This window comes from Passer domesticus, chromosome 1 (genome assembly GCF_036417665.1).
Source record: "Passer domesticus isolate bPasDom1 chromosome 1, bPasDom1.hap1, whole genome shotgun sequence".
In the NCBI taxonomy this organism is placed as follows: Eukaryota; Metazoa; Chordata; class Aves; order Passeriformes; family Passeridae; genus Passer; species Passer domesticus.
In genome coordinates, this window is record NC_087474.1 from 98,645,527 (window position 1) to 98,717,615 (window position 72,089).

The 72,089-nt window shown below is 35.7% G+C and overlaps 1 long non-coding RNA gene across 1 annotated transcript; it reads right to left on the reverse strand.

The window, feature by feature from the left end:
- Positions 1 to 26,564: 26,564 nt before the first annotated feature.
- On the reverse strand, positions 26,565 to 50,644 carry LOC135289013 (uncharacterized). The gene is made up of 5 exons (XR_010351806.1): positions 50,548 to 50,644; positions 40,205 to 40,237; positions 36,028 to 36,096; positions 28,405 to 28,458; positions 26,565 to 26,847 (listed from the first exon to the last, which is right to left on the reverse strand). It is a non-coding gene; the product is annotated as an uncharacterized LOC135289013 (long non-coding RNA).
- Positions 50,645 to 72,089: the final 21,445 nt, after the last annotated feature.

The window sequence follows — 72,089 nt, forward strand, 5'->3', positions numbered from 1 at the left end:
CTTATGTTTGACCATGTAGACACTGTTTCCCTAATTTGCTCTGAATGCTTCATTGTGAATGACAGAGGTATGCTCATTATAGTGGCAGTAACTTAAGAGAGGAAACACTGCAGCAAGGAGCCCTTTCTGCAGAATTAATAAAGAAGATAAAACAAGAATTCATAGTATTGTTAGCTTCCTTGCTCTACTGAGGGATATAAGATGATAGCTCAAAGTAGTGGCCCTTTCTTGGCTTAGAGTATTTCAAAATTTATCTGAGAGGAAATCTATGGGGGATCATTAAGAGAGGTGAGCAAAACTAGGAGAAACATTAAGGCACTTTAAAGCTTCTATGGGAATTTTTACTTGGTGAAATTACTTACATACATCTACCTGGAAATTCCTTTGGGAATTTTATCAACTTTTTTCCTCTTTTTCCCTTCAACTGAAATCAAGATCAATTCACAAAGCCTTCTAGTACTTGACACAACAAACAAATGTGTTGACATGTTTAGCAGTGTTTAGAACACCAGTTCTCAGAAGTAAGAGAGACTACAGGCTGTAGCATTAGTCTGTCGAGCCATCAAGTCAGAGTCTTTTTCTTACCTTTCTGAGACAGAGAGACTCTTAAATTGAATAATTGTCATTTTCCAGCTTTCAGTGAGGCCAGAAATCACTAAAGGTCTCATTTAAACTTTCTGTTCTAGTTCTCAAGCAAATTTACGATAGAGGTCAGTCCTTTAGCAAGATTTCTTGAGGGAATTCTTCATCAAAACAGATGGGGGTTTTTTTGCCATTGTAGTTTAAACTATCTTCCATCAATTTTTCTTCTCATTTCACTCATCTTATTATGACCTTCATAGGATAAAAGAACAGTACAACCAAGCCTTTTCTCTGAGTATTGTGCTCCTCAGTATATTATGTAGTTAATATTGATTATAAATCACAGTGAACTCAATGAATGCCTTCCTACTCCTGTGCCGCTCCATGATGGGCAGTCTTGTGCTTTTATCCGTGCTTGGAAATGCTGCTATTTTTATATTTCTTCTACAGAAAGACTGTAAGTTCATTGTATTTTTACAGATAGAACAAATTCAGAAATAGCCTAGACAATCTATCAAAACAAAAGATTATGAAAAGTTATTTTCTTCTAACTAAAATGAGATCGATAAATGCACATTAACTTAATTATCTTAACGATTGAGTTTAGCAAGTTAATAGGATCTGACATCTGTAATGAAAAACAAAGATAGTGATACACGAGGGAGAGCAAAAGAGTATCTTGGAAGAAGCTTATGTATTTTAAATAACTTTCCTGTATAAGTATAGAGCTTAGTGACCAGAACATCTGGAGCGTCTGGAGGTTGACAGTTTGAGAGAAGCATGGCTGTGGCAAAGGCAAGCATATTATCAGCCCTTCTCTCTTGCCAAGCACTTGAAAAAAAGCATCTCTCAGCATGAAAGAATGAAGGATATTTGACATATGCTAGTTGGGTTTTTTGAATGTTGTCCGAAACTACCAAATAAGGTGTGCAGTTCCACCCAGAACCAAGCAGTGATTAAGGAGCACTAACCACTACTTAAATGAAAATCTAAATTCTCCCTCATTTGTCTTAGCTGGGCTCAGACAAGGCTGAATTACAGTTTCTGAACATAAAGGTTTGATTTAATAAGATCATTTTCTGGTACTATACCTGTTCTAGTTTTGATTAATTTTCTGCACTGAAATGAGATCCAGCTTCCTCTCCCACCATTTTTTTGTCTTTCCTGGGACTATGTGCAGCACAAAGTTTTCCCATTCCCATTCCATATTTTAACTTGAGAAAACACTGTGCAGATGCATATAAAGACAAAAATATATATGTGACACAATCACAGTACTGTGTTCTTGTTTTTTAAGTAAAAATAATTCCAAATGTGTTCTTGAGTGTCAACAGTTGATATTTTCTTAAGACAAAAAGGAAAAGAAGAAAGGTGCAAAAGTGGTTCGGCTCAGGCTTCTGCAGTGCAAGAAGACTTGAATAGCACAGTAAGCTGTTAAAACTTTCCCTCCATCACTTCTTCTGCCTGGTAGGAGACAGTGTTTCTTCTAACAGCACCATAAGCTGTTTCTATCACCCAAGCCCAACTTCCCCCTCACTCAGACGTGGTACTGGATGGAATAGTTACATGAGACTGATGTTTCATTATGAGACACAGAGAAAACATGGGTAGGGGTCATACAAGGTGTGTGTGACAATCAAAGAAGAACACAGCCACAAAACAAGAATAATTAGCAGCAGCATTAGGAATGATGCTGCACATAGTTTTCATCTGAAGAGCTCAAAGAACTTTGCCAAGACTAATTAATGTAACAGCAGCCATGAGAGTTTATAAGTTATTACAAAAAATTTTACAGAGGAAGACCTGAGCTGGCTGTTGGTGGGTGCTCTTAGGGCACCACAGGCAGTAGCAAGTTTATATCAGCTCAGAACTGAAAGACTCCATTGAACAAGAATGTGCACTGACACCACCAGCTCAGGACAGATCCAGCAAAACCACAGAGAAGAGTGATGCAGATAGTGAGTTGAGGTTGGGAGGGAAGATACTGTCAGAGAGGACTTCAGAGCTATATACCTTGCACAGCTGAAAAAAGGATCAGAAGGCTTTTGCAAGGTAATGTGACTGTTGTCAGTAGCTGTGTTGAGAAAAGAGAGTGAGAAGAGCAAGGGGCCCAGGTTGACTGTGCGAAAGAGGAGAAAAGAGATGCTTCTTCTGTTTAGATTCTACATCACACAGCACTATTTTTTACCATTTAAAGCAACATTTATTTCTTTTTGCGCTTTCCCTTAACTTGCCTCATTGTATCAGCATGCCCAGAACACCCTAACAGGATATACCTTCTGTTTGTCTCTCTCTAAAAGGTCGTGAAATCAAAACCAACCAAAAATATCAGTTAAAGGCAAAAAGATGGCACACCATCCTGAGGAGTGCCTACGTCTTCTCTATTTGCCATATTCATGTAATGGAAACATAAATATAAAAATGAATGTGCTGTATTTGTTTGCATCTCATGCGAGCCACACGAGCACAGTAAATGCAACAATATAAGGAAACCGAGTAAAGTAATCTACTTCAATTGGAACAGTGTAGTGTTTTTAATGTAATTTGGATTTTGCTATTGTTTCATTTACTATGTATGTGTAGGTTATCTGAAAATAATCACACTATTGATTTTCAAAGTATTAAATACTACCTGAAAGAAAAAAAAATCCTAATAATAACAAAGATCTTTTTTCTGCTTTCTTTATTCTTACTAGAATAAATTACATTCTTTAATTCTACTGTATTCCAAGCCCTTCATATAATGTATTACTTTCTGCCTCATTGAAAAATATGTTCTTGTAAAGAATACTTTGTGAAATTATTAGGTTTCAATCTTAAATTTATATGAGAAAAAATTTAAGAACAATTCTCAAAACTGACTAGCTTAGTTATATCACATTAGTGCACATTACATGGCAATAAAGTGGAACTGAATATTATAACAGCCTCAGTTTTTTTCTAATGACTACTACTGTGGATTCAACTTCATATAATATATTTTAGATAAAGTAACAGACAAAATAAATGAAAAATTATAGACTGAGAGTTTATGTTTTTTCTCCCTTTCATTATCATTTATCAGTAATTTTGGATATAAGGAAGAATTGCATGCCAGTTTTGTTTGCAATCTATGTAATTTGTTGTGAAAATATATATGGTCTTAACATCTCATATACATATTTAACATTCAGCAATTATTCTGGAAGTTTGATAAAATATGTACTCATTGACTTGACCCAAACTGACTTCTCTGTTTATTCATTTTTCAGCTGTGGTAGGTGAAGGAATATTTACTTTCTTTACAAGGAACAAGGAGAATTTTTCCTTTAGTAACAAGCAGGAGGTAAAGACAAAGTTCATATTATTTGTCTTCTGCAATCGTTGCATTTTTCAAATTAATTTGTATGTAGTGCCACAGAATGTGTTCTTCTTTTTTTCCTAATTAAAACACAGCAAGTTAGGACTACGTCTACCAAATTTAGATGTTGACAATGTGTCAGTTTGTAAATAAACATTCTCAGGAGCAAGGGCGGTGAAGGATTCAATTAGTGGACTGGCTCCTCAGCTGTTACAAGGAAGAATAAATTTTTATTACTTCATATTCTCTCAAAGTCTGGAACAGCCATCTGAGTAGAAAAGGAGGAATACTTAAAATTCATTTTGGTGTTCATGATAAATTCAATCTTGAAAGGTTAGATCTTCATCATTTATGATGATTCAGTGAGTCAGCAATATTGTGCACAAAGAATGGTTTGGCAGGACTGATGGTATCAGAGTGGAGCCAGAAGTGGAGAATTGCCTCCAGAAAAAATTTGCAGGTGAAACACTGGACTCAGTCATTCTGGTGAGTAAAAAGCAGATCTCTGTATTGGACATGACTGGCAAGGTTTGGGCATGTAACAGGGGCAGTTTTGGGGCCAGTCACAGATGACTGCAGGGGGCTCAGTGGTGGATGGAAGCATCCTGTCAGATCCCAAAACTTTAACCTGTGTGAGGATGAAGAGGCACCTCTGCTTAGACATATTTGGGTGAAAGTAGTGGCTGTTGCACACAGGAGACCCAGGAAGAGATGTATGAGGAAACACAAAAGATAAAATGTGATGAGGCAGGAGATAATGTTTCCACCTCCTTTTCTGTGTGAGGACACAGAAAAGGAGGTGGAAACATGAGAGGATGTGCAACAAGGACTGGTTTGAAGAGAAATGTGAAGAGATGCACATAGACAAACAAAATGGAAGAGTCATTGCAGGGAACAATCCTCGAGATGCACTCTAAGGATGCACTCTTAGGAGCTCCATGACAGAGCAGGGCCCTCTAAGGGGATATGGAGGACCCATGCTGGGTCAGGAACTGTAGGGGACTGTAGCCTGTGGAGGAGAGCCCAAGATAAGACGTCCTTGCCTGCAGTAATCTCCAGGCAGATGAAAGACTGTAATGGAAATATGAACATTTTCTCTCCATAGTAAAATATGAACTGCCTAATTTATCTAGAACTATAATGATTTGAGAGTATATTAAATGGTCTTTAAATATCTGCTTTTGTGAAGGATGAGCTTAAGGTGTGTTGTGTGCTATGTTCCAGTCTTCCAAGATTAGAAATAAGTAATAATATGAAATAATTCTCGTGAGATTAGAAATAAGCAGTCTTCATTGTAGCAACATAAAGTATCTCTTTTCCTTCTGTGTGGAAATGCCTAATAGTGACAGTAAATATTTATTGTTCTGTGGTAAAGTATATTCTCTGAGTGGAAAACTCCCGTGTTCTGGGTTTTTTAAAAGGAAAAAAAAAAACAACTTTATTTGGCTGATGGACTGTTTTTAGACTATTGAGTGGTTGACACCATTGAAATAAATCCCTGAGAATATACTTCAGGTAAAGATTTTGGTTTTGGCAAAGTTTTTCTGATTGCTGAGATTTTTTTCCCCTTTGTTTTGAAATAGTGAATGCTTCATTGCTCTTCAGCGTGCGAATATAATATTGTGCCAATAATAAAAAGTAAGACCTTTGGGGTTGGAAATATTTTCAAATATACAATAACATATCTGTGTTTTCTAAAAAGAAGGAGTTGAAAAAAGATTGAAAAAAAGTTGAAAATTGTTAAAGTGGAAGAACTTAGGAATTATTTGACAAATCAAATTTTCAGTTCACAAATATGCTTTCTCATGATATTAATTTTGTAATTTTTTTTTCTAGCCTGAGCAAAACAAGGAAAAATCTCTTTTTTTTTATAATGATCATGTTTTTGATAGCTGAATCAAGATGTAGAATTGCATTTACTATAGACACACTCTGTTGTTTTTTCTTTCTTAAGAAACTTGATTATCTAGTGTTTCTATCTCAAAATTGAACCAAAGGGAAATGACAGCTATGGAAATGACAGCTATGGAACAGTTGTTCTACTGTTATACAGATGCTATGATTAAGAATAATTTCTAGATGCTCATTTTCTGAAGGGCTACTGCACATTTTGAGCATTATAGAGATCTAATCTCAATCTCTGCCAATGTTCACATCCTAGGAACCAATCCTTTGAATGAAATTTATGTTTAACTTCTTTCCTAGGCAGATACTGGTAGGATCTCTTACCAGATTTTTGTCGATGTAATGTGTGTAGAACTGATCTGAAATTTATAAATTAATCATAACCATATCTAAAAAATGCACATATATTTATACATATTTTTTATATATATATATACAATATATATATGTGTGTATATATATATATGTATATATATATAGAAAGAAAAAATATATGCGATATATATAGCTGAACAGAGTTGACTGTAAGTTTTGTATGATGTAAAGAAGGGTACAGAACATCTGTCTCTTATGAAGAAGTGTTCAATTTGGACCCTTCACTACTGGAAGGACATTGACGTGCTGGACTATGCTCAAAGAAAGACAAAGAAGCTGGTAGCTGGCTGAGTACAGTGTTAAGCCTGGAGTAAAGAACGCTGAGGGTGACCTTATCACTCTCTGCAACTACCTGAAGGGAGACTGTAGTGAGGTGAAGATCAGTCTCTTATCCCAGGTAACAAGCATTAGGACAAGGGAAAACAGCCTCACTTTGCCTCAAAAAGGTTTAGGATAGCTATTAGGAAAGACTTCTTCACCAAAAGGGTGCCAACCACTGGAAGAGGCTGCCCAGGGAAGTGGCTGTCACCATCCCTGGAGGTATTTAGAAGATGTATGGATAGGGCAGTGAGGGACATGAGCTGGTCTTGAGCTTGGCATTGCTGGGTTAATGGCTGGACTCAGCTTAATGGTCATTTCAGCTTATATGATTCTATGTGTGAGTGTAAATCTATTTGTGTGTTGTATAACACAAAAAAAGAGAAACAATAAATAAGAATGAAGGACATATTTTCTAATTAAAATTTCTTATGTTTGATACCAAAGAAATAAAATACTGTAAAATAAAGATTTAAGTAACATTTTTTTCTGAAGAGACAAGGATACTTATTAATCTATTAATTCCATTGGTAAACATTAAAATTTCAGGTTTTGTCATGCTCTAAGTTTCTATTATTTTCTGACTTGCTTTTGTTTGATTTGTTTTCCTCCCATAATAATGTGACAGATTTGTGACATCAAACACAAGGCACCTTTAATACTACAATACATAGTTTTCTAAGTTTGCTGGAGAGTTAGTGCTGGACAAAACACAGACTTTATTCCTAAGGTTGGTGAAAGAATCTGGGAAAATAAGAGTTTTACTGTAAAACTTCATAGGAACAGATTGATGACAAGCCCTTACTCCTTTTAACTTCTCTCATGACTAATTAAAAACTGCTAGAATTCAATCTTCAGAAGTACCAAATATGTGCGGCTTCATTAGTCTTTCAGTAATAAGGAAATATTGTGCAAAACAACTTTAAAAATAAATAGATCTGGTGTGTCTTTGGACTTTCTTCAGGAAACTGCTGATTAATTATGATACAGATTATTTATTAATTTTGCTTCTTTAGAGGAGTCAGATCTTTGGAAATGTAATTGTGGTGCATAGAACATTGAAAGTTTTAATCTTTCTCTCACAGATCCCCTCAGACAAAATGGTTCCTATTTACAGCTCCCATTTATACACAGGATTTGCAAACAAAGTCAAAACAAAGCACTGCATGGTTTCAACCTACTGTACTACAAGGCTGGCAGCAACCACATACATAATAAAACTCTTCAGAATACTTATTAAGTTTTTCTGAAAATATTATTAGAGGGATTTGGTACTAAAAAAATTCTGTAGACCTCCTTGAAGCATGTAGTTTACAAGGGCAATGGAATTCTGTCCATAATCTGTGGGCTGTAGACAGTGGCATTAAAACACTGCTTACTTCTCTCAAAGGGACAGTGTGAAAGTAGAATCACTGTATAATATTTTCAAAACACTTTGAGAAACACACATAAAAAGAACATAGCTGTTCACAGTATTTTTTTTTCCAGAAGGGAATGTTTGTGATTTTGGCTTTAGTGTCCGCATCTATTACGATCTTGTATGTTTCTAGAACTCAATTAGATCCTAGTATGCATTTCCTGAGAAAATCTTTTAAATAAGTAGGAAAAATAAAAAAACCCCAACTTTGTTACCTATATGTAAAACAGGCCTTTCTATCCTTGGTGATTATATTGTACTGTAGCTTAGTGTCATAGTAACAAATGAAGGAAAAAACACGGAGTACAAGCTGTCAAGAAATCTTTAGAAACCGATTAAGTGAAGTTTGTCAAACTAAAGAGGCCCTATCCTACAGGGAGAGCTAATAGCTTTATTTCAAAGACAAAGTTACAGCTCAGTATAGGGCCTCTGCAGACCATCTAGTTCTTGTTGAAATAACCTACTTATAAAATGCCAAGATTTGTTTTGTTTCTCTTTTTAGTTTTGTTTCACTAATATTTTATTCTAGTCAAAATTTTGCTTGGCTAACATGACAATGTGTATATGTGTGTGTGTGTTTAATTTCTCCAGCACTGTAGATATAAACTTTCTCCTAGCTAATATCACAAAATGTAACAAGGAGTTAAGTTGGAGTCGCAAAGTCTGCAGTTCGTAACTTGACATCCTGTCTTTGCAGAGTCCACTCTGCAGCTGACACAAAGCTCTATTTAATGTGCTGCCAATCACTTCTAGTCAAGTACAGTACCGTAAATCCTCGAGTACTCTTTCAAAATGATTTTGTTTATATCTTTTTCCATTTAATCTGTTTTTCTCTCGCCATACAGTGACGTGTAAATCCAAGCAGAATTGCCAGTATTGGCTCCAGGAGGAAAAGTTATCTTTTAAATTGCTTTCATGTTCTTTGATAGACTTTTAGGAAGCAACCAGCTTGCTAAGGTATGAGAGAGAGGCTATGAAGTCTCTATGTAAGCTTCAAATAATCAGAGATGTACTGTTAAAGATATATTACTAGTGCAGATTTGAAGGACAGAAGTTCACAGGTAGTTATAGAAGAGTTTAGCTATGGCTAATAACATCAGTAATTCAATTGTACTTGATTAGTCATGACATCTTAGATGAACATTTTCTTAGGCCTCCTCAGTTGTCCTTGGCCAGCTTTGGACCCTTATGTTTCTGCTCACTTGATTCACTCTTGGTGCATACCAGCTTTCCTTGTTTTTCTTCTACCATTTTGTGACCCACTCATACCATCTTTGATATTATCCTTTTCTCAGCCTCTCCTGGTTAACTCTTCTGTGCCTTCTCTGCTTTCTCTTTCTTTTTCTATTTTTTTCCAGTGATATCAAGAAGACTTTTCTGCACTTCATAATTTTTCTGCTTTCTGCAGGTCTGTCCCATCATCACCAGCTGCAGTGGCTACATGTGAGGATCCTGTTCTCAGCAAGAAGCAAATGTCTGCACTTATCACAATTATGCTGACTTCCTTCACTTTGTAATTGACCCCCTGCTCCTCAGATCTGTTCATCATGGCTGAACAAATCTTATCCAGGTTAACACAGACAAACTGAGCTGCCATGATGCCATTCTTCAAACACTTTTATTCTTTCTGCTTCTCTTTTTTTCTCACAGTATCCTGTCTTATCTCCTTTCACTCTCCCACTGGTTCCAATACATCCACTCTAATCTCCTCCCTCTTTCCTGATGGCCTTTTACAGTACAGAACCACACAGAGAATTACTGTTCTGTAAAACCAGTACTATTCAGCAAAATGTTTGTTTTCCCTGTCATAGGAAAAAGTCTGCTTGACTGTGCTTTCTTTTACAAAATTTAACCTTCTTTTTGTCAGTGTGGTCACTGAGATTAATGTTTTCAATTGCTGTTCAGTACTAATTTCTAATCATATTCTACGCTTTTTCAAACCCACTTTGTATGTTCAATGCAACTGAAATTACTGTCATCTAATTCCCTAAATACCTTCTGAACCCAAAATTCTGCTAAGTATGTATTCAGTGATCTGTTGTCTTGACAAAGTTAGTTATTTTCTTCTTTCAAGCAGGAATTCTCTTGATTTCATATTTATTTTGGTTTTCATATTTCCTTTTTTTACTGGTCTTCCACTGAATAGTCTCTATCTCCTACTACAGATTTCTGAGGGTGCTGCAAAAGTCAGTTTCTGTTTCCTTTTTCCATAGCATTAATGGTAGCTGGGGCATGGACTGTCCCCTCTCTGTGACAGGGATTCACTTAGTGTCTCTTCAACCCAGAAGTCTGACTTTCTGTGATTTGCAGCCCAATGAGGAAGGAGAATGATGAAGAAGCATCAGACATGGGAGATAATCTGAATGCCAGCCTGAATTCCTATACCACTGTTTTTACTTGCAGACTCTTAATCAAGAGCAACCATGCAACATGTTTGGAAAGCAGAACGTGACTTTTTTCATTTTGACCAAAGAAAATACTGGGCTATCTGTCAGGAATCCTCATCTATTATTATCTGCCAGCTCTAGGTCAACCTTCTTGGGGTTATAATGATAAAATTTTGCTTCCTTCTAGAATTATCCTCAAAGTTTTTAACCAAAATTTTTCTTCCTCTGCACTGGGCTAGAGCTGCACCTACACTGTGTACTTATGTCATCTGAGATGCACACTGCAGTCAATGCTGGATTGCATAGGGACAAAATCCTGAGAAAATTTCTGGTAACCCTCACAAACACTGAGAAGGCCTGTTCCCAATATATGCTCCCTCTCCACGTACATATCCAAGAATTCTCAAAAATATTTTAGTTAGAAACTGTGGAAAAAAGAGTCAAGACTCACAAAGGTTCATGTGTAGGACCAGGAGTATGAAGCTTAAGGTGGAGTTTCTCCATCCTTTATAATGGACACAGGCAATGTCACCTCGACAGCCACCATTTCCATCTCTTTTATTATCTTCAATTTGTTCATGTCTCTAGATAGATATTGTTGTGAAAAATATATATCTATGTTTGGCTGACTCTCTGTGATACACTGTTTCCTAAGCATCCATAATTCTCCAGTCCTTTTTGTAGGCTGAATATTGCACACACTTACTGCTGCAGTAGCCTTTTTAATGGTTCTCAGAAATGTCAACAGCTGATTTCCATCCAGACTGCACCTGTAAAAATTTCTACTATTTCCATCATACAACAAATGTTAATTTGGTAAATATGTTCAACATTGGAAATTATTTTCATTTTCAAACTATAGACTATCACTATTGCTTCTATAATTTCCTGTGAATTTACAGGCATTTAACAATTGTCTTAAACTGGAAAAGTCTTCACCAGACACTTTTAAAATTTAAAAATAATAATGTTTATGCTCTTTACTATGCTAGTCTTCATAATACTCTTCAAGCAATTCAACATTCCTACAGTCTCAACAGAAATCAGAATATTTAGATCTCTCATAAAACTATATTTAGCACAATGCCTATGGAGGACAGCAATGTTGTCTCATTATTTTCTTATGAAATGTCATCTGTGTGGTTCTACACATTCTCTGATATTGTAATGGGTCCATAAATTCCCTGGGACATGACCTGTCTTCTTGGTTTGTTTTTTCAAATGTCTGAATGTAGGAATGTGGATAGCACACAGGTACAGTAATAATGATGCCAACAGCAAAAGCACTAATAAAGTAACCTCTGGACTGGTGGTTTTGGAATTGCTTCTAGATCATGCAACTAATTTTGCTGCTGAAACATGAGAATTGAGCAAAAGCTGCTGAAGACACACATAAACAGAAATAGCAGTCTTGTAGCTCAAATCTCTACCTTGGGTGTTTCTGTAGTAAGTCAGAATCTGATGAGTGTATTTTTGTCCATGAGACAAAGAGCGATGAGATTCCTCAGCAAGTGCTAGCATTGGTGCTGAAGTGACAGACTCTTGATTGACAGTGAAAATGTCAGCAAATCTTCCATTTCCAGGTGGTTTCATGACATTCAGCTAAATTAAGCTTATCTATAGGCATTAGTCAAATACAGAAAAATAACAGCAAGAAAATGAATGATTCATTGGATTTGATTAGTATAAAACTTGCTTGGGGATCAACATGCTGTGCAGCATCCCTTGAGTGACATGATTGTACCTTATTGTGCTACTTCTGATGGGTTGGAGGGGGGTGCTTAGGGGAGTGCAGGAATAATATATTCTTTTTGGATCAGGTGAATAGAGATGATTCAATATGAAAATTACCAAAAATTCATTAATAATTTAGTTGAAGATAATACTCTTAAAATATTGCCATCTTCAGAGGGAAATCTATTTGTTTAGACGAACTTAAAATTGTACTAACATTGACATGCAAATAATATAATAGTGAACATACTTATATTTTCACCATCAATTATAAAAACGCTTTAAATTAATACAATAGAAATAAGTAGATAAATAAATAAATAATGGAAAATTATCTTGTTTTGTATCAGACAAAAGTTAGTAGTATTATGTAAAATTTTGTAATATACGAATATTTACAGTGTAGTATTGTTACACAGCTCGACTAAGTAGATTATCCAGTACGGTGTCTACAAACAATAGACATATAAATATCAGCACATAAATATCAGATAACATATTGGGAATAGCTTGTATTTGTTGCTGGACTACTACTTTTTAGCATTTAAAATGCACATAAGAGTACTAGAGTACTACTGGTCATAATGCCATGACATGGATGTTCTAAAGGCTGGCACACTGACAGCTCTTTTCTAAGTCAACTGTGTCTGCCTGAATTACAAGTCATCAGCACAAATATGATAGCCAGAGACATTCAGACTGTTCTTGATTTATCTCTATATATATAGACATAGATATATACATATGTGGGAAATAACAAAGGTAATAGTAAAAGTATACCTATTTACTCTTCATTCTCATTTTTTCTTTAGAGAGACACAGAGAGTAGGACCTCTAAGATGAGATGCAATTGATTAATTTCACTTCCTTTTAGTTCAATGGTAGGATACTTTCAAGATACTTTTGAAGTGAAGTGATCTGCTTTTCATGTGTTTTACCCAGAGTTTGGCTCACAATCTTTCATTAAGTGCTGGAAAGAACAAAAGCCTTTGCTCAAAACCTTTGTAGGGAAGAGTCTTCTGTTGGATTCTTTTGTTACTTCAACATTACCCTTGTGTTTCTATGCCTGTTGTCAAATTTGAAAGATCACTTTTCTGTTCTTCTCTATACCACTTCTAAGGATGGACAAAATGATTGATCAATGTTGTAAGGGTTTCATAGCTTATAGAGGGTGGTAAACAAGATAGTAAAAAGGCTTGTCATTTATAATGAAAGGCCCTGTAGTGTTCGAGTCTTTAAGTTATGGTTGAAATTTTCTCATTAATTTCAAAATTTGTAGCTAACATATTGAGGTTTTTTGGTTTTGATACTTATTCTGCCTATGTTTTACCACTGCTTTTATGAGTATGTCATCAGATTATCTTTACTGAGAAATAGCAGTTCCAGAATGTTATATTCCTATTAATCAATTTTCCAGAAAAGACAAAAAAATCAAAATTCTTCAAGAACACTAAATTTCATAAACCATGAAAAAATTACTTCTGGAATGATAAGGATCCAATTGTCACCTTCTATTCATTTCTACTGAACTGTATTTTTAATCATCCATCAATTCACATCTACAGGTGAGAATTACAGTATATTCCTGCTGGCAAATAATTTTGTTTATGCCAACAACAACAATGATTTTGGACAGCCAGAGCAATTGTATTTGTAATGAAGAGGTGTGCTAGTGATCAATTCACAACTGAAATAGATGGTTTCAGAAGCAGACTGATCTCACCAGATTTAGAGGTCAGCAGTATAAAGGGTTGAGGTAACTGTTTTCCAGGTGGCAGAGAAACACCAGCCATTCTCTAGTCAGACAAGGTATCTGGCAGTAGTAATAATTCTATTACCTCTCGCTTTTTATTTTCCCCCCAGATATGATTATAATTGTTCAATGACAATAATGAATAATGTTCATGGACGAGTCAGCAATAAGTTAATTTTTTGTGCCTTACAAACTTGTGGTTTTGAACCATTTAATTCTTTAAAGGCCACAGAACCACTACTTATGACCTTTTCCTACTTAGGGAGATTTTCTGAACACTCTTTTGGACTGAGAGAGAGAAGGAGAGAGAGAGAGATACATCGCCATACAAAATCATCACACTAAAACATACATTTGATTTCTCATGTTAGCGTCTTGTATTATACATTTTATACATAACATTAGAAGCTCTTGTAGATTCTATGTTAGGTTGCTTAGGAAATTACTATTTCAGTAAATGCTTCTTTTGTTCTCTTCATCAGTGTTGTCCACAATAAGTCTTCCCAAGATGATGCATTATGGGGAGGTGTCCTGTTTTGATGAGTTTTATTTTGATTTAAAGAATTTTATATTTTTCAGTATATATTTTTGTGTATAAAATAATTTTCATTTAATGTAATATAATTTCAATATGATTAAGAAGAGTATAGAATACATAAAAAAGCATGTACCTTTTGGATTAGATAACATTGAAAGCTTTTTTCAAAGAAAGGGAAGCAGACCAGAATCAATTATACATTTTAATAAAATTTATTTACTCTTTCATAAAGGATTAGTGAATCAGTTTTATGTACTTCAGAAATATATGGCAGGAAAAAGACCTCAAAAGAGCACTTTTTTAACAGTTTAAAATAAAAGACTTTGCTTGTCCAGCTCTTCATGTGAACCCAAATTAGCATTCTGTGTTCATCTTGAGCTTGGATAGATTTGAAGCCTTTCATGTCTAAAACCGCATGATCAAGGGCAAAATCTTTTGCTAGCACTGGAATCTGGAGGGGGAAACAAGACATGCACACATGGCTTTATCACTGTGTGTTTTACTGCAGAGACCATGAAAAAAAAATCTCCATTGTGTTTTATTTAATTAAAGCACACTGCCCCCTTTTGAATTTCTTTTTGAGAAAAAATAAATCCTTGCTCATTAAAGATGTAGAGACCTACGATATACGGTCTCTTGCCACAATGCTAGCTTTAACTATACTTTAAACAGCTTACAAATGACATATCATATATAAAATAATTTGATAGTCCCATAATTAATTCAATTGCAGGAACCTTGCCTGGGTAAGAATCATGTTTGAATATTGTCTCTCATGAAATATTATCTCCTGATTATCTTGGATTTTCACTAGCAGGCAATGTGCATGAGAATTACAGTGCAACACAAGTGCATAATTCTTTTTGTTTCATCTATGGTTTCACATTTTTGAAATTATTTACTGAAATTTTGTATGAAGGAGAATAATCCACTGTGCGTATTAAATACATCCATTCAAATTGACTGTCTATCAAAAATTGCAAATAGATTTAGCCTGATGTTAAACACTGTGACCATGAACACTTTTGAAGTGAAATTTGAACTTGTAAATCAGTGTTCCTGTGCAATTCAGGTGAAATAGGAGAGGTAAAATTTAAAAACTAGTAGCATGAAATGCAAATGTAGTGAAGAAGTGGAGAGAGGGAGAGAAATGTGGAGAGAACAAAGATTACAATGAAGGAAAAGACTGCAAATTTACTGTTTATGTTATATTCATTGAGGGGAAAAAACTCTAAAGTCTATGTGTAGTAGTTTTGTACACATGTCTATGGAAGGAAATCAGGTAATCTATTTTAATATGTACCTGTAAAAGAATTATCTTGATGTAAAAACAAAACTAACAAAAAACATTGATAAAAGCCAATCTGGAATATTTATATGTGAAGAATAAAATTCCACAGCAAACTCACTAGAGCTACATATAAAGGAAAAGAACATCAGTAACTTACTATACTTCTGAGAACACAAAACATTTTTCAGGATAGAAAGCTTTGTTAACACTTTACTGCAGAGAAATTATTTTAAGCAATTGTACAAAAATTTTAAAAGTCTTAATAATTTCCTAGTTTTCTGCTACTATGTCAAGTATTGAATAAAATCTATGTCAAAATTTCAAGGAGTTTTTGAGCAGATATTGAAAATAAACTCTGATTTCAAAAAAGTTACTTGGAACTTAATCTTTTATTTTGAGCTTTTTCTCATTATTTTTTCATACTGTTTGTCAAGTGACCACAGTGGAGTTCAGTAACTATGTCTACAGAAATCTAATTTAGTGTGACTGTTTGAGAGAACTGGAAACACACATTTTATTGCTTTCTTCAGTAAATAAAACAGAAACTGATCATAACATTGTTAATTGTCTAAAACTGAAACAGAGTTCTATCTTCAATAAGGTTGATTCTGAATATGCAATGTAACTGATTTAATAGGATGATTAATTTCAAAAGTATATGAATTTTAAATAACGAACATGTACTAATATATACGGAATTTAGAAAAGTTTGGAATTTTTTTTTTCATATTAATTATTTTCTAAGAGTAGGTCCCACAGAGTCATTGAGAAAATTTACAAGGATGTAAATGTTTCAGGACAAAGCAAAAGCCTCCATCTAACACTCCATTAGTGTCAGCACCCACAGTAACCATGACTTTTCCTTTGCCACACTCATTGAATATAGAAATGCCTCCCTAAGCCATGCTTTAAATGAGCCATAGGAATTTTTTGCAGTGTGCTTCATTAATCTGCCAAACTTCACAACACCTATGAACTTCACAGGAACAATTTTTAATGATAGCTAGTGAGTAATGAATGATTTCATAGTGCTCATCTGGGCGTTTTTCCTTCTGACCTCCATATTTCAGGAAGATCTGGGGAGAGGCAATCTGTGTTCCTGTATGGTGTTCCAATGGCTTCAGTGAAGATTGAAACAAGCTGAGTGACATCATAGGTCTGGTACAGGTGCATTATAGAAATGAACAAATATTAAATTAGGATTATTGATAGACTTTGTGGTATAGAACATGCTGATTGAAAAATTTCCTGCCTCCCTGAGGCATCTGAGATGTACAACCATTTCATATTTTGTTAAGGAAAATACTTAAAAAAATCAAACCAAGCTGAATTGGATAGTCTGACCGTTTTTGGTTTTGTTTTTTTTGTTTTTTTTTTTTTTTTCTTTTGAGAGATTATGGTATTGAGAGACTTTGCCAGCATACACAACGTTAAAGTGATTTTTGTGGGGATGTCTAAGTGAAGACTAATAGGGAGGGAAAGCATGGCTAAGCACTGGTTATTCTTTAGCACTGAGTGGCAGTAAAACTTGAAATGTTTGCAGTGTTTAATTGTGTAAAGCACTGGCTAGAAAAAGAAGTGCATAGAAACGAAAAATAGAAATACTTGAGAAGCTCTGAGATTAGATGCAAACCTCATCACAAGTCTATTACTCTTCATAAATCTCCCTTCCCCTAACAGAAAAAAAATAAATGGCAGATATTCAGGAGTGCTCTAATCCAGGATGGGATTCACCTTCACTCCTCTGTTGATTGCTTTCTATTAAATTCTTATGTCTGTGTGGCTCTACATGTATCAGTGGAAAAGTGAAATACAGATGAGCATAACAGAATTTAGGTCTGTTAATTTATTATGCTTGTTTCATTGCACGCCTTAGTAGCTACCCTAAGAATAAGAGAGTGGATAGGCTATTTTGCTGATTACTGCTATGCTTCCACCTGGTTAAACAGGCCACATTCCTTATTGCACAGTTTGAACAGCTTCTCTTTTAGTTTATCTGCCAAGATGCTAGTGGTAAACCCTCTTTGAATGAAAGCTGTATTATATCAAGACTGACACTTCTATATTTTTGTCTTTGGAGTCTTGCCCTCATTTCTCACATTTGATACATATACATGATTTTTTTGTCGCACAGCGTCCATGTCCATCTGTTGCAGTGGCATCATGCCCAGCATTCACAAGTTGGTCAGATTGCTCACTAAGATATAGCTTGTGATAATTCTAGGGGAACAGTCTTTCAAACACTGGAATTCCTTCCTCTGAAAGACACCCTGAAGGATCAGTATTTCATGACTCATTACAACAGGTTGCACCCATCAGCTTTACTGTGCCATAGACAAGCTGAAGAGAGGACAAAAGGAGATGTAGGCTTCTTGGGCACTGTGACAGTGCAGGGAAAGTATCCTTTACTTGGAAAAAAGGTCCTGCGATTCACAGGAAGACTTTATTTTTCTATAATAGGGGAAGAATTACTGCAGACTTCATTTGTGATCCACATGCAAATGAATTGCAACTATCACTTACACCTCAGCATCACCCTTCACCATAAAAGTAACTTTCAATACAAAGCCACTACTGGCTTTAGAGATTTTGATACTTGGAATTCCAATTTGCCAGCAACAGGAAACAGAATTTGAGCAAGTAATTAATTTTTTTGTGTGTGTGATAACTAGAGTGAGTCCCCAGCTGCAAGAGAGGAACACAATCATACAAAATTAGCAGAACTATGAATTATTTTGCTATTTAAGATGATATCTCTTTGTATAAGATTTTTAAAAATGTTGGGACTATAAGACTTGTCTCATCAGCAAATCTGAATGTCAGTTTTAATTCTAAGGTAATTTTAGAAATATTTTAAAAAGAATATTTTTTTATTATATCAAAATTCAACTGAAAAGAACACAAAGAACAATAGATATTGTTATTTTTATTTTATATAGTTCCCTTGTTATTTTTTTTCAAGTATCTATGTTGTTGAAGTTACTATGTGTGTAAAAGCAGCACAGGACTGTATTGATTTATATAAATGTCAATTTTAGGGAAAGAAGGAACTATTATGATTATCTTACCCAAGGCCTTGTGTAACACAAGGCTAAATGATTCATGTTTCAAGAAGTGCTTGAAGTTTCACTTGAAGTAAATCCTGTCCTTTTGGTTTATAAAACCTATGAAATTCTAATGGTCTAGATTTCTGTACCACTTATGTATCAACATGTGAAAAGAGGGGAAATAAGCTTTTGAGAGCTCCTACACAGTAAAGAAAGACAGAAATAAATCAATTGTAAAAAATTACTCAAGTGAAAATGGCATGCAGACCCAAAAAACTTACATAGGGCTGTAAATGGAGCAATTTTTTTCTTGCAAAAACAGAGGTAGTACAAACATGCAGAAGGCCCCTTGCTTCAGAAATTAAGGGGTAATTGAACTAAAATTTGCAGGACCAAGACACATACTTTTCAACTCCTTGCCTAAAATATTATATTTACATAAGTGATTTAAACTTCCAGCGACTGAGTTGACAGAACAATATTATATAAATATGGCAGCAATTTTTTTTAAAATCTGATACGTAACTGTATGAGGATTCTTAATTATACTAACATGAATGTCTTAGATAACAAATATAGTCTGCCAAAGAATTTGTTTCCATTTAATCCCAGGCAGAATTTGGCCTCAAAAAAAAGATTTTATGCAAACGAGTCAAAATTATTAAAGTTTGGTCCACTTTGTCAAAATTAAATTCTGGTTTAATGCTTCATTATAATCTATAACTCTAGATTTACTACTACATATTTCATGATCCCTGAAAACATACAGAAAAAATGAAGAAATCGGGATTTTAAGAGTTGTCTTTGCATTTTGAACAGACACAACTCTCATGCACTTCTATAACAAAATACGTGTTAGGCAGATTCTTATAAATTGCTGTATCTTCTGAAAGAATATAGGTGAAAGGATATTGAAGCATATTCTGTACCTAGACAGTGTCCAGCTCTGGGAAACAATCTTTTGTCCTCTTATAATTCATTGGTTTATGCTTTACTTTTATTTAAAAATATTTAAAGTAATGTATTTTAAACATTCACTGCAAAGTCTTTTTGTGCCTTTATAAGAATTTGCTTTTCTCATGTTTTATCTTCCATGTAGTAAACTTCTTCAGAGTATTAAAATCCAAAGCTGTTACAGTGGCTTCAATGTCTTAGGCTGAAAACTGAAAATAAAACATGTTATTAGGGACATGGAGACACAGAAGGAGAAAAGATTCTGTAATGAACTGCTCATGACAAATGAAATTGCTATTTAAAAATATTTTTATTATCCTGACTCAAATTACTAATGGCTCACTCAAAAAGTATTTCTGCACATTCATGCCGTTCATCTTCACTGGCCATACCAAAGAGTTTGCAGAAGCCAGCCCTTGCAGCCTACTCTTCTGTGTCTGCTGTGGTGACTCATCTGTTCAGAATACACCATGCTAGCATTCCACTGCTGATGCAGAGATGCATGAGGTCCTCAGAATAGATTCTCTTCCCTCTGATAATGCCCACCACTAGGGAAGGTGTAAGACAAGCATTACTTTTTTGAGAAAATGATTCATTGTGAATGCCAGCACAGTGAAGGTTTCAGAAATTTTGTGATGGACCCAGAGATATCAAGCAAAAAAAGCCCAACCTTCTGTTCAAGGGAGAGATATCACAGACACATACACTTATGTGCTCAGCTTTACACGTTCAAACAGCTCTTAAAAAGTGATAGGTTCAACTGTGTTTTGATAGGACTGAACACACAGTATAGACTATGCCTCTGGAAACAGTTTTTCCATAGGTGGAATCCTGAACTATCTCAATCTTCTAAAAGATATTGCTTTATTATGGTGGTGCTCCTGGCACTTCTGGAAGATATTGTTAACCTCTCCAGACAAAAAAAAAACAACACCCACCCCCCTCCCAACAAAGCAAAACAAACAAACAAAAAAAAAAAAAAAAAAAACAAAAAAACCAACCAAACAAACAAAAACAACAACAACAAAAAAACAAAACCAAAACAAAAAAAACCCAAACCAAACCAAACCAAACCAAACCAAACCAAACCAAACCAAAAAACACAAACCCAAAAAAACTATATCAAAATAGCCAAAAATATACAATCATAAATTCATTGTTAAGGATAGCATAGTCCCCATCTCATATATTGTTTCAGGATGTGACAAATCAAGCAGACTTTATGAGGTCCTTAAATTCAAACCTAAAAAGAGCTGTTGGAATTTTTAAAATATTATTTAAACTTGAAGTATTTTTTTTCCTCTTGATTTCACTCCAAAATATTGCTAATATAATCAGAATTTTAAAGACAGGGTGACAAATGAAAGTATCTGGGGGACTGTTTGGCATTTCCTTACATTACTGTGTTAGAGAAGGTGCATCTCAGAACAGCCTTAAAAAGAGCCTGGTCTATAATACAATAAGATCTGCTTCCTTTTGCTTTTTAATTATGAGAGAACTAAAATGATCTGTAATGAAAATTGCCACCATTCTCTTTCTAGAACACATTAAGTTTCTATAACACCTTGGAAAGACAATGCTTTTATTTTTCCTCGTTGCTGTTAAGAAGTCCATTCACTTGTGCTGGCATAAGCCTTTATTATATTTCTCCCCTCATCTACCCTCCAGTTAATAAAACCATAGGTGGTAATTCAGAGTGTTTGTGTCCCATTTCTGTGTACAATACGTGTGTAACTGCAGTGGTGGAGGGAATAATCAATGGACATTAACTATGTTAAACAAGAAGCATTGTATCCACAAGCATGAACCACAGATTCCCACAGAAATTCTCTAAATCAAGTGTTGAGTAGATTTTTGTCTTCCTGGCTATTTTGTTATCTGTTGTAAGACCCTTGGTTTTTTTGGCAGTTCTGAACAGATATTGTGATAGACACCATGGTAAACAGCTCTCTTATTGTATTTTGTACTAGGATATTGAACATTTTCCTGAGCAAAGTGCAATGTGATGCCAAGTATTTCCATCCCCTGCAGCTTCTTACAAAGGGAACCAGTCCACAGCTTGCTAATAGAGATGGAGGAGCTCTTCCTTGTAAGCTTTCAAAATAATCCATTTTAAAAGACTGTTTCAGCATAATAAATGCTTGGTGACTTGAAATCCCAGTGGGTTTTGAAGAAACAAATACTGTACTGTATATGCCGAATCTGTACAATTTGAGCTCTGCACTTGGAGTACTGTAGACCTGTCCTTGCACTGATAATAACAGCTTTTTCAGGAACAAAAGAAATAATCTATAGTTAGAAATAAGAAACCGGAATTAGCTCTGATTTAATACTTTATACATACCATGGTTTCTACCATTGTTAAAACTGGACATATCAAACATATCCATTCCATTGATACTGATGCATGAAGCACAATGGAGCAAAAAGAAATGTGAATTAAAGAAACATTGTGTTTGTACCAAGCTTATGCTGTTAAAGTATTGAAACTGTGGTTGAAGTTTAATGGCTCTGTGTGAGGCTCTGATTTTTTTTCCTCTCTCTTTGTTAGGTTAATTCAGCTTCAATAACAAGTCTTTTCTGTCCTGCTACCGAATACCTCCAAATGTACAGCAAGGGAAACTGGCATTTCAAATTAAGGGAAACAGTGAACCAAAACAAGAACACAATAAAAGAAAGAGCAGGGTGATACATGTAAATGATGTACTCACTGGGAACTAACAGTGGTAGCTTGCAGTGAAGGGATTTAGCTCTCTGTTAATTCAACTGATAGGGAGACAGGCATTTTTGGGAAGAGTCTTGGCCAGATTCCTTAAGCTTACAAAGGCTTTAGTGGTTACATCATTGGGGGGGGGGAGTGGGCGAGGGGCTTTGGGATTTTTAAAAGATGTGTTACTGTAGTAGTTGGTCTGGCAAAAAAGAGAAACAATTCACTTTAATATGATGGAGATACTCAACATCATTGAAATTAATGTTTTAACAATGATAAGAATATATCAACTGATAATTGAAGTATTTTCATTTTAGCAGAATAAAGGGTAAAACTACCTCTCTGTAATTCTTCTACTGGTAGTCTTGTACAGTTCATTTAGTAGTCCTGCAGCAAAGATTTAGGGTACAAAGTCTGATCAAGGGGGAATGTACTCGTTGGCCTGCTTACTGCATGTGAGTTTCCTCTGCATAGTAACTGCCTATGGTACCATACTGGAGAGGGATTAAAATGTTTTATATTCTGTGTGTGCATTGGAGAGGATGTGTTTTACCTAATCTTGTTTAGCCACCATGCAGACAGCTTTGAGGATTTTTTTTTATCCCAGTATCCTTTAAAACCTGCAGATCTTTGGAAAGGGAAGGTATTTCCATTTCTTTCGTTTGGTTTTCAAAAGTGCAGAGCTTGGCCTTTATCTTGAGGAGCAAAGAGGAAAATACTGAGCATGGCACCCCTGCCTACAGGCTTGGTACTTGTTAAATATTTTGGTCAACTAAATGTAGGTGGGAAAGATTGAACTGCTTTCAGAAATTTGTCTTCATTTTTTTGTATGAAAGCAAAATAATATGTTCTCAAGTTCTTTGATGCTAATTGAATAAAATATAGGTCTACACATCCCTTGTCCTCAAAAGTGTAGCAGATGTTCATTGCTTTGTCTTCAAACAGCCATGTCTGGCGTCTTTTTCAAAGTGGTGTCTTAGCGTTGAAGGACTGACTACTTTTTTTTGCAAGGTGCTCTGTGCATGCAGGGGTAGAAAGACAGAGAAGGAAGAAAGCAAAATGATCACCTGAATGGATGGGATTATTTTTGAAAGAGGAAATCTGTTCCCAGTGTCTGAGATCTTTTAAAAATCTTCAAATGCACCACAACTATTTGAGAAAGGGAAGGATTGCATGCGTGCCCAAGGGGTTTGCAGGGATTGAGAGATATCAAGGTAGCAAGCTAAAGAACTTGAAAGTTTGGAAGGATGCTAGAGGGCTACAGATGCCCTAAGACAATAGGATCATTAGAAAGCAACTAGCGTGTTTCTTGTCTCTGCTAGGTTGTTACTACCCCAGTAGCTTTTTTATTATGCTCATGCCAGATTCTCACATTTTTAATTCTTCTTTGGGACCTGGTTCTGCACTTTTGTTGCCCTCAAATCCCTCACAAATGGTGTTGCCAGTATTTTTCTGTGACCCACACACCTCTATGCATGTGACAGCATATATCCATAGTGAAAATGACATTTTTAATCACAGGGTTTTAACGATACAGACCAGAGTTCTAAGTGAAAAAACTAGGCGACAAACTACTCCTGGATCTGAGATTAGGGTACATGGACAGTCTCGTAAAAAATGATATATATGAAAAGTTACTGGCCATGAGAGATTACAGTGTTAGAAGAAAAGAGAATTTTCAGATGGCTGGATTTTATGGGTTATAGGCACTTAAATGACAAATGGCACAAACCCAAAGAAAACCAAATTATGTAGTTGGGGACTTTCCGGGTAGTAGAATCTTTCAAGGCCAACCTCCCAACAATAGGTACCCGCAGGATCATGTAGGTAAGGGTATCAAAACTTTGAGGATAGATGTAGCAAAACTGGGATCAACAGGGAAAAGATATTTAAGGGTGGAGTTTTTTGAATAAGACTGGGTGCAGAAAGGTAGGTTGAAGGGAAGTGACGAGGAAGATCAAGTTAAAAAAAAGGGTAATAAAACATATGATAAGTTTCATTGACTTAAATAGTTAAGGTGGCTTATCACCAAATGTGAACTCACTGGGGGATGTTTCTGCACTGGAGGTATTAGAAGAGCAGCTATCCAAAACTTATAGTCAAACAGTCTTTTGGTTTTTAGATGGGTACTAGATTAAAGCTGCAAAAATTATTTGAAGACCTCAAGCCATGGACATAGTCCTGAAGTTTGCAACATTTTATAGATTCTGTTTCTGTCTTAGCAGATGCAGATTGGATGCCCAGCTATTACTCTAGTTTGAGTAAGGCTTACTTCATCTGAGAGAGAGCAGTTGAAATTGTTAAACTGCTGATTTATTTCACGAAAGTTCACTTACTATGAAGTTGTTCACCTCTAACATTTATCTAAACACTGAAAAATATAACCATCAGAAAGAGATCAATTCAAGGCACAAAAATCTATTCAACAGGAATTAGTGAGATCCCAGATAAATGAAGGCTGACATAGTATTGTGAAGTTATAGTAAGGAAGTTGTATTACCTGCTAGTAAAACTATGAAAAACCCTTTGAAGGAAAGAGCAACATGAGGGAATGAAAAGGGAAAGCCGCAAGCAAGATTAACAATGTTGTATGAGAAGAGGACTACAAGTTCTTCAGTTTCAGAAATACTAAAAGAGTATGATGGGTCTGGAAAACAATTATTAGATCACTAAATCCAGTTCTACAGCCTGACAGTCATATCCTAATTTCACTCTCATAATGAGTTTAAGCTCAATACCTCAACAAAGAGACTTTCACTCTTATGCCAGTTGTGGGTGGTCAAACACTCAAATAGAATGGCAGGAGAGATTGTGGTGTATTTGTTCTTCAAGACATTGAAGATCCAGCTGGACAAAGTTCCCAGCAACCAGCTCAAGCTGACCTCAATTTGAGTAGGGCCATTGGATTGTATGGTCCCAAGAGTTCCCTTCCAATGACAATAATTCTTTGATTAAAATTATTATATTCTTTTCTCCTCATTACTCCTACCATTCCAGAGCAGTACAAACTCCGATGAGCCAATGGTTGTGGTTGCTTTTCTGAAATAATGCTCAAGAGTCTACGGGTTTTTTTTGATCTGTGTCAAGAGAGAGCAAAAACTTCTCTCAGTAGATTTGTTTTGATATGTTAACAAACTAAGGTCTTGTAATGCCCTGTCATACACCATGCACAGTACTAGCTTCATTGTGTGTGCATCTCCTCTCACTTTTAATTCCTCTTTTCTACAAATGAATGTAAAGTATATTAGCTCAGGAATTTGCAACTCACAATTTGCAGTAATTCTGCAAATTGTGGGTCAGCTGTCAGTGATTTGAAAGCTAGGGCATCTCTCCATTAATAAAATGAGTTCAAGAGGTAATGACAGAGGTATAATCCCAGCTCTTAAGAAAAGAAAATCTTTGAACACCTATTTTGAAGATTAGAAAAACAAGTTTCTCTCCTAGGAGACCAAATCAGACGCAGAAATATGTCATGATAATTACAACAAAGGATGTCAGAAAAAATAGTGAACAATTTAAAAAATATGAAAAATACCACAACTAAGTATGAAAAAGATCAAAATTATTTCCACTGTATGATATTGTGAACACAGTCATAAGAAACAATATTACTTAAAAAATCAAAAGCAGAATAATTTGAACCCAATATTCATTAAGATCAAAGGTAGTGAAAACGACGAGAGAAAACGGCCTTAAATTGAGAGAGGGGAGACTCAGATTAGATTAGAAAAAAAAATTCATTTTAGGGTGGTCAGATATTGGAAAAGGTAACCCAGGGAGGTTGTGGAGTTATGATCCCTGAAGATCTTTAAGAGGCACGTGCATCCTGTGCTGGGTGATGTGATTTACTGGTTTAGGTGTTACAGGGCCTGTGCCGGGTTGATGGTGGGACTGGATGATCTTAAAGGCTGCTTCCAACCTTGAATATTCTATGATTCTATGACATTTTTTGCAAACTGCTATTCTGTGATTCTGCTTAACATCACTAACTCCTAAATATTCAAAAATGGGCTCTAAGCAATTCCTTTGTCATCCATCAAGGAAAATTAGGTAGGACCTATAAACTGTGAGAATGAATTAGCACAAAAAATTTTCATTGACTTGACTTTTATTTCTGTAAAGTCCTAACTGCATTTAAACGCTTCTCACCCACCTAATCCCCACCCCAGTTCCCCTCCTGCAAGTTTGAAGGATTTAACCTGATAGAAATACAATGAGTTGAAATATCCAGGTGAGAGAAATACAAAGTACAGAAGACAAGGAAAAACACTGATTGAAAAACATTGAATTACATGCAGTGTGCTGAGAAACCTCTCTTCAACATCTATGTCTCAAATATGAAGCAGTCTTCGGGGACATCTACACAAAGTGAGAGGATTGTAGCTGAGCTTGCCTTCTTCAGAAATCAGCTTTTCTTTTCTTCTTGTGTTGTCCCAAGATGTTGATACCAAAATGCTAAACTATTAGGGAGAAAGGAACGTAGACAGGATGCTGCCCTGCAGAGAGAAAGGAAATACAAGAGTGTAGGTTCTGCCTGACACATATGTAATGAAGTTGGGGTCCTGGCAGGCAAGTATACAAAACAGAATATGACTTTCAAACTGTATCTTTTTGAAAATTAATTCCTCAGGGAGAACTTGTGCCTCGGCTGCCACTGTAGCTTGTGGTATTTTGATGAAGAAAGGAAGGAGGTGTAAATACAGTGTCAGTATTTCTCACTGACTTAACACAGCAGGAAGGGGGCAGATAAAGGAATTTGTTGTCTCTCAATAAAGTTACACAATAATAAATATGCTTTTTCAGCACTTTAAAAGTCTGAATCTCTACAGGTCAACAGGTCAATAGCATGAGCAATACTATTAAATTCATATATGGTGAAATAAAAATCACCTTCCTTCCTGCTGTAAAAAAAAAAGTCCTTCCCTGGATCAGAATAAATTTTCATTCTAATAGGACAGCAGAATTAAATTCAAAGTAAAAAGTACTGCCCAAGATGCATGAGATTTAGAAAAGTCTTAGAACAGAGTTAATACAGTATATAAATCTGAGATTATTTCTTCTTCCTTAGTCTACTTTAAAAATGGTGAATAACTCAGGGAAAAAGCAGAATTTCTCTAGATCAAAAAAAACAGAGGACACTTTGGGTTCCCAAGAACACTCAGTCGATAGATTCTGGCAGTTGATAGATTCTGGCATTACTTTGTATGCATTGGCTTTTATTCACCTGACATTTCTGGACATAATTGCATGTTCATAGCCACTTATATTTTTTTCCCTTCAGTCACAAGGGTTTTGAGAACCAAGCTTTGGAAATGTTAGGTCACATGTATTTCTGGAGTAGCAGGTCTGTCTGACATCTCCAAAGATACATGCATCACCACATTAACCACAGAAATATAATTATATACTTATGGTGATGAAAATAACATCAGCTCTTGTCCTGAGAAGGATAAAATCCTGAAGGATGTTATTCTTGCAGATCTGTATGGGGTCCCTGAGTAATTTTCCATCAAAATATGTGCAATAATACGAAGAGTACAGTAATGTTACTAGAATTGCCATAGTGTTTTCCATAAGAGCTGTCCATTAGTCAGTCACAATTTAAACTTTCAATTACTCATCAATTCAAGGAAAACAATAGCATGTGCTCCAGGAGCTTGAATGATCAACTGCACTTCAATGGTTTGAGCAACTTCTGGGACATGATGAAATGAAGTTTTGGCTACACTGGGAAAATAGTTAAATTTACATGCTGCAGAAGAGGATTTGCACATTTATATGTGCAAATGACATTACTGTATATCCCTATCCCAATATTCTTTCATTGGACTGTAAGTCCACTCCAGAGTTAGCTTGCATCATACGCCATAAAGAAATGTAGGGAATATGTCCTTGTGAGGCTGTACGGCAGCGAATTACTCCATCAGGGAAGCACAATTAAGAATTTAGTTGTTAATTTTAAAACACATGAAAAATATTTTCACATTATCTAAATAAATAATAAGAAAGTTGAGAATATTTTTCTCAAGAAGAGTAGTAGTGATTGCACTTACGTCCTCTTTCTGCAGTCAGTGGTTTATGAGAGATTTGCTGCACTTTGTGAAGGTCTAGAGATTCAAAAGAGATCAAGCAGAACTTTTGGGCAAGGGCTTTAAGCAATGTATCAGAAGGAAAGCTGCTACAATCTGCAATAATTATTTACTAGTCTTCTGGCATCTCTTTACAAAACTATTACCTATTTTTTCAGTTATTTATTACAGTACTAATCAAGTGTGATAAATTTCTTTGAAGTACATTCATTAAGCTGAATGTGAAAAATATGAAAATACAGCAAGTATAACTCTGTGAGTGAATGGGGGTGCATTTGTAAGGTGCATACAACTTCTGTGTGACCCAAATTCAAATTGTCAATAGATAATTCAAATACAATTCCAGGTTTTTAATGTTTGGGTTTTTTTTTTAAATTTGCTTTCTGCCTCTCACATTTCTTAGGAGTACATATTTTGCAGAATAATTATTTTGATCTTTTTATTCCATTGTAAAGTTTATATCAAACAACAAAATATTGGAACATCCCTAGCACTGCAACTCAAGCATTTATAGATGTCAACCATTATTTAATAGCCATAAAAATGAAAATAATTTTTTCACCAAAAAAATGTTATGAAACAGTTCCCAGTTCCATCCAATTCCTCTTGTCCAAGTGTATTCTATATACATACATAAATATATACACAAAGAAAAGAGGTTTTTCTCATGATTTTTGAATGTGCTAGCTAAGAATTTCTTAATTCATTCTGGGTTTGAGAATAATGGAAAGATGTAGATAATGAAACAATCAGCTGCATCAGTTGGGTCTGATGAAAAATGATAGTAATCTCATTGTTTCCTCTGTTCAAACTGGCCCTGAAAACAGGACTGAGATTCAGCTTCAGGAGAAGTTGCAGGTTTTGAATGATGCAGTATGCTTCCAGTAAAGTTATTGTTGCTGTTTTGCTGAGATCTTCAACAATTTGAGACTTTATCTTTGAGTCTCACTGGAAAATCTTCCATTCAGCTTTATTTAATCCCTAGGTCAAGTAACGTAGACCTATTCACATCCATTCTGTTAAACTCATAGTCTGAGTCCATCGAGGCAGACAGGGTGTACAGATCCATGAACATTCCCTGGGATAAAAGTCATCAGATCATTGCTCCTCAAAGCACTTTCTTCTCCATGTGCACCTTATTTCAGTGTCATCTCAAAAGGTCTAAACCTCTTGGAATACCTGAGTTCTTCCAGCAGGGCAAGTATCTGGATGGAAGCACAATGCAGGGGCAAAGCATTCTGCAGACAGAGCACGTACAAGTGGGACACTGATGCATCCTGACATTGAAGATGCCCATAGGGAATAGAAAAAGGCAGAGCAATAAGAAAAAGGAGCCTTATCTCCAGTGTGAAGTGTCTCCAGAACATAAGGGTTGCTGCTTAAGGGCTGCTTTTGACCTAGTTTGAACTGCAATTGTAGCACTTGCTACACTACAAACAAATGACTCCTGAGGTCTGGAGAGCAGAAATAGGATGAAACTAATATCCACTCCTTTTTCTAAAAGCATATTAAATTCTCCTTTCTTTAGAAAGCAGATATTACACTGAGTGGTACAGTATTAGTTTGTACAACAACAGGCAGCATCCTGGCAAATGGAGGTGCATTTCCAGGTCCAAAAGTCCAGGAGGACCAAAGCTTGCACTTAACCCCTCAAATATTTTTGGTCTTTCTTCTGTGCACCATTGGATAATCTCTCTTGAATTGCATGCTGTGGAGATGGGATAGCTCCTGAAAAGTGTGACTATTATTATGTAGCCTCATATGTCTTAAAGCTGTTATCCTGTGCTGGATTTTTAAACAGAGAGGTGAATAGAATAGAATAGAATAGAATAGAATAGAATAGAATAGAATAGAATAGAATAGAATAGAATAGAATAGAATAGAATAGAATAATAGAATATTTTGGCTGTAATACACTTATGATAATCAGGTAGCCCAACTGCCTGACCAGTTCAGGACTGACCAAGTTAAAGCATGATGTTATGATAATCATCCAAATGCCTCTTATCACTGAGAAGCTTGGGGCATTAGTCATCTCTCCAGGAAGCCTCTTTGACCACCCTGTCAGAAAAGAAATGCTTCCTGAAGTCCTTCCCCGGTAGAGCTTTAGACCATTCTCATATGTTCTGAATACAGAGAATAATCAGTAGAAGAGATGATTTCTTGCCTTTCAGAAAAAGACATTTAATGTAGACACATCACTGTGTATGCAGGACACTCTGAATCCCCTTAGAATATTTTGTTATAGAATGTAGAGGGGAGCATATGGTGAAATGCAGTAAGAACAATAGATCTTTCCATCCCACACTGAACATCTTGTTAGCTTGAAGCCCATCTAATATGGCTTTAAAAGCTTCTTCTTCAGAGCTGGAGGTAGGTTATGGTTGTCACAGGAGACATTCTTTTTAGTTAATTTTAAAAAAGAGTAATGACCTGTAATTGATGAAATAACTCAATGAAGTTTTTTTATTGCCCTGAATGTATTGTAAAACTAGATATGTTTGAGGTCTTTTTCTATTCTCTGTTTTGTTAATAACAGGAACATTTATTTCACAGCCATACCAGTCTCGGCAGAGCAGTAATAGCCTTTTTTTCTCAGTTATCAGCAGGCAGTAGTTCTTTTAGCTTACTTCCATTGGACACCAACAGCACTCAGATATATATGCACAGTTAGTATTATGTAGAGAAACTAATTTATAGAGCCTGGATTGCTTTGGCTTCCTTAGCAAATAATTCTGAGCTGATATTTAATCATACATAACATTAAATGAGAGCTGGAAATTAGCAAGATTTTTGTTATCCTGGATAGTGCTAGCTGAAACTTTGCTTTACGTCTCAAGACTTCAGGTAAGCTTGTATCATAGAGACTGTAATTATTACCAAAATAATAAAATCCTCAAATGGTTACTTGGTTTTTATTTTAGTTCTTTCTCAACAACTCACTAGCATGCTGTTCTGGATTTGACTGGGATAGAGTTAATTTTCTTCCTAGCAGCTGGTACAGAGCTGTGTTTTGGTTTAGTATGAGAATAATATTAGTAGCACACTGATGGTTAAGTTGTTGCTCAGCAGTGGTTACCTAAGGTCAAGGACTTTTCAGTCAGTATCTCAGAGTGAAGAGATGCACTAAAACCTAGGAGAGAGCATGGCCAGGACAGCTGACCTGCACTGGGCAAAGAGATATGCCCAGTATATAAACTTGGGGAAATTGTTCAGGAGGAGCTGATTGTTGCTTGAGAATGAGATAATCATCAGTCAGCAAATGGTGAGCAACTGTACTGTGTATCAGTTGTTTCTCTTGGGTTTCATCTCTCTCTCTCCTTCTACTTTTATTTTAAATTTATTATTATATTTTACTTTGTTTCAATTATAAAGCTGTTCTTATCTCAACCCACAAGTTTTACTTCCTGTCTTACTGGGAGCAGGGAGTGAGCAGGCAGCTGTGTGGTACTTAGGTGCTGGCTGAGGTTAAACCACAACACCTGTGCACAGAAATGAAATCAATGGGAAAACTGCAGCTGAGATTTCCAGGACTCTTAGGAACTAACACTCTTCAAAGGACAAATCTGGGACACTGCTGTGTTTCACCAGCCAATGCACTGTGTCATTGCAAACCACTATCAAAATGCTATAATTACGTGTCAGCATACTACGCCAGAGAGTGAGATACAACTATGCTGACCCATCTCTAGCTAAGTTTAGAGGCTTCTCAGTTGTCTGCAGCCCTTGCTGCTTCAGTAAACAAGTCTACTCCAGTGATATTGGATCACTTGAAACAAGTAGCAGCAGCCTAGAATTGCTAAGACTTGAATAAATTTGTTACCAATGCACTAGCGGATGCATCAATTTGTTTTTTTGTTTTGTTTTGTTTTTTGGGGGGTTTTTTGGTAGGTTTTTTTTTGTGGGTCTTTTTTTGTTTGTTTTTTGTTTTTGTTTTCTGTTTTTTGGTTTTTTTTGTGACTTACTCAAGGCTATGTTTGGGGGAATAGATGTGAAAAACCTCTATATTTGGGAAAAGATCTTTTGAGTCAAAGCTCTCTTGGTAATAGGGTTCTACCCGGAGGCCTCTACACATTTTTGTTGTAAGCTACTGAAATGGAGTCTACAGTCTTTCTGTGTACAAATTTGTCAGAGTGATTAAAAAAAAAAGTTGGAGGATCAAGGGTCAATCCAGGGACACGGGATTCTCCAACTTCTTAAAAAGTTTCTGTCTGAAGCAACAATTCTATTCTATTCTGCACATTCTATACATAAAAGGGGTCTCATGATGGTGTCCTCTGACAATGTTTTTGATTGTTACAGACTGATTTGATTGTTACAGGCTTGCAGTTGTTGTGAAAATTGACTACTACCTGATATAAATTTGGGGTAGCTGCATTAATTGCTTTTATCTTTGAAGAAACATTGCATAGGGAGTGAGAGTTGAGGGTCATATCTGTAGCTCAAGTCTGTTGCTGATGCAGCTGGAAGGTTGATTCAGGGCTTCAAAGACTCTCCTCTGCTTATGGCTTAAATCATGCACATGTACAAAGAAGGACAATCTGACTGTGGATTTTTGTCAAATAAACCACCTCTGTCTTTCACTTCACTCACATCCTGAAAGCTCAGCAAGTCCTTAAATTCCTTGTTTAATTGAGGGCTCTGTACCATATGCTCACAAGTCAGTTTCACTCAGAAAAGTGACCAATATTATAAAAATGATAAATGGCTAGAAAGGTCTCAATGAAGATCATTTATCTTTTCAGTTGCTAAGAGACTTTTCAGAAGATGCATCTTCAAGAAATGCCTCTGCACTATGAAATTTTTTATGTTCATTTCAGTTAAGTCTTTTTTTGTTATTGTTTCCTCCACTGTTTTTAGAAAATTTACATAACTAAGTCAAAGATGAGGAGTGAAAATGTATTTTGTTCCATAAAGATATATGTACTTTAAAATATCAAATTTCATTATTTCAGTAAGAAGATGACACAGGTGTTTCCAAGAGTTTGCAAGTGAAGATTCTGAGAAACTGGGATTTAAAATTGAGACATAAACTTCTTCAGATAAATAATTTAAACAGAATTTCTAAAATTTTCTTCCTGAAATTAGGCATATAGCAAAAGGAGATTCCTGTGTAGATGATAAGTTATACTCACATTACCAAATACTGCTTTTGCTCTTTTGTCACTTCATATACTGTTTTACTTAAATAACTCCAATTGTATTTAATAACATTTTCTTGTATAAGAATGTATAGGAAACACATTATGAAACACGTTATTATTAAATATATATTTCCATTCTTCTTTGCATTTTAGAATAAGTTTCTCTTTTTCAGATTTTCTGGACACTGTACAGTCTCTGTAATACACTAAAGGCATGCGAACCTCTTCCAGAGATACATGGTAGTGGGGGCAAAGAAGGTAATTAAATCAACATGGAATTAGACATAGATCAGGATTAAATTTTTAAAAAACAAACCAAGTACAAATAAATATGAAACTCTTTATCTCTTCATTTTCATATTAGCCGAACCATGCTTCATAATAAACATGGTTTTTATAAGGCACACTATGTAAGTTCCTATGCTCCCTGGAACCATTGCAGAGAAACAATGTCCTGTGGTTTTCTTCCCATAAACAATTATCAGGCTTTATGTCCTGTGACATGTCTCCTATTCCTTCTATCTTCTATGAGCTGTTGAATGCTCCAGAAGTCTTTTCTGTTACTAACACAGACCTCTAAAGGACCTCGTATGACTAGGACCTGAGCTATGACCAAGGCTTTTGCCAGATGCAATTAGAGGGAGAAGAGGAAGTGGCAAGTAGTTGGGGTTAGCAAGGCACTTACTTGGTTCTGAGAACTGCAAACCCTATTCCTGCCAATGTTTATTTCACCTATTTATTCAAGCATATCACAAGAAAATCAAAGCTGTCATCAGGAATATCTACATGTTTTTCTTAAAAATACAGTTGCTGTACAATTTGACTTAGGTGGCTTAAGTTTTAAAAAAACTTTGAGCAAAATCGTGTAAATCTGCTTTTGTGATGGACATGTCCTTACAAGAGCTTTTTTTGGAGAGAAGGAGCATACCCTTATAAAATAGGGTTCTTGAAAATTGAAATAGCTTTGCTAAAGTGTATAGAAATAAAAAAAAAGGTCTGTGGATCTGAAAATCATCAGAAAACTGAATAATTCCATTTCTGTTAATCATCACAATTCCAATTCCAACTTAAATTTAGAAAGGGAACAAGAACCAGAAAAACACTTCCTGAGAGTTTAAAACTTGGTGTTCTGTCAAATATAGTTACTTGAATATGATAAGTGCCTTTGTTTCATCAGTCCCATGGCTCATCTGTTTTGAGAAGGTATAGTGATTACCTCTGTAATCTCAGTAGCTTCAGGTCTCCCCTGCAGAACATGGAAGGTTCCTGATTATCATTCTGTGTGTTCCTGGCCAAAGTTCCAAACTTGCTAAGAGCACAGAACAACTTTACATGATACTTGAATTGGTTCTAACTCTTCAGTCCCTTTCTAGGTGAGCCCTGAAGAAATGAATCCTTGGCTTTCTTTGGTTTTTTTTTATGCCAAGAAGGCAGCAGTTTCCTAAGCCACTCTCACAGTTTTTACCTTCACTGTGTTAATCTGTATGTAATTTCCTCATGTGTCACTGGAGGTCTAGCACAACACAACTATTTTTAGTCATACTCTAAGGGCTTCTTAGTGTGCAGCATATCAGGATGTGAAAGCCTAACTCAACAAATGCACTATATGGAGTATCAATGTGGACTTTGCACAGTAAAATGTTGACACTCCTGTACACTTCAAGCAGGCACCATTCTTGATTATACATTGACTCCTAAAAGAAACTGTAGAAATAATTCCTCATAGGCAGTTAAGGGATTGAATATAATGTGTCTGAATCTATTTTGCCTGAAGGAAGCTCCAGTTGAGCATTTCAAGGCCAGCCACCAGATCAACCCTAAGACAACCCTAAGTTTCTTCCATGACCAATACTTCAATCCCCTGATGCAGGACCTAACCCGCTACCTTGAAGTCAACTTTGCACGGAGGATGATTTGAACCACTGGGTGAAATGCTCTATTCTATATTCCAACTTGATGAATAAGACACTACTTCACATTCACCAGGCACATATGCTGATATCCAGCAGCAGAAATACACAGGAACATGTCTGGTGAGACACAAACACATTGGTTAGTTGCTCTGAGGGAATATATCAGAATGCTGGAGTCATAAAGGCTGTTTATTGGTATTCTGGTCAATATATTTGGTTGCATGAAAATCTATGAGTGGATCACCAAGTGTCATGATATTGAAAGACTAACAGAGATTTTTGTTGGGTTTTTAATTGCGATTAACCTCACTGTTGTGCTCCGATCATGCAGAAACCAAGTACTGACACTTGTATTTAAACATCACTTGTCAGCTACTCATTTCACAGGTCTTTCTTGGGAACACTTGAGGAATTTCACTAAATTGATGCTGATCACAATAGCCTATGGTACAGAGCAGTGATACCATGTCTATACAGGAATCCACACCCCCAAACTCCAGAAAGTTTTCCATAAAAACAGAAGACACTACCTTGCTCAGTGTGAAGAAGGTATTCTGCCTCAGCAATTCTCCCAGTCTACAAAGGCTTCTGTCAACACTCTGAAATTTAAGATCATGAAATTTCAATTTAAGTGTCTGCTCTTAAGTGGCTCTATCTTTTACAGAATTATTGGTTTATTTTATTTCCTTTACAGAAAATGGGAAGACAACATTGTTTGTCCAGTATTTTGATAGGTCCCTTGTCCCTGCTGTTCTGCCAGTCAATGATGAAGTGAGATTCTGATTATAAAAAGGGGCGAATTATCTTCCTAGTTGTCAGTTCACATTTTCCTAGGAGACAAAAGTGTGCCAATAAGACCTTCAGTCTTCAACTAGGCTCTGTCCAGTTACAGAGAGCTGCCAACCAGCAGATGCAGAAGGGTAAGAATAAACTGTTGTTACCCAAGAGTTTTGAACTTTATAGCTCCTGTATGTCAGGGCATATTCACGAGGCAGGAGGCAAAATGAAATTCTAGGTTTTGTTAGCATTTTAGTTGTGGTAAACCTTTCCTCTGGCCATGATAACCTTCTGAGATGTGGTCTTGCTGGCTTAGAGACACATTAAAGATATTAAAAACAGTTTTCAGGGTGTAGGTGATCAGTCCTTTGTGAAAATTTACCAGACATTTTAATTTGTCTTGAGACCACCATAAAATGAAGATCCCCGAGGCTGCAGTAATTTTTTGAATGTAGGCCAAATTTCCATAGGAGCAATCTGTTTGTGCTCTGGTGGTTTTGCCATACATTTCCTTACCTGCTATGTATCAGTATTGTTTCCATGGGATTTTGTTCCAAAACACCCAGACACAATGTCTCTGGAAAACTTTCACTAATACCAGTGATGAAACCACTGAATGATCATTTGGATCAGGTCCTCAAAAAAAAACATAAGTTTTGGTGCTGTTTGTATACTCTATTGGAAAGGAAAGACAAGTAATATTTTTGAAACAAACAAAATAAGATAAATGGTTGCCAATATGTCAGGATGTTGAAAAAATACACTTAGGTATATTATATAAAGTGTTTCACAGCAGCAGGTCACTTACACATGGCTTGATTTATGGTTTTCCTCGAAACATTCTCATTCATTTTGAGCTTTAACATGCTCATCAGAATTACTTAAGCTAATCTGCTTGATTGCTGCTGTAGCAGCTCTTGGCTTGATGTCTGCTTAGTTTCAGACTTTGTATTCAACAGGCTCTCCTGTTGCCCTAGCAGTATGACTCACATACAGTACAAGGCAAATGCCAAGGTGCTGCCAGTCACAAGAAACCCATAGAAATGGAAGTGAAGTATTTGGTAGTTTCTTTTTCTGACCACAGGGTGTTGATGGAAAGAAACAAGGCAGGACAATCACGCTGCTTTCACATTTTGCTCAAGTGCCAGGAGGCGGTTCTTTCACAGTCACTGCAATTGTTCCTGTTTAACATGGAAGCCTTAAGCCAGACATAATTAGACTTTTTCTTGACAAATCATTTGTGCAAAGTCTTGACAGGTTGAAAACTGAAACGGTTGTGCTGCATTCTTCAGGGTCTGAAACAGACAGGATTACAGAAAAATGAAAGCAAGTACTGTGAAAGCTATAACTTGCAGAAATATGTGTCTAGCGCGAGTACAAAGTCTATGTCATGTTTGATCAAAACAATTAGACAGAATATTGTCTCGTGCTTTGCTGGTGTTATACTACAGTATATTAGTAATATATAAGGGCTGTATTTCACTAGATAAATTCTGTGCCAAATGAGATGCAAACAAACACACCAAAAAATATAATATGCACATATCTGATATTACTGCAGAGCAAAGTGAGTGTGTAAGTCTTACAATTTGAGCTCATGTAACAACTGAAAGCTTTTTCTAGTAAAATGAGCTATTGCACTGGAAAAAGAAAAGCTCCATGCAGCTGTTATCATATATTGTCAGTGAACTCATGGAAATATTCACAGAATTATACAATCATTTAGATTGGAAAAAACTTAATGATTTGCTATATCTGAGATCTTCATATTCTTCCTATTCAGGCTACTATCAGTAATACGACTTGCTCAGTGATGTTATGGCACAGATGTAGACATTTGAAATATTTGCAAATTTTTAATCAGTACATAATAAACAAAATCCTCAAACATCTTAGTTTCTATTTGTGCTTGCAAATGCCATGATTTTCATGAAAATGCATAATTGTAGCTAGGGTTTTACAGCAGATTTATATTTATAATGAAGGGTTTTATGAAACATACTACAGGAAGCTCCTCAGTACATTAGAATGCAAATAATTAAATCAGTGCTTTTCATAATATATCCTGAACGTCTGCTGAAATACAACTACTGATTACTCCTGGTAACATTGTTTTGTGTTGCTTCACAAAATGTAGCAATTTGTAATAAATCTCTTTGGTAAGCTAGTTCTAAAGCATCACACCAAGTCTCTTCCAGTTTCCAAGATCTTTTCCCAGGCATTATCAAAAACACTCTGTAAAATAGAAATGTTGGAAAAATACATTCCACAGTCACAGGTGATCTTTCAGCTTCTTTGTAGATGGAAAAAATTCTCTCAGAGATTGTCAAGTCTTAGTGTTGTGTTCTGCACAGAAAAACAATAAAAGAAGAGAGCACTTCCTCTTGTAATGACATAAGTCATCAGCTGAAGCTTTCAAGTTGGCGTCAGATTTTGCAATTGCACCATGATGGGGTTCTGCTGTACCATCATATGTATGTGCAACACCAAAACAATACTTCCCCATAAAGTTGTATATATGTCTGTTTAAATGTAAGTCACTTCCATCATACACAGTACATGTGCATTCAAAAGATATCAAAAGAAATATTCTTGCAGAGGTCAAAATGCATGTGGAAATTCTGAGCTTCTGCATATCTTCATGTTCTTTGCTCTTTCATCAACTATGTGGTAAGAAAGTGCATTATGTCCTTCTTATGGCTTTCTTTAACAGACTGTATTAGTAATCATATTTCAAAATTACCTCAGCAACAGACAGAATTTCATGTCAAATACTTAGAGAGGAATAATGTCTCTGCAACTCAGTTCATCTTTCTGTTGTCCTGTCCTCTATCTGTTCACTAAGTGGTTAAAGAATCATACAGAGTTGTGACTGTATACCTTTTATCTCATGTGACTCTGGCTTAAACTCAGTCATCTGCACTTCTTAAACATAAACTGACTAATTCCCAAAAGATTATAGTTAATAACAAAAATTCAGGTAGCAACCGAAGTAAAATTATTTCTGCCATATACATTAACTCTTTTCCTTCAGCAGCTGCACAACAGTGAAATTCTTGTTCATATGAATTAATTTTACCTTTGGCAGCTTGGAAATGTATTCTTTTAATTGCATTTTTACTGTAATCCAAACTTGTTTAAGAGACCAAAAATATTTTGCTAAATCTGTTTGACTCAGAACATATGCTTAAGTCTTTGTTGTAGCTCACTCAGGAGTGCTTTTGTGTGTGGCACAGAATGGATTAATTAAATGTAGGAAAAGGTAGTAATCAGTAAATTATTTGTGATAATATGTAATTTATTAAAGATTTACTTTAAAAACACATGTTAAAAAGCATTAAGACAATCTCTGCTTTATTATTTCAAGCAGTACTTTTCACTTTGATTGCAAGTAGTAACTTCTCAGCTTCAGAAGAGGTCTTATTTTTGCATGACAAATCCCTCCTGTACTTTTTCTCTCAATGCTGCCTTCTTTTAGTTGTACTACATTTCTAAACTTCAGTTCTGTAGGTTTCACTTCCCTGTCCTCTTTTTAATGTTTTTTAGTATGGCTGTTCTTAAACATATTGAATTATGGAAACAGTGAAAGCAAGGATGCCTATAGGCAGCTCAGTCATGTATGTCCATGTGAAAGTTGCCAGCACACCGCCTGGGGGAAAGCAACCTTTCTGCCTTGAGATACCAGGATATACTGTCAGCATTTTCTAGGAGGAAATGTGTTTCTGTTTTAAGTACATGAATGAAAAGAATAAGAAGAAATAATAATAATATTGAGATCTGAGGATAGCATATGCGTGTGTTTATGAGCAAAGTCCCTGGTAAGTCATTAGGTCTCTATTATTTGAGTCTGTGACAAATACTCTAGCTTTAAAATACTGAAATATTTTTCATGTCTAATGATTGACATTGTGCCTCAAAGTGTCTGCTTACCTGGAGAGAGGTGTAAAAGTTATGGGAATGGTCCTGTGAAAGGAAAAAGAAAAGTAGAATCAAAGTGGTATTGGCTGGGGTTGCAATTCATAGTCAAAAGATGTCTGTGCATGAAGAGTCACTGGAAATGACACCTCCTTTCTTAAAGACATTGAGTGAATAAGAACAAATACAATGAATTCTGAACTGAGATATAGATATTCTCTTGGTAGCTTGTAACAGTTATGATTTTCTTGCCAGTGTAGCAAAAGCTCAAACCAAATTCCTTGGATTTATAAAAAATCAATTAAAAAGGTATTATGGGCTTGATTAATATTATTTTATTTATAGTAATGAAATCCAGTATTTAAAAAATATTAAACTTCTCTCAAAAATAGCCAAGCAAATACACATCTGGCCACAGCCGTTGTTGGAGACAAAAAAATTGTCATGTTCTAGTATGGTCTGGGACAAACAGCTGCTGCCACTCTTCTGCTGAGCAATGCACCTGTGGATGCTTAGCAGCAGCACACAAATCCCTGGGTTACAGCCCTACTCATGTGCTTTTCTGTCCTCTGCAGCCAGTGAATTCTATGTGCTATAAAGCTCCTCTGCCATTAACCTGCTGGCCCTGTGCAAAAACAATACAGCAAGAGGAATGCTTTTTATTCCTTAGAAAGCTGCTTGAAGTCTCTTTTCTGACTTCTATCACAGCTCACTGTAGGTAGCCTGAACTGGTGTTAAAACTTAGCTGAGAAAAATTGGCTCTCAGTGATATTCACTCATTGTGTTACCTTTAATTTTTATGTGCCCAGTGTTGAGGAAAACTTCCTTTCATGTAAAATGGTGATATGGTTAATGAGAATGGAGAAGGATGGAAACAGACAGCAAGAGTGAAAAGAAGTAGAGGAAATTATGTTGTTTGAAATACAACCCAGTAAATGGGACCCAGTGTTGCATGAAGACTCATCTGATTTTTGTCATAAGTAAGCTTAGGAAAATAAAGACATAAATAAATATGAAATTTTTCTTTGTATACTACAGTCACCAAGTAGAAGGCAAATTTTCAAAAACAATATGAACACTTTTGTAAATACAGACAAAATACCCTGAAATTAATTGGGACGACAGGAACAAATTTCTGTTGATTCTAATGGATTTAGGATTAAGCCCTAAACAACAGATTTGAGAGGGTATTCCAAAATAAACAGGAGTGTGAAACTCCATGCTTGACAGTAGGGGAAAATAGCCATTGAATCAATCATTTCTGGTGCTGGTGAGTACAGTTGCCTTAATAAATGCTGATGGCAGTACTGGCACACACTGGGGAATGAGTATCACCAGGTATCAATGATGCAAGCCAGCAGGATGTCAAGAGAGCAGAATGAAGTGCCCAAGAGTAAAGGAAATGTTGAGAGATATGAGCTTTTGCTGGAAGGAGAGCATTCAGTATTTTCCATAAAACACAAGAGAAACTGTCTCAAATCCAATTCACTGAGAAGACTAAGAGAAGAAATTAACTTTGCACCATGCTGTGACTATCTCCTGACTAGAGTTTTATTGGAATAAAGTAATTTTATTAAATTTTTTTTCTACAATCAGTAAAACTGTAAAGAGAGGATCTTATCCACATGAGTGTCCCAACAATGCTACAGCACCTGAACAAAACAGGGAAAGATGTTACTTAGGAGACTACAGATGAAAATCCAAATTTTGAATTATGTCTGGAAACCACAAGAACCTTCAGAGGTCTGGGACAGTCTGGTGAGAATAATATCACTCCACAGCCAAGTACACACATGAGAGCCCAGATCTTTCAGCAGTCAGTGTAGAATAAATTTGATAATTCAATCTACGAGTTATAACAGCAATGTCTGGGTGATAGACGAAAAGATATACATTGTGATTCATGGAGATGTGTACAGCCTTCTAACAAGAAGACAGTACAGAATTCAGAGAAAGAAGAAAAGAACTTTTTCAGCAGAGACAATGGAAAAAATTGACATAAGATTGACACTATAAGACAACAGCCTCATAAATAGAAGAAAATCTACCTAGTAAAATGATGGCACATTAATTTCCATTTATGTGTGGAAACCTTTTCATAAATAATATGAAGTGGAAATAAAGTGGGAATGCTCTCTTGTGGCAGTAAGTTGTTCTGGTCCCTTGCATGCAGTACTGGAGTGATTAATTTCAACTAATTTGAAATGCAAAATCTGAAAGAAAAACTGATATTTCTATGGTCATATATCATGTGGATGTAATAGTTGCACTGCCTGGGATCCAGGAGATTCCAGCAGAAGTCTAGTGTTCCAGAACTCCCATAATTATGATGTGCTGAATCAGGGATGGGGAATTCCTGCTCAACACATACTGCAGGAAACCTTGTGTTTAAGTTTTTGTGGTCCTTCCTCATGCTCCCACCTTACCTGATCTTATTCTCTGCCAATTAATTTTCTTCCAAGCCTGACACAAAGTCAAACATTAAGAAAGCAAATCATACAGTTGTATTGATGACAGAAAATGAGTCAGAGCAGGGTACATTCTGTGTTCTGTAGCTCAGCTCTGTCCACTGCAATAGCTCATACATCTGACTGCCAGGGAAATTAAATATGGTGATCCTTAGGGCTGCTAATGACAAGAAAAAATTGCCTTCTCATAACTCCTGCAGAAAAATTACTAGCCAAAAGTAGAACTATCTTCTCAGCCTCAAGTCTGCAAATATAACAAAATATTGTAGTTAAAATAAATAAACAATGTTGGACTGGTTTAAAATCATGATATGCATAGTCTATCATTATGTATGACCAAGCAAATGGGCAAGAGTGAAATCAATAGTGTCCAAGGCTCTCTCAGGCAAAAATATGTTTGAAAGAAATTAACACATCTCTACAAGATGTGTCAATTTTTTTTTCTAGTTGAATATGTTTGGTAAACATATTTATTAGCAAGTTAATATTAATTGATAAGAGTATAGACATCTATTGATATGATCAGTAGTGATGCAGCAATCACTAACTCTCCAGTGAATGGTTTGTACCAGCACCTGTGGATCTTCTTGCATAATCAGTGTGATTAGCCCTAGAAAAACTGCTATACTTCACCAATCATTTAGCCAGTGGCTTACTCAACCTATATACTGCCTCCTATAAGCACTTCAATCTGAAACAATTTCAGGAAAAATATTATTCCCAAGGTAGTGGCTCCATTTGCATGCTTCTATGAAACAGTTTTCTCAAAGGCATCCCCTGAGCTTATGGCAGTCTGCTTAAAACATTTGATTTGTTTTATTTCTTCTTTTTTGCCTTTCTTTGTTGTTGCTCTAAATTAAACTCTATTGGAGACTGCAGCATTTCATATTATAACAATGCCTGTCAGGAGTTCTTTACTGTGCATGATAAAATGTAAACTCTTTAATTAGCTTTTTTTTTGTAATAAACATTGGAAACTATTTTAGCATCTTAATCAGTAGAGTTTCAAAGTTATTTTGTTTTTTACTTGCCTCTGCTGCTCTTCTTTATTTGCTATGCTCTATCACTCTGTTGAAAGCTATCATTTACTGTTTATCCCAGTATTGATGAGCAGTGTGTTTGCTATTTTTAACTAAAACCAAGTATTTTATTAAAAGTCTCCTAACATATCTCACACACTTTGACAGAAGACATTTGGAAGCACATTACTCACTCTAAGGTGAGTTTGCTGGAAACAATTATTTAACCCAACAGTGCAATTAGGTGCCACAAAATACCAAGATATGCCAAAAGGAAGCATTTGCAAAGGGGCTGCTTAAGTGGATTGCTGGCTGCTGAAGAGTATCAGACATGGTTGTTTTACCCACAGATATAATAAACTAACCTGGTTTTACTATGAATAGGATTTGGAACTCAGGTACACCGGTTTTCCATATTAGCACCCAAAGCAGCAACATGGTGTTAAATACATGGTTCCCAAGGAGAAAAGGTCAAATAATAAAAGGCCCTTGATGTTTTTTGGACAAGCATTTTTTAATAGCTTTTATTCCCCTTCCTTTTCCAGGCTTGAGCAATAAGAAAAGAAAAGGGTCTGAGTCTGCTATAAAGACTGTGCTTTACATACAGTTATGCTCTCTCCAACAATCAGCTGTTTAACTGCTGAGATCCACGGGTTGCAGAAACCCACAGTGGGAACCATCCACCTCGAGATGCTCCTCCAACAGCCTGCTGGGCTGCAGACAGGAAGCTGCAGCTGTGGCCTGGCCTGCAGCTGCTTCTGACACAGCTGTGGCACAGCCCTGTCTGTTTTTTTCCTGTGCTGTCTGAATGTCTGTTGAGCAGGAGAAAATTTGGGTAGAGTAACAACTTCTATTTCATTTTATGGCTTACTGAGAGAGGTCAAAAATCTGTCACCAAATTAAAAATATTGGTTAATAGAATTACTTATTTTGGATTCTTCTCATTTCTTATCATCTGCTACCCAAAGCACCTGGAAGAATGATAGCATTTATAGCATTTATAGGTAGGAAGGATTTTTTGTTAGTTTGGGGCTTTGGTTTTGGTTTGATTCAGCATTTCTTTGAGTTTTTGCTTTTTAAATTTTTTTATATTTTAATTTTTTTTAAATTACTGTGTGTAATATGAAGCATTTAGTGACTCTTGAGGACTATCTTACAAAGCCCAGCAGAAATCAAGTTCATTATTCAGGCCTTCTGCAAGTGATAATTGAAGAATTACAGTTGAGAAGGGATGTTCTTTCATAAAATGTATGATAGTATGTTTGCATTTGAAAGTGGGAAATGATCCTCACCAAGCTCATCTCATATGAATTAGGCTATCTTTAATTCCTGCAGTGTTGGACAGGATGGAGACCAGGAGATCATATGAAAGAGACTCCCTAGGTATGTAGCAGCACCACTGTGCCACTTAATACTCCAAAAGATTTAATATTAAACCTTTTGGAATTGTATTTTCTTTTTGAAGAGATTATATTATTCATTTATATCTTGAATATTTTTAAAATAACAAAGGCAAGTTTTTGTACTAAATGCAAAAATCTGCTACTTGCTAAGCCAGAAAGCATTTTCTTACTAAGGGTTAGTCAGTGACCAAATATTCCTGGTCTGTGATATAACAAATATCTCAGCTTTATATCTACCAGTTCACCTAAGGATTATATTCTACTGTGTGACATTACTTCAGCAGCTTGTTCAGAGATGTTGAACCAAATAAAAACAAACAAAATATTGAACAAACAAAATATTTTTGAGAATATTATTTCAAATACAGAGTTAAAATTACTATGTCTACAAAAATGATGATATGTTGTTATAACCCTAGTCCTGCTATCTACTCTATCTACATTATAATCCAGTTTTTAATTAGATGGTAAGATCACAATTATTTGTTTTCATTTTAAAAAAAGGACCTAGGAAAAGCCAAGAGTTTGCCAAGCAGTCTGCTTTTCATCAATTTTTTTCTTTTCCAATGGGTGTATCTACTGGAATACATAATGGACTTAATAAAAGGTCATCAGAATTCCCCAGATTGTTTTGACTGAAACTGTTCAAAATTATTCAGTCTGAAGCAGATATTTATATGGATGCTTTTGGTCTGAAAATAGTCAAGAAATGTAAAAAACCCGAATATCTGGAAGGCTTTTCTCTCAGCCTATATTAATAAGCAGTGATATGCTTCTCTTTGTATTAACCAGGACTTGATTGTCAGGAAAAATTAACCAATTCAAAATTTGGGGTTAAAAAATGAACAGCATCTCAAACCTTTATTCAGAAATCCCTCAAAAGGGAAGTGGAACTGAACTTTCTAGTATTCCATTTTTCCTAGTCCCAAAATGAGCTTCATAATTTTAGGTTTAGCTGTGATCTGTGGTTCATCGAGAGCACTTGCTGTTTAGCTCTTTTCACTTGTCAGTGGGAGCATGCAGCATGCAGGCACTAGACAGGGGATATTTGGTTATTTACAGATAGACATACTTGCCATTCCTAAATATTCTTCAATGGAAGTTTTGTTTGTATTTTTTTTCCTAAGGTTTTAACTCTTGCACTTCGAATTGGCGTTTAGCTCTTGTGCCTCCTACTACTTTCAGTTTAGAGTGGCTTCTTCTCCCAGGAATATTTAACATTGGTCCAGATTTTGATATATTTACAGTTTTAACATGCTCCCCCCCAGTTCAGGACATCGTCCTTTTTAGCAGGTGTGTCTCCCAAACACAACCAAATGACACATTTCAGCATTGCCTGTTAATTACAATATTCAACTCCTCTTCACCCTGATTAATTTCAACACAGCTGTCCCAGAGAGTTAGGGGCAAAGGAGGTAGACTGATTTCTCATTGCTTTCTGAGATTTCATGTGTACACTTTATTTTAAGTCTCCAAATATAGAACCAGAAGAGTTACTTCCAGGAGCTTTAGCATGAGCTTCTGAGACTCTACACTGCTGTATTCTTCCTCCCTTTCCCTTCTCTCCAAGGAGAAATATAAGGAGCCATTGTCTCTAGAACCATGATAGTGTTCTAAAAATAATAACCCCTTCCAGACATGTGCTAGAGACCTAAAGACCAGAATATTATTCTGAGTTTTATATTTCCTTAATTTACAGATGAAAATTATAATTCATTCCTTATATGTGTGTATTTTAAGTTCATAGTAATTGCTTTTGAAATAGCTACAATTCATTTTCTTTGTCTCCCAGCTTGCTATTTCTTGCAGCTTTCAGGATACACAGAGTTATCTTCAGGGAAGGGACCTTGAGTCAGCAAGAAATTTGAGGTAGATATTGTTCTTACAGCAAGCATGCCAAAAAACATCCAAGGAAATCTGAAATTCTAGTTTATTTTAGCTCAGACTGAAACAATGGACCTTTATAAAGGGACAAGTGAGGCCTGCTTAAGTAAGACAATAAAAGTTACAGAATAAAAAAATAAAACTTTCCTTGCCCACTGTATCCTTGCTTTTATTGAGCCTTGCTCTGAATTCAACAACTTTCAAGGGTTTCTTGAACCAAACTCAATGCCATCCTCTCTTGAAAAAAAGGGAGTTTTCTTTGGGTTATTTTTTTTTTTTTTTTTTTTTTATTTTTTTTTTTTTCCTTGTCCAGTTGTTTCTTTGACCCTGATCTCCTCAGGAGGCACTGCCCCTGCTGAAGCCTCTCTGCTTGTTGGGTTTCTCACACTGCTTGCCCCACAGGTTTCATCACACTTTTTCCCATCTGTAGATACTCATTGCTCTCAAGTAAGACACATAAGGGAACCCCTTGACCTAGAGCATTCTCTCTTTTTCATGTGTTACTGAAGACCAGTTGAATGTCAGCTTGCCCCTGCTGCTGACCACTGTGTTTTTTAGAAAGCATAACATGAAAAATGTAATGAACAAACATGGCACATTGTGGCATCTGTTCTCTTCCTCTCCAAATTCCATGCATAAGGTTCAATTTTATGCTATCATTTGAGGCCTAGTCACAGCACAGAGAAAATTGGCATTGCCCGTAATGAATTAATACGAACCTCAAAGAGAAATTAAGTTCTTTCCATTTTCTGTCACTAAGGGATATAAGATAAGGCAGGAGAAGGCCAAAACAAGTGCTTTGGAGGATGTGTTATTTTAACAGAGTGAAGCTGTAGATGTGATAGAGTGCTCTTGTATCGGAGCAAGAGGGTGTACTATTTTGCACTGACATTTCTGGGGTCTAAATTACTTCACTGCCAATGGTTATTTCTAAAGCAATGAGATTAAACAATATTTGGTATGATTACTTGAAGAGTTTGATCTGACAATGAATTGATTGATATGCTCAGTCTGTAATAATTGTAAAGGTTATATAGATAAAGATAAAAAGAGTGTGCCTAAGTGCAGTCCTCATTTAAGAAGGTGTATGCTTTATAGAATCTGTTTATGTAGAAATATAAATGCGTGTTAACTCCTGCTAATTAGGGCTGGATTGCAGTATTGCCTATTCTGAAAAATCAGAAGTCACATCTCTAGAATGTGCCAGAGGAAAAAAATTAGAAACCATCTTAGATATTTTAAATTATATGTCGTCTTCATTCTGGTAAGGTGAGACAAAATCTGAAGCTATGGCCTAAATTTGGGAACACGTAGTTGAGGTTTAAAAAGCTTCACATTAAAAATGTCAGGTAACTCACTGAATAGCAGCACTGTCACTATGCACCTGGACAGAGAGGTAAAAGGGCAAGACCTCGCCCAAAGGCCACAGCACAGAAGAAACCTGAGAGTAAGGCTTAACACTATTACAGTGTCAGTACACATAGGTATAACAAGATCTAAGGCTGGCGGGCTGCTTGCAGCCTAAAGGATTGCAACATTCCCAGGGGAAAGGCAGGAAAGAGAAGAGTGAAATATATTGGTTGGGCAGCCTGAGAGAAGAGTTAATCGTGATAATTGTGCCTCTCTGAGATTCTTGGGAATGGTGTGACTATTTTGGAGATGTGGTCAGGCTATTCATAAATTCAATGGTTCCTAAAACCAACTTATCTCCAAAATACTTATATACAAATGCATATGTAATGGTTTTGGTCTGAAATCACTTTTGACCTAGATTCCAGAGGACTTCAAGACCCTTTGACCCAAGTTGCCCACTTTGGACTGCCTCAAGCTTGACCTTGCTTTGATGATGGCTGTATTTTGTGTGGACTAATCTGAGTACAGCAGTCTATGATGCTGTATGTTTGTGTGTATGACCACTCATGTACGTGCCCATCTGTTAAAGAAGAGCCTATATGCAGGTGGACATAATGCAGAGGAAGGGTAATGTACCTTACATGGTGATCTAATATGACTTACATTTAGACCACTTTTGAAAGCCAAAACTAAACAATCAGGTTATTGTATGGAAATGTCAACGAGCTACTCTGCCTGTGGCTAGTTTGCTAGCATTTTTTCATTATGGAGTCATAACTGCCAGCATACATGAAACCATAGATGTAACTTTTGATTATTCAAATTGTTCCAAAGATAAAGACACTGCTACATAGAGCCAACACTTAGGCTTACATTTATAACACTAATAAGAAGAATGTCAATCTCATAGCTCACAATTTTATGTTTAATACCAACATCTTAATGTACCATAAATCTGAACCAAAACCAAACTTCTTGAAATAGACAAGATCTCATGATACATGTTCCCCACATGTTTCTTCTCTCTTTTAACAAAAGAAAAAAGAAAACTGATCAAGAAAAGTCACAATTAAAAAAATAAAATAAGCATTATTCTTGGAAAGAATGTCTCGTTTTCTTTCTTCCTTTTGGCAGTTTTCTAGGCTGCTGTAGATTGAAGAAAATAGGAATAAGCATCTTTCGACCACAAACAGATGTGCTCGATAAAGAAAATGTCAGCAAAAATACTAAAGCAATGTGTCACAGCAGCTTTCTGACAGATAGAGGGAAAAGGTAAAAAATGTTCTATCATGTCCGACAAGGTGTTCTTTTTGAGATTTAAAGATCACTGTGCAACTTTAAACATGTTTGTCACTTTGGCTCTGACTGGAGCTATCTGGAGCTTCACAAGAACTTTATCAGCTCAGCATAGGGGGGAAGAAAGAAGCCCATTCCCATTTATCTCAGCCAGGTTCCCTTCAAAGCCAACAAATAAATTACAGTGTACATTTGATACAAATTGATTTCTTAACTCAAATAACAATGTTGTCCTCCCAGTCAGGCCATGTGTCACTCATTCGCGAGCCTGAGTGAAAGGCTCAATCTGTCTGCGTGACAGAAATAGGCCTGACGCATCTCACCGAGGAATGCTAATAACCCCGGCCTGGCCCAGGCCTTTGTGGGCCAGCCGCGATAAGGAAAATCAGCCCGTCCTGTCAAACACCGCGAAGGCCTGATCGCTGTTTGTTCCAACAAGCTGCATAGGCCTCGGAGCCGCCATCCTATTTCATGTAGTAAATGAGAGGAAAATAAGATCCGGCTACCACGGTTAAGATGCCGGTGACTGTGATGAAGCCGAAGTGAAAGGAAACCCCATTGAATATCTTGAACTGATCTTATCAGCTGCTGGAGAAATGAGATATTGGCAGGGGCTGTTGAGTTTCTCACAGCTGAGCAGGTTAATAAGGTTGGGAGGCAGGCCACAGGCTAATTGGATTTGCCTTGGTTTGATAAACAGTGGCAGGCCCACTGCCAGAAAAACATACACAATGTGGCTTTTCCTCTTTGTTTGTCTTTAAGACATACAAAGGGGAAAAAAAAACCTGAAAAAAGAAGCTGCTTTTTTCCCCCCTTTTTTTGAAGCTGAAGGTGTCTTCCTGAATTCCCAGATGAAGAGGCCAGCAAAGTCAAACTCTGAAACAGTAGTTGTTGGGTGTTCTGATTTTAATCAAACACCATTTAACCCTCCTGACCTCACAAAGTCAGCTCACATCAAAACAGCACAACTGTAACGGCTAACTAGAAGCAGAAGGAAATAACAACCTATTGAAGCTTTCCAAAAGCTTAAAATATTCAAAAGGAAACAATTTTGCAGCCTCATCTCCGGGCAGATGCAGCCCAAGTAAAACAGAGAGCTCATGCAGCCATCTCCATGCTGCGCCTGGTGCGGGCACTCAGGTTGCACCTATGGCTGGTGGGCAAGATGACAGCACCCCTTCAGACCACTCTAAAGTTTGATCCCATGGCCCTTCAGCTCTTGCCATAACCCTGCTTCTTTTCCATGCTGTTACTTGGCAGGATCTGGCCTGGAATTTGCAAGATGTTGAGGAGCTTTTTGATTAAACACTGCAAAACTGTGCCCTGCAGGGCAGGCAGAAGGCTGCTCCATTACCCCTGTGTTGCTGCGCAGGTTGCTGTGAGCTTCCACCCACACTGCCCAGTAAAACCTGCCAAAATGCCAAGACCTTTGCATGACCTTGGAAATGTGATGCTTTGAAAAATGTTTAGATGTTGAAGTTGCTATATTGAAGTTGCCTCTGATAAAATCCTCTCACTAGTTTTTGTTTCACAAGGTTTGGCTTGTATTTTCTCCACCAACGCTTCTAAATCTAGGGTCTATTTTCTCCTTGGATTGGTTTCGGCAGGGCCAGTAAAGGAGAAATATCCAAATGAGGGTGGTGGTGCCTTATTCACTGCAGATACAAATGTAGCACCAGGGTAAGGCAGGAATTGGAGGAATAGAGAAATGCACATGAGTGTGAGAACATGAATATATTTTCAGCTTGTACAATGCTCCATATTGTGACATCTGAACATTAGAACCTTTTTATGAACTTCTGTAACTTTATCTACAAAAGTTATCAATAGAATCAATAACCAATGAGAAACTCATGCCATCCCAGTGGAGAGCTTCTAAGTATGTTCATTTTTTGATTTTATGGAAGTAGTAGGAAACGTGTCTAAGCTTATTTCATATTTGATTTTTCTCCATTCAGAATGGGAACTTTGTAAGTTTTTAAGAGATTAATTTCTCTGAGAAAATATTGTTTCTCAATTATGTGAGAAATACAAGTAATGTTTGAAGTCTTGGTTTAAATATGACCACAACAAAGAGTTTCCACTCTCTTCATCTCCATTCTTTAGAAAAAATATTTGTATTTATGACTTTATTATTTACTCTACTTTGTATTTCACTGTTTTAAAACATACTTTAACAACATATTTTATCAGAATTTTTTAGAATACTATGTCAAAACGAATAGTATTGTACATTTCACTTTTTTTGATTGAGCAGATATTTCCTGAACAAATCTTTCATGCTTAAAATTTACAAGTTTCTGAAAGCAAAGCATCCAATTTTCAACAAATATTGCCTGTGCAAGAAGCTTAAAATTTTAGCAGGTTCAGAAGTATCCCTTTTTGGGGGGGTTTAGATTTTTCTCCTAGGCTGACTACTCCTCATTGTCCTTTGGGTTTTCCTTACACATTTGTCAAAGAGAATCAGAATATAACTTGCCCAATAAAGGGGATACATTTTTTAGAAATAATATTTAACTTTCTAGAAAACAATGCCAGCCCTCACCTGAGATGTGCAATGTTGAGAAACGTAAAACTACCTCTTCCATCTGCTAGCTGAACTCTGCCTTACTGAAGATGAAATTCCCTTTCATTCTCTGGTCCAAAAAATATCTAATTTGTAGGAAGTGAATTGGTTTGAACAGAACAGAAAGTAGATTTTTTGTCTCACAAAAAAATGCAGCTAAGGACTGGTCTCCCACCTGCTTACCACATGTTGTAACTGTGGGACTAGCAACTTCTCTAGAGCAGAGAAGGTCCAGGCAGTTCAGAACTTACCACGTCCTTTGGCTCTGGAAAAAAACATAAGAGAAAAGGAATGACTTGCCAGCAGAAGAGTTTCTCAGATCAAGATAATCAAAGAGATTTTCTTTATTTTTTTTATTTTTTTTAGTTTGGGGCCTGGAAACATTTAAGAGAAATTTTGTTTCATGATAAGTAAGAACAAAACCTGTAAATAGTATTGTAACTGATAAAATGAAACAAAAGCCAATCCCTGTTTCATGACGGAAATAAAACCATTCAAAGAAAATGAAGAAAAGAAAATAATTTGATCTAAACATTGCTTAAATTAAGATTCAGGTTTGTTTTTAAAGAAAGAAAACTCTTTCCTCACTTTGAGTATGTTTCTGGACACCATCCCATGATACAAAATTGCCTTTGTACTTGCAATGACTTATGCATAATAGTTTCTTCCTTTCACATTTTGAGTGTTTTATTATTTTTGGATGCACATCAATGCAGCATGTGGCACATGTATAAGGCAGACTGGGGTAATGGAAGTATGTTTTCTGCAGTATAAATACTGGCTAGAACTAAGCTGACAAAACCTCTTGTTCAAAATCCAGGTTCACTACTGTTGAAATTAATAAAATTTGCACCTTTCAATAATAGTAGGATCAATCTTCAATGGTTTTCCAGCCTCACATAAAGCTTGAAATAATGCTCCTATATTTGCTGTAAATTGTATTTGGAATCATTAATTGGTCTAGTTTCCTGATACACCAAAATAGAAATGAACAGATGAATAATATCTTTCTAAAATTATGAAACACAGAAAATTAACTACATTTGAGCTACTGATTTTAAAATTGCATCAAGCCCAAGTACTCAACATAGTACTGATTTTATTAGCTAATTATATTTCAGGAATTACTTAACTTGCGAATTAAGGTTTTCTATTAAGACTCGAAATTTATGATCAAAGTTTATATTTTATTTAATTTTAATTTTTAAAAATAGACAACACATGAATCAAAGCTAATAATAGCAGTTCCAAAGACATCTCATAAAGACTAGCATGTGCTTTTACCTTTAATCTCAGTGAGAAGCCCCTTGCCTTTAATGGAAGTATTCACAGAATATAAAATTGAGCAGATGATCATATCTTTAAAAGATGAGGGCCTAAAAAAACTCCTGGTGATTAGTACTGAGTGCTACAATATGAATAGATCACATAATGGGGTTCTAAGCTTTTCTTGGAATCTTTGTACTACTATTTTTGGAAGGAAACAGATGAATCCAGAACTTGGTAAAAGTAACTGCCTCAAAGCACAAGCAAGATATTAATAATTATGAGGTTCTATGGAACAATCTGGCTGAAGAACATTTTCCCCTCATTATGTGGCAAAATTTCTATGACATTCACTAAATTCATATTGGGAAGACAAAGAAATGGAGATATAGAATAGATTCTGAAAGTGTTCTTCTTCAAGAATAACCATTACTATAATGTCTGTTCAGTACTTTCATGGCCAATAATATGATGAGGCAACTCTGCCTCCTCCCAAAGCACAAGGCACTCCGCATTCTTGGTTATATTTTTAATAGTTTACTTTTTAAATCAAATTGAATGATTGAATGAAGATTTACCATGAAACTTGTTTCTTGTAAGGTATACTAATATATTTGTAATAAATAAAGGAAGAAAAAAAATGAAGAAAATAATACAGAATGTGATTTTTAACAGAAATATATTAGTGTATATTACCACAAATATGTAAAAACACACTGTAGATATAACTTGCCATCCTCTTTTTTTTAAAATCCAAATTATGAATAGGTAAGAGAGAGTTGATAGATTCCATCCCCTCAGTTTTACAGCTAGAAAATTACATATATATATATATATGTATATGTATATATATGTATGTATTCACATCAATATTATTGTATCAGTATTCCATAGAAATTTGAAACTGTAACAATGGAGTTTTATTTTGCTTACTAAAATTATTTTTAATTTGAGTCAAAGAAAGGAAATAACATGATTCTGAGAATTTGTTTTGCTTTCTCAAGTTAAGGTACTGTAAATACCCCCAACATTTAAAAGCATTGCAGCCTTGGAAAAATGTGTTCTTCATATTTCAGTATAAAGGCATTAAAATGACATTAATGTGATTTACACATCAATTAAAATGCTGACTCATCAATTTAAAAAGTGCTGACTCACACACGCTCCTTTTTCCATAGTAACATCACTTCACTTTCTTATACTATTCTGTGATGAAATAATATAACTAAAGTGTCTACTTCCCACTGGTTGCCAACAGATAAATCCCCTTCCTACAGTGTAAACCTCTGCTATTCCAGCTCCAAGTGTTTCAAAGTGTTTTCTGTTCCTGCTGCAGAAAATACAGTTGCACAGTAGTGGTGGATCTGTATCACAAACTCTTGTCACTGTGTACCCAAGACACATACCTTTAGTTCAGACTTGGCTAATCTGATCCTATGTGGTGACCACTGGGTGGGGTATATGATATATACTGTCTTGGACCCTAGGTTTCACTGTAATTATACCTAACAGGAATACATAATTCATAACTCCATTAAATTAATTAGTAACTATCAAGTCTACATCTACATTATAAGTCTCCATTACTGAACAGCGTGGTTTAGTATGAGTGGATCTGTAGAGTAGAGTAGCTGGTACTAAGGACATGATGTTCACACATTTTGGGGTAGGAGGTCTTTTTAACTTTGGACTGGTATAATGAAGCTGTTAGTGATAAAAGAGCTTCAGGTACATTTCCTGACACTGCAGAAACCACCTTCCAGCTGCTCTTTGAAACACTTGCTTTTCGAACCCCAGGTCAATAATTGGGGAAAATCAGGAGACTGATGTCACAAGTTCCTTCCTGCTCTGTGTCTGCTAATGCAGACACACTCTATTTCTTTCTATGCTGTACTCAATTATTTTTGTCTGTTGATAGCATTGCCATATGTTATGTCAGAAGGATTTTCATCATCAGGGATTAACTTTTAGCACTGACTTTTAAATGAAAATTTTGGCAAGCATCTTTGTGCCAGACCATTATTTCCCTTTCCAGGACAGTCTGGTTTACCTGTTAGCAAGCTGATTGCTTGTTTTAGGATTTAGTTATCATCCCTATCATCTTAATGAGCAATGTCCTGTTTAGTGCTACATCAGATTGTCTATGTGATACTTGACTATTAATTCTTTTCCAGGAGAATATCTGAGCTTTGCTTACATGCCATTTTTATGAGATCTATGATATTTTTCTAGTGTAGAAAGACAATTATTCAATCAATGAAAGAAAAATTACTTTGGAACAATCTAACTTCTCTTAATATGTATTTCTTTTTCTCCCATTTTTGATTTACTTCTATGTATCATAATACTTTCCTTCAAAATGTATTCTGCTTTACTTAGATCAAGCTGATCAGTTGACTTCTTCTCTTAGTCTAAAAAAAAGATATATCAATATATAGATATATAAATATTCATTATCCTATATTTATTTTGTTGCTTATTGATAGACTTGCATTGCAATAAGAAGATTTCAACTGGATATAAGGGTAGCGAAATAGGGGAACAGGGGGGATTTCAGCCTTGCAGACACAGCTGGATGCAGTTCTGAACAAGTTGATCTGATCTCATTGCTGACTCTTCTGACCCTCCTGCTGAGCAGGAAGTTGGACTACATTACTTCTTGGGGTCCCTTTCAACTTAAATTATTTTGTGGTTCTATGGTCATGCAAATGCATATTTAAAGTATGTTCACAGGATCTAATCCAAGGACACTCTAGAGACAATAGACAGTTCCAGGATTACAAATATTGCCATGAAACTACAGATGTTTTATTATATAGACAAATTCTATGTCCTAAATGAAAAAAATCTTGACATACTACACATTTATTTCCACACATTTCCTCAGTGACAGTTTGACATCATCAAAAATCGTTAGGGTACTTATCATCAACATTTTCATTTTCCTGACTGTTGTTCTCATCAATGCTAAGGTTATTTATTCTGGCCATCAATCTATCCATTGTTGGCCAATAACAACAGAGAGATCATAATGTATTGCTTTTTCAAAACAATTCTGAACTTTTATTACATTTTCAAAGACCACCTTATATACAATTTTTTTGAGAATCTTCTAAAAGTTGTCAAAACCATCCTTGATCTGTCTACAGTGATGTTTACCCATCCACCATAAGATATTGCTTGCTTTCTTCAGGATTCTTCTCAGACACAGATGTAAACCTCTGGCAGACAGCATAGAGCTCTACTCTGCATTTTTTATCAATGAACTATTGCTTGTGCTTAACAAGGGGACAAACATCTCTTTTCAGTGGTACAAATCTGCAGCCCTTTCTGAGATTTACTGCTTTCTGTGTGCCAATCATTCTATACTTTGTTCTACCTCCCAGTCCATAACTCTTATGGACTGAGCTAATTATAGTAATTTTATTTAGTTGCTTTTCTTGAACTTTTACTGACATACTTGCAAGAGATAATGGAAAACAGGAGAGTAGGGCAGCATTTCAGTAGTAACTATATTAATCTGCTTATGAATAAAAGCAAATCTGTTTTCCAGATCAAAAATCAAAAAAGATATCAATTGACTAAACAGGCTAGTTTTGCTATTACATTATTAACACAAACTCTTATTGCATATTCTAGTTTGAGGTAAAATCACTATTTCCAAAAAGATCTGAAATCTTCTTTTGTCTGTGTACATCAATAAAATAATGTTAATTGGTACAGGCAGAGGATTCAAATTATAGTTTCAAATGAGGTACAGTAATATATGTAAATTGGAAAAGGAATGAGAAAAACACATCAAGTAAATTAGGTGGATATTCAAACACAAATATTGCAAATTAATATGGGAGAAATAGTGGAATTTAAGTGAAAATTAGGAAATTAATTCTTTCTTCAGCTAGCTATTTCTCACACAGTTTTCAACACTCCACCTCCAAATTCCATGTGATATGATCAAAATGCACTGGATTGCCAAACATATTTCAATCCAGACATTTAGAGTGATAAAATATCTGCTCCATTAGTTGTCCTTCACAGGCTTTACACATTCAACCATTCTGCTATACTTCAAGAATTTAAAAGATTGGAGGTAAAAAAAATCCAGAAATATTTTTAAGCTTGCTTTGGGTCATGTTCAAAACATTAAAACTCAGTCTTCATTAGGTGACATACAAATGTACCTCAATATATGTGGGGTTTTTTTTTTCAATTACAGAGAAAAAAAAATTCAGTTGCTCCAGAAATTTCTTCATACTCCCCGGCTGTGAATCTTCAAGTGACCCAAATCATTCTAGATAATTCATAATCATAATGTTGTAAGTGTAGCGGTTCACAGATTTGATAGTCAAACCTGTTAATGAACAAAAACTTAATTCTGTCTTCCTTCTCATTGACTCACATTCATTACAGTGAAAAAGATTCAAACCATAGAAGTAAAATATTCCCCATTTTCGTGCTGCATACTTCAAGTATTGTAAGACATTGCCACAATGCTAGGTGAGCACAGTTCAAGACACAAGGTCAAATATGCATATAGAATGTGCCTTTTGGAACTATACCATATAAATTGCATTAAGTTTCTGTTTGATTCCGAATCTGGGCTGATATTTGAGATGTTGCATTAAAAGAGAAATATAATTTGAAAGTAAATTTCCTGCTTTTTAATTCTATTACTCACCTACTGAGTCAATCTTGGGGTGAATTTTGAGACATGCAAACTACATGAGAAAACTACATGATTTTTTGATAAAACAAAGTCAGAAGCTTCATTCCAAAATCTCTCCAAATACTTGACATGACATTTGATATGTAATTAAATTCAGAATCAATGTGTGGATGGCCCTTCCTGCAGATTCATGGTACACACTTAGAGTGTTATGGTTCTTTTTTCAGAAAGCTGTAATCTATCTGTGCAACAGAGACTGCATTTGTTCAACAACCCACTTGAAAACAGACATAAGGGAAATATAAGAGCCTACCGATGCACTTCCCTTGCACCAAGTTCCTTGCTGTAAATAGACTTGTAGCAAAAGTCTAGTTCTCAGTGAAATATTATTCTAAAATGGTTGCAATATTTCAGTGACAGCATCTTATGTAACTTGTCAAGCAGTGACCTAAGATATTCCCAAGTGGCATAAAAATATGCAAATATTTTTATAAAATGCTTAAGAAAATTTAAAATTTGGAAATTCATAGTTATTTACTGAATATTAAGCAAAAGGTTTCCTTGCAGTAACAGGACAACAAAACCTTCTCCCTCTTTCACAATCTTCTAGCTGTAGTAAAATTTTGTTTTACTTCTGTAATGGTCTCCTGTAGACCTCTGCAAAAGGCTGGGTGACAGCAGATCCAAAATTTAGTAGGTTTTTCTAGGCTGTCATATCACTGAGGAGAGAAGAAGGATTCATGCAACTGTCAAGGTACATATATTAGCAAAAAGACAGGTCTAGAATGCTGAAGGAGACTGAAATGAGGTGTGAGATGAACATGCTAAACTAGAGATCTTGCTTCCTTAGTCAACAGTCTCTGTTAATTCATTGATAATGGGTAAATATTTAGGCAATAACTTGCCCTCTCTTTTATATTGGGTATAGAAACTGTAATAAAGTGATAAGCTTCATTGCTGCCTGTATGGTCTCATCTTGTATAGCATCTGGTGTGGGATGCAGGAGCATAGTGTGATGTGGACTCTAGCCAGCTCTACACCAGTATGCATCATGTCCCAGCACAGAATGAGAGGCTGTGTAGTATGATTCAAATGGAATAAACCACCCCATTCCCCCACCTGACTCCCCAACCCTATTACAAAACACTGAAATTGTCGTGGAAGCCTGGAAAATAAGAAAAGTGTGATTTTCTTGCTATGCCTTACTTTATGAATGGCCTAATTATTTAATTCCAAATATAGGTGATGATATGTTGTTCTGTGTTTGCTTGCAGACAGAAATGGTTGCTTGGGAAGAGCTGAAACTGCTCGCTTTGATGCAGATTTGCTTGTCGATTTGGGCTAACCATTTCTCAAAAAGTGTGTCTGTATTTCTAGTGAATATATTCTACACTTATTCTGGTACTTTTTTCCTGCAGATATTTTCCTATTACAAATGTAACTGTTAATCTCAAATTTTACCATGGATGCTTGCTTCTAAATGGCACCTGAGAAATGAGAAACATTGTTCTTGTCATGAAGGAACAAACACTTAGCCTGCTATGGTGAGAAAGTAAGTCATTAAGTATCAGCAGAAGGAAAAAGGATATTGTAGTCCCTGTATTCACTGTACAAAGACAACAAGACTATAAAGATTAATTTTCTGTAGAAATATGGTAAGACAATTCTGGCCAAATATGCCTGTTTTCATAAAGTGAACTGCACACATATTGTGTCTGTGAAGAATTTTGGCACTACTACTACTACAAAAAAAAAGAACAAACAAACAAAAAAAACCCACCAAAAAACAACAAACCAAAAAAAAACCACCAAAAAACCCCAGACCAAACCAAACCAAACCAAAAACAAACAAATAAACAAAAAAAAAATGGAGGAAAAATATATAATTCAGCCTAAAATGTTAGTTTCTCAACATGAAACTCATTTAGAATAGACAGTCCATTACATTTTTACCCCAGAAAGAAGAAACCATAGGAAATATCTACAATTGAGAAAAGGAATTGTGTGTTTGTGTGTGTGTGTGAAGTGTATATTCTTTAATGCACTAATGTGATCTTTATGGATAATCAGTTATCCAGTTCAACTCCCTGTGACCCAAACTAGTGGAAACCTCAGGAAAATATTCTCTAACAGTTTACACATTCATTAACTATTATCAATCAGTACAGTTTTACTTTTTAGCTGCAGCTATGAAAAATGCATGAAGGCAGAGATGAACTCTGGTTTGTGGCATTTGTTGTGAAGCCCAGAAGCAGCAGCAACTCGCAACCTATCATGCATAAAAGCAGAAATAACTTTTATGAGCCCAGTCATGTAAAGCTTGAATAGTCAGATTCATGAAATTCACTGAGATTTGGATTAAATTTAAACCATTCTATACAGTTCTACTTTTGATTAGAGCTCTGTGTGCAGTGAAAAAGCTCCCATTTGAATGGAACTTATATTTTTAAGAAGTTTCAATGTGCTAGAATTTAAATTGAGTTCCAGGTTTGATCATAAATTGTACAGTGGGTCAATTTACATTCAGTGTTAAGGGGTGGGGGTTGGGGGAGGGGGTGAGAAAGATAGCACTACTTTTTTATATTTCAGCTATGGATCAAAGTTTATAAATATAGGCATCAAAACATGATGGAGTTTTACTATCTCCTTTTATAAAATTATGAAGCTTGAAGTGTCCAAATGAAGAACATAAACTAAATAATAGAAATTCTACAATGTTTACTATTTTTACTTTTGAAGAAGCAACAATAAAAAGTCCTTTCCATTTCCACTTCTCTTTGCTTCACATTAAAATTTAGTTGCATTGTATTATATATATATTCCAGCCATTTACCTCTTCACTTTTTACCTGTGGTTCATAAAATGCATAGATTTAGCAATGATGGGGGAAGAAAAAAGCATTTTGTAGATCAATTTGCATCACAAACTAGTAGTACTTCATGTTTTGTATGTTTAAATTCTATATGAGTATCAGCCACTGTGCTTTCACATATTTTCCGTAGATGCAGAAAAAATCACTGAGGCTTAGAATTTATTTCAATATCTAAATAAATCCTCAGCTCATCATTCAGATGACTTCTGGACTGCAAATAAAGTCATACAATGCATGAAGAGATTAAATCACACATCTGGACTCCTGCAATGTATAAATATAAATACATACATACACACACAAGCACCCCCCAATTCATACAGCTAAGGTTCAAATCCAAATACTTTGATCTGAGCCTCTCCTTTGGCTGTGGTTCAGACTAGACTAGAATAGCTTGGCTTCTCTTCCCCAGAACTGCAAGCTTAAATCTCTAATTTGTAGGAAGACAAAAGCAGACATTCACATAAATCTATTTAAAGAAGAAATCTCTGGCAAGGTTCTACTATTTGAAGCCAAACCCTTGCTAAATAGATAGCACAATTTTAATTTTACAGCCTAGGCTTACGGTTTAGAAGTCCACTTGCATAATAGAAATTAGCTCTTTTGCAGGATCAGATCCCAGCTGTGAAACACAAATCCTAAAAAGATATCATCAAATGTTTAATTTTCAAGTCTACAATTTCTTTCACAGTATAAGCTTATATATTTTTTCTATTTTTTATGTCAAAACCCACTAAGAAATTATATTATTATTGTTATTGTTATTATTGTTGTCTCAAAATACAGTCTTTTAAAAGAACAACATTACTGTTAACTTTTTAAAACACAGTGTTTCAAAGGACAGGATTAGATCTTTTAATATCTTTATGACTACTCATTTGTTAGAATACATCATTAGATATGATTTGATTGACCTGGAGAGAACGCAGAAATTCATAAGTTATGGAATTCTGAAAATTCCAAACATAAAGCCGCACAAACCCTTATTTGTACATTTTTCAATGAATATTCTACTTTTCAGGGATATCAACTTTTAAAAAATTCTAATATATTAAGTATGTGCATTATCTACTAATGAAGTCAAACCTGTAGGAATTACAGAGGAAACTTTCTAAAGATAATTTTGGTGCTAATTTTGAAAAGCTCTATTATGTTACAAGTGTTTGTAAAGGAGGATTTCTTTTTCTTAATGAAACTTAGATCACCCAAAGATAGACATCATCAAAATCCCTCTGAATTTAATATTCAGAATTTTCTGCAGAGTTACTAATAAGCAAATTTTCGCTTGTCATGTTTGTCTTTTTTTCCAAGTGTGGCTGAAAGCCTAATTTGTATTATTTTTTGGTACTAGGTGTTCAGGGAACTACACATGATATTTTCTGCTTAGGATATTTCTCCACAATTTTTTTTTACCTAGACTTTATGCCTTTACCACAGGATTCTCAAGAAAATCTTAAAGACAATATGTTATTTTAAAATTTAAAGCACATATAATCAGTAGTTTAGCTGGTGTGTAACAGTTGTATAATATATACCTTTTCTCTACATCATGGTCCTTCTCTCAAGCCAATAGCTTGCAAAAGAAAAGCAATGGAGACAATTGCAATTATGGCAAAGCTGTTTACCTGCTGGTCACTTGTAGGCTTGCATTCCTTGGGAAAGAAGATACACTTTGTAACAATCGGGCAACAAGGTTGTTATATTTCGGTCTATTGGCACTAAGGATGAAAATGCCTTGTTAACACCAAAATACTTGAGAATAATCAATATGTAGATATGCTAAAATTTTATTAGTTTTTATAGAGAGCATCCTTTCTATCCAAGCAGTACCCAAATATGTAGCGTATTATACAATGGGATTTTGGGGAGAATTTTGACACATTCTGAGAAATCTCAGTAACTCAGAGAAACTATATGATGAATTAGTAGATCCTATTTCTGTATAAATGACCTACAGGACCTTTTTACAGTCTGCAACTTAATTTTTTCAAAAGTCCATTGCCAGCCTTAATGTGCGCTGGAAGAAAAGTGTTTTTTCAATGGTTTTTGCTTTTCCTGAAGATATAGTGAATAAAAGTACAGCAATATTTCGTAAGTGCCAGCAGTGAATGAAAGGAATCCAATAAATTGAGTTAATCATATCATCTAATGTGTGATTCCTGTGTTTGTCAATGATGGCATATTTTCTAGTCAGGTTCTTCTGAGACTATCATTATTGTGTCTGCTTTCTTAGATTTTTTATTTTGTTTTGTTGTTGTTTTTTGTTTTGGTTTGGTTTGGTTTTTTTTTGTTGTTGTTGTTGTTGGTGTGGTTTTTTTTTGGTTTGTTTTTTTTTTTTAAGGAGGAGGGTAAGTTGACCCTAGAGCATTGGTACAGTGTTTTAGTCATCATTTGTACAAACCTTTGGTACATGCAATATATACCTACAATTTCTACATTTTGTCAGTGTAGGAGCTGAGGAATAAGTTAAGGAGGTGTGGACTTTGCTGGCTGAAGAAACCAGTATGTGCTCATAGCTGCAACAAGGCTTACAAGCAAGACATGAGGGAGATTTAGGGCTCTATCAGTAGAAACATTTTAACAGGGAATGTACGTGAAAGGAAGGACAAAACAGCAGTTGTACAGGGGTCCTAAAAATTGTGCATGTCCACAGCTGAGAAATTACAGGGGTCTAGCAGGACAAAAATTTGCATAAAGTAGGAGAAAGGAGCACAAGCACAGAGGCAGACTGAGCTGTTTATCAAAATGAGGTGAAAGATTAGCAAAATTGTATCAAAAGAGAAAGGATCTTCAGTGGCATGGGATGCTCATCTACCTACCTTTCCAGCTGTTAAAGCTACAGCTGGAGTAAGTTTTTACCTGGGTTCATTGTAGACACTGGTCTCCCTCCAGAAAACCTACAAAAGCCCTTCCCCATATGAAGAGAGGTTGAAGTAACTCAGCTTGTTCAGCCTGGAGAAGAGCATATTGAAATGAAAAAACTCCAGACATCTCCCTTCCAGATTTCATCGATGATATTAATTTTGGACAACCAAACCATGGCTGCTCAATTCTTTCCTACAGAGAATTCCCATGGCCTCCTCTGAAAATCACGCTATATAACATTTTAAATACTTATGCAGAAACTGTGAGAAAGCACAAAGGTCAAGCTACACTCAAACATTCTGTTTAATAGCATTTTAATTTAATAACAAATAGCAAAAATAATAACAAAAAATGCAAGTTTAATATCAAGTAATAACAGCAAAAACTGCAGCAATCGTCCAGCGTGAACTTAACTGGCAGCTTTGCTATCAAGACAGGATGGAGAATGTGAGACTATAATAAATTACATGAATCAAAGTCTGATTGTTTTCACCAGCTAATATATCTGTGAAGTAATGTTTAATCTCTTCAGTGTGGATTCTCTATTGATTTATTGCATTATATGTATTCAAGAGAAGTCATTCCAGGGAAACAGCTAAGAAAATGTTTCTTTTAAGTGTACCTTATAAGGAAAAAATAAAATATGCCTAGGTAGAAAGTAATAATTAAGGTTGCTAGATAGCAGAGTACAAAGAAGTAAATGGGTGGAAATATTTTGAAAGCAATGAACTTCATGGACAGGCCTGTAAGCACAAAGCAGATACATCAAGAAATCATGGAGCTCCACTATAAGGACGAAATACACTAAGACTATCATTTATGCATGGTAAAGCACAATTTACTGAGGTAGCATCAGAGAAATAAAACAATTCCACAAAAATATGACTCTATCTCATAATATTAAAAAATATTTCTGAGAACACATTAAAATAGAAAGTTTTGAATAGAATTACCTTAAAGGTGTAGATAACATATGCATCTTGAATCAGTCCATTTATGATCATAAATAGGCACAGACATACTACACAGCTACTACACATACTTCACTGAACTCTGCTCCCTGCTCCTGCAGTCAGGGCTGCTTGCTTGTAAAGGATTTCCACAAACTGACTGCAATTCTTATAAATAACTTGCTGTTAAAAAGACAATAAATACATTTTAAATAGAATAATTTTATCAACATATTAGTTGAAATAGAAAAACTCCAAGAATAAGATGTCTGACAAAGAAAATGGCTCTTGTCCCTACCTACCTTCCTTCACTAATTTGAATAATTAAATCTAAAATGTCTTTCAAATAAAAAATAACTGAATCCACAACTTTGTCTTATATGGGAAAATGGAATTGTCTTATTCAAATAGCTAAGTTATATACTAATATCAGCAGTTCAAATAAAAAAATATTATATTACTTATTTAGAGAATAAAACCTGTTATATGCCCTTTGACTTTTTTTTTTTTTGCTGGACAGAAGTGTTTTTTTACTGATAGAAAGATTACAATCTAAATTGGACTTTAAATAGAAGGATCACTGTAAATTGAACTACTGTCATATATGGAGTAAATGTAAGTACTCTAGCTGATTTCAGCCAAAGGAGGATCAGAGATCATATAAGCATTGGACCAAACACTTAAAACAAGCCAGCCAGCTTAAACACTGACAAGAAAACTTCCACTAAGTTACATATAACAAAAGGCTTTTGCCAGAATAAACTAGAAACAATGCTATGCATCCTAACAACATTTTCACAGATTCACAGAATATTCTGAGTTTGTGTCTTTGTACATTACAGTCATATCTGTAGTTTATAGTATTATCTGTAGTGACAGAAGTAGGACTTTGATATGCGTTGTTCATAGTTGCTACATTTGGAAAAGTAAAAGTAGCAGAAAATGTGCAGGAGTCAATACATTCTGCCCAGGATTTATTTATTTAGAGCATTTGGCCTACAAATCTGTAGTTCTACCCTAGAGAAAAGGAACAACCACAGGCCTTGGGCAAAATCTTCCTTCAGTGTGGTAATGATGCTTAGAGGATTTCTATTAGTGTTCCTCCACGTATTTGTACTGTACCATATGCTTAACACAGTATCGTGGATTGTTTGAATCAGTTTGGATCTGATAATGCATCAGAACTGATTTAATTCAGTGAACAGTTCCCAGCCCTTTCACGTTTCAAGCTGTCCCTTTAAAATCGACAACTCTTTCAGAAAACTAACTCATGAGATGTGCCTTTCTAATGTGAAATTGAAATACGTGGTTTTTTCATTCTTTTCTTTTTCTTCCCTTTCAAGTACCAAGAATTCATATGAACAGCTGTTTTCTTGTTGGAAAAGGACAATGAGGAAGGAAAATCAACTTAAAAATGTTATTTTTCTGTAAGTTGAAGTGCTTCTTGGTATTTACAGGCATAAAGGAGGCAGCTGCATTCTGTCCCAGCTTGAATTCATAAACCTAACTTGATCACCTTCTGAAGAATTTATGAATCATGGTTAATAATCAGCTTTAGGCCCTTCTGAGGAAAGAATCACATTTTGAAGCTACAAAGGTCCACTAAATAGCCCACGGGAAATGACCCTGCATCCCATTAAATATAAAACCTCACTATTATAGGACTCTGTGTCAAAGGGAAAACATTTCAGTCTCTGCTCCCTTCAAGTGTCAGAGAGCTCCCTCTGTCTAAATGCTTTATTAAGATTGAGGAAACGTACCAGATTCCTGCTTCTCAAGGAAAACGGTTTTCTTCTTCTTGAAAAAGTTTTGTTCCTTTTACTTTGGGTGAAAGAAAACAAACCATTTCCTTTCTTCATTCCCATATATTCATTATGGTCCACCTTTTTTTAAAGCTCTTATCTTTCTTTTATCTATTTCATATGCCTGTGGCAAACACCATAGCTGTCTTCTTTCTATTCCAGGAATTGGCTACAGTGTATTCTTTATCTTAGTTAGAACAGGTTGCTATTTTCCTATTTAAATGGAAGATATGGATTGAAAGTCAGATGTGAAGGTCAGAGAAGTGGTTCTTAGTTTATTGCAATTTAAGTCTTTGCAGACCACTTTTTGCTTGATGGAAGGCACAATCACAAACAAATTATCTAGAAATAAAGTGAAATTCACATTTCCTTTAATAATATATTTAAGTTTAAATATATTTAAGGCATAAATGGCCCCCATGTAGTTTGCTGTCTCTTCCACTGCAATAGTGGTATGGACCACAACTTCTACAGAAAAAGGAATTTAAAAGGCCTTCTTCATATTTTAGTAGGGAACATACATACAAGGTATGTGAAAGTGAAAAGAAGACAAATAGCAGGTAGACCTGTGGCTCTTGATACCCATTGTGTGATTTAAGAAGTAATAGCAACAAATTGTTATAGATAGGAATATCTTGTCTTTCTCCACTTATGAAGGGGAGAGTTTAACCAAATTATATTCTGATACAACCATTCTTATTCAAGTCAACTTCCCATAGCCTATAAGACCTTTGTTATAAAATTTGTTGGCATAACTGATGGCTGCTCAGAAGTTCCTTAGAACTTCATTTATACAAAAAAGTAGGAAGATGAATTGTCTTATGACAATGTTGAATGTTTGTCTTCCAACACAGAATGAAAAGTCTTTCTGCTCTGGATATGTGCAGGTTTCTGGGAATCCCATAAATCTCATAAAATATGCAAACACAAATGCTTATTTGTAAATCACTTCTCTCCATGCATCAGCTTTATATGATTTTTTTTCTGACACTAAGTTGAACTTCGATTATTTTTGAATGGCCTGTTGTCTTTGCTCCAGTGAACAGTCACCAATTTTTCCAGCCTGCAGGAATAACATATTATTTAAGAAAGGTCCAGATGGTATATGTTTGGTGAATAAATCTAAAGCCTGTTTTGTTTTGTTCTATTCATGTCGCTTACATTACCAATATTTTGCATGAAAGTTATGGAATAGATTGCCAGATAGTGTCACACTCTTGACAAGTGGAGCATTCAAATGCAGGAATTCACTGTTAGAATAATCCAGTGGTAATATTTAAAGTGCTAAAATATTAAATAAAAAAGAAGTCTAAATAAATAAATATAAGTCTAGCTACAATGACCATACTTCCAAATGTATTACAGCCACAATATTATGTATATAAAACTTTCCTCCTTTCTATGGCATTATTCCCACCCTTTGTTCCTCTGAGTTCCTAAGGCCAATGGCTGATGTTTTGGGAGGGGAAATTGTTACAGCAAGTCATCAGCATGCCAGGAGCATTTTGGTGGTGATGTTGACAGTGCCATCCTCCTGATAATAACATATGCTTAGAGAAACTTTATGTGTTCACTAACATGCTCTACACCTAGCTCTGTCTTAGTTGTTCTGAAAGTCCAGGCTGCATCCAATCTTTTTATGTACTTACAGATTTTACATACAATGGATATTTGTCCTGTGAATTCTGCTTCCTTTGTTATGATTAAACCAGGTTTCATTCAGGTAACCCTCTTGTGAGGAACAGTATTTGGGCATTGGTCAGTTGCTTATAACTCTGGAGTCTTCAAAGTCACCATTCCGCTACATTTTCAGGAAGTTCTATATCATTCCTTGTCTTTATTAATTTATGCTGCATTTTATTCCATGACAATGGATCTCTCATTCCACATAAATATTTGTTATTATAGTGTATTAATTACAAAATGTACAGAACAAAAACAACTGTTCAAAGTCGAACAAAAGCTAAGTCAATGCAGGTAACTGTTACCTGATCATTAAATGATCTAAAACCTCCACAAACAAAAACCTTATCTCTAGGCAAGCTAAGACAAGTCCAGGTCCTGAGGTCTAAAAGAAGCCTGAACCTTCTTACAGGGAGTAACAACTCCCAATTTTTGGGGTTAAAAAGCTACATTGAATAGTAAAGAGGGAGCTGCTCATGAGCACTGAGCACAAGAGTTCACAGTAGATGCTGAGCTACAGTGCAACCACTACTTGCATCTCTTGGATGCACAAGATGTCACAGTATGAAAAATACCCTTGGGAGAGGAGAAAAAGTAGGGGATAGAAACTGGAGTCTCTCCAGCTCCTCCTGCAGTATGATTTCTTGGAGACAAATCTGGTTTGAGGCAAGCAGCACAAAGACTGAATAAACTCACAAGCTTTTAAACCATATCTCCACCAAAAGTCCTTAGCTTATTCTGTTTGTTTATTTATTGAGGTTATTAACCTTGCTTGTGGATTTAGCTTGTAAAAAAAAAAAATGATTGGCTGCTGCCCAGTAACTACTCCAGAGAGATTTTATTTTCTCATAACACAAGGCTGTGGTCATTATTAGCCTTCTGTGTCATGTACAAAATGGTTGAATCCTACCTTATTGTCTCTTATGCCATTTCTGTACTGAGGACAACTTCACAAATATGTCATGTACTCTGCAGGACAAGGCAGAAGTGTCATTACAACTTCATGGAAACAGACATTATGATTTCATTTGCAAAACTCTACTTTCCTGGTGCCATATATATTCCATTATAAACAGTTAATGATGTAGCTAACTATTGCAAAAACATACTTAAAGGTATAATACAGAATCTATGCATAGCTTTAAAACAGAAATGAAAATAAAGTTAATTTTATAACTAGTGTTTAGCTTCTTTGATTAAAGCCAAGCTGTCCTTCAGTTTTTGTGTCCATACAATGATATTTGGCCAAGGAGGATGCACTAGTGTGCAGAACAGACTTGCCAGGAGTCTGATAAAATATGCACTTGTTTGTTCAGTTCCTGGGCGGGTGATACAAGTTCAAGCATAAGACCTTCAGGAAGAAAACTAGAAAATAAAACTCATAACTATCAATATCATAAAATATTGTTTCAAGCATGCCTATAGTGAAAGCATTTTTAAGACTTATGGGTCCTTTTCTACATGACAATAAGTTTTTCAAACATTTTTGTGTATAAAATCATAATATTTATTATTTATTCCCAAACACTTTGAAGCAAAAAGAATGACCCTCAATATTTCCGCAGGTGAGGAAGAGGTGAAAGATTTTTCTTCCATCTGTAAAAGCAGCTCCTTAACAGACATACAGCTTATTTGCTTAGACGAAAACCTGAATGCAGGTTTTAGTCTAAGAATAAACTGAAGCTACTGAAAAGAAAAAAATGTTTTCTACATAAAAGGTTATTTATAGATCTCACCTGGGATTAGCCAATAATTTCTTTCATATGTGAATCAAATGCAAGAAGAATGGAAAGTAATTAAAATATGATATATTACATCAAAAGACAGACGTTTAGAAGCACATCTGCAGCCTACCTATGGGAATGACACAGAGAAAACTGACACAAAAAATGCCTGTAAATGTGAACTGAGCAAGTAGCCACAGGTTACTAGTTCAAAACATAACTTATATTTGACATCTGGATTTTGTGAACTGCCTTAAAAATAAAAGAAAATAAAAATATGAAGTGGTGGAGTATAGTCTGCAGCTACAGCTCTATATCTTGTTTTTCTTAACTTGTCTTAGGTGTTACAAGGGAATGCTCATCATTGCAATCCTGCATCTAATTATGCAAGTATAACTTTTCCTACGGGAGTCCTCCTGTTGAAAAATCAGAATGTTTTTAAACTTATTCGGTGCTTTTGTATGAACAATTCTGGACATACAGAAAGAATTCTTTCCGAGAAGAGAGTGAACAATAAAGACTGCTGGATTTCGGACTCCTTATAATAACTGAAATGATTAAGTCCCAGTTAGAGGAAACATTTAAAAATATGCAAAATTATGGTGGTGGATGGTACCACCATGGCTCATTCGCCCTCTGACAGTTCTCACATTTCTGTGCACAAAGATTCACAGCATAAGACTACTCAAGAACATGGGAATCCTGTCTGCAAGTGGAAGCTACTTATACTTGCAAGAGAAGTTATGTGTGAGACGTGGTTCAATTTTGTCAGAAGATGAAGTAATGCAATATCACACAATGCTAAGCTATGTGAGCCCTCCAGCACAGTACCAACACAGAGATATAAATGCTTTTCTTGATCAAATGTCCATTCTGTGCTAAGACTGGCATTTGGAAACAGACCAAACAATAAGACAGCTGTGAATATATAAATGTTCATGTACAATAGGCAGAATATACACCCCTTCAATGTGATGAACTCATACAAAAACGAGCTTATCTATGACAATGTATCCATGCTAATTGAAGAAAGAGAGGTTTCACCATTCAGGAGATCCAAAAGTTTAATTTGTTTTTTGTGAAACAAAGATCCATTCTCACAAGATCAAAACATATTTTTGAACCAGAAGAAGAGCATACCTGCAGTATTTTTGCTACCATTGACTGTTCTCATCTAGGCATAAAAATAATAGTCTAATTTTGACTGTACCAATTGTGAGTCTCTGCTAGGTTGGTCCTGTCTGGACTCCAGGCACCCACTAAACCAGCCTTATCACTTGTATTCCCAGCTGGACAGGGGAGAGAAAATTTAATGAAAGGCTTGTGTGTCAAGATAAAGTAAACAGAGAGAGTTCCCTCACTGATTACCATAGTGGGCAAAACAGAATTAACTTAGGGAAAGTTAATTTAATTTATTGCCAATTAAATACAAATAGAATAATGAAAAAATGAAAAAAAAAGGACGAAAAAAAGCCAAAATATACCTTTGCTTCATGTCTCCCTTCATCCCTGGTTTAGCTTCACTTTTGAGCTCCTTAACCGTCTCCCTTGCAGCACTGCAGGGGGATGGAGAATGGGGGCTGCATCACACTATGTTTTGGCTTCTCTTTCCTCAGAGGAAAATCTTCCGACATTCTTCCCCTGCTACAGCATGGGTTCCCTCCTACGGGAGACAAGCCTTCATGACACAATGTAGGTCACTTCCATGGGGTGCCTGTTCCCCCGACTGCTCCATCATAGATCCCTGAAAGAGTCACAAGCCCTAACAGCAAACTTACCCCAGTGTGGGTTCCCCTCTTCACAGGGACACAGGTGCCCCCAGGAGCCTGTTCCAGGGGGGACTTCCTAGCACAACCTCCTTTGGACAAGCTGCTCTGGTGGGCTTCTCCACAGGCTGCAGGGGCACAGTCTGCACCATGGTCTGCAGGGGAATCCCACCTCCTGCACCTGGATCACCTCCTGCCCCTCCTTCACTGACCTTGGTGTTTGCAGAGATATTTCTTTCACATATTCACACTCCACTACCCATCTGAAGTTGCTTCTTTCCCCTGTCCCCCAACCCTTTTTAAATCTATCCTTTGCC